General features: G+C 36.3%; 1 protein-coding gene, 2 long non-coding RNA genes and 1 pseudogene across 5 annotated transcripts; 1 reads left to right on the forward strand and 3 right to left on the reverse strand.

Moving 5' to 3' along the window:
• Window positions 1-40,145: 40,145 nt before the first annotated feature.
• Window positions 40,146-41,465, forward strand: LOC142637893 (uncharacterized). The gene is made up of 2 exons (XR_012844929.1): window positions 40,146-40,250; window positions 41,127-41,465. It is a non-coding gene; the product is annotated as an uncharacterized LOC142637893 (long non-coding RNA).
• A 577-nt stretch (window positions 41,466-42,042) lies between these two features.
• LOC142641002 (uncharacterized) lies at window positions 42,043-43,458 on the reverse strand. Its single transcript, XR_012845293.1, has 2 exons — window positions 43,279-43,458; window positions 42,043-42,668 (listed from the first exon to the last, which is right to left on the reverse strand). It is a non-coding gene; the product is annotated as an uncharacterized LOC142641002 (long non-coding RNA).
• Window positions 43,459-49,499: 6,041 nt separating this feature from the next.
• On the reverse strand, window positions 49,500-54,286 carry LOC142640702 (G-type lectin S-receptor-like serine/threonine-protein kinase At4g27290; annotated as a pseudogene).
• A 2,551-nt stretch (window positions 54,287-56,837) lies between these two features.
• On the reverse strand, window positions 56,838-60,465 carry LOC142641049 (G-type lectin S-receptor-like serine/threonine-protein kinase At4g27290). Of its 3 annotated transcripts, none has more exons than XM_075815409.1 (7): window positions 59,179-60,465; window positions 58,900-59,022; window positions 58,509-58,630; window positions 58,206-58,416; window positions 57,852-58,089; window positions 57,627-57,781; window positions 56,838-57,528 (listed from the first exon to the last, which is right to left on the reverse strand). In XM_075815409.1, exons 1-7 carry the CDS (start codon window positions 60,434-60,436, stop codon window positions 57,509-57,511), a joined length of 2,127 nt encoding a protein of 708 aa, XP_075671524.1. In that variant the 5' UTR covers window positions 60,437-60,465; the 3' UTR covers window positions 56,838-57,508. The 3 variants fall into 3 exon arrangements, with proteins under 3 accessions (XP_075671524.1, XP_075671523.1, XP_075671525.1); XM_075815408.1 differs by having other exon boundaries at window positions 56,851-57,528; window positions 57,631-57,781; XM_075815410.1 differs by lacking the exon at window positions 56,838-57,528 and having other exon boundaries at window positions 57,646-57,764.
• Window positions 60,466-71,145: the final 10,680 nt, after the last annotated feature.

Raw genomic sequence — 71,145 nt, forward strand, 5'->3', positions numbered from 1 at the left:
GAAGTGCCTACAACTTTCCTTAACACAAGATCACCGGGTGCAAGTGGCCTTAGCTTCACGTGGGCATCATATCCTCGTTTTAGCTTCGCCGATAATAAGCCAATTGGACCATAGCCGCCTCACGCTGTTCCTCAAGTAAATCAAGATCTTTCTCCAGAAGTCCCTGGTTATTCTCGGGGCTAAAAGAACTTGTCTTTAGAGTAGGAAAACCAGATTCTAGTGGTATCACCGCCTCGGCTCCATAAGTCATGGAAAATGGTGTTTCTCCGGTGGACTGCGCGGTGTGGTCCGATATGTCCACGAGAACATGAGGGAGCTCTTCTACCCATCTGCCTTTCGCATCATCCAACCTCTTCTTGAGCCCATTGACTATGACCTTGTTAACGGCCTCGGCTTTGCCCATTCCCTCGAGGATAAGCTGGGGTAGAATATCTATTTGTGATACCCATGTCACCACAATATTGCCTAAAGGCGTTCTCGTCAAATTGAACGCCGTTGTCTGAGACAAGTGTGTGCGGTATACCAAATCTAGTAACAATATTTTTCCATATAAATTTCTTGGAATCAACATCTCGGATATTGGCTAAAGGCTCAGCTTCAACCCATTTAGTGAAATAGTCTGTTCCCACGAGCAACCATCTTTTGTTGCCAGCAGCTCTCGGAAATGGCCCGACAATGTCCAGGCCCCATTGTGCGAAAGGCCAAGGACTAGACAGAGGGTTAAGAACCCCTCCAGGTTGGTGGATATTAGGGGCGAACCTCTGACATTGATCACACTTTCTGGCATAGTCCTGAGCCTCCCTCTGCATATTGGGCCACCAATAACCCTGAGTAAGGGCTCTATGAGCTAGGGACCTTCCACCAGTGTGACTCCCACAAATTCCTTCATGCAATTCCTCCAGTAATGATTCTGTTGATTCAGGGTGTACACACAACAAATACGGTCCCGAAAAGGATCGTTTGTATAGCTTCTGGTCTTCGGACAACCAGAAACGCGGCGCCTTTCGACGTACCTTTTCTGCTTCAACTTTGTCTTCGGGAAGGATGTCATTTTTGAGAAAAGATATGATCGAATCCATCCAACTAGGACCAGGCCTTATTAGATGGACGCGAGGTGCGTTAGCAGCTATAAGAGAAGGTTCTACCAAATCCTCAACGAGAATAACCCTTGGTAGACCTTGAGCCGAGGATGTTGCCAACGTAGCCAAAGAATCTGCATGAGTATTTCCACTCCTAGAGACATGAGCTAAGGCAAAGGAGTCGAATTCGGCTTGCCGACGCTTGACTGGGTCAAATATTCCTGCATTCTGGAATCTCTAGCTTCCATGGTACCCATGACTTGGCCGACTACTAACTGAGAGTCCGAGAACAAATGGATTTCCTTGCCACCCATCTTACGTACCATTTGCATGCCTACCAAGACCGCTTCATACTCGGCCTCATTATTAGTAGCCGAGAAGGCCAATCTCAAAGATTTTTCAAAGACAATTCCTTCAGGGGACATTAGAACAAGTCCAACGCCGGACCCTTTATGATTAGCAGCCCCATCCACATAAACTTTCCAAGTCGAGGGCGATACGGCCGTGATCACATCAGCGATTTTTCACCCATGTGTGCTTCCTTTGAAGTTTCTTCTAACAATGGTTCAGCAAACTCTGCCACCAAATCAGCGAGGACCTGACCTTTCACCGAGGTGCGAGGCTTATATTTAACATCAAAGGCTCCCAAAATAGTTCCCCACTTTGCCACTCTGCCAGAATAATCGGCCTTTGCGCAACACGGCCTTGAGAGGCAAGGCAACTGGGTCAAAACAACCACAGTATGAGACTGGAAATAATGAGGGAGTTTACGCGTGGCGTGGACTACTGCCAGAAGCGCTTTTTCCAAGGGCAGATAGCGCACCTCGGCCTCATTCAAGGACTTACTAACGTAGTAGATCGGCCTCTGCACTCCATTTTCATTCCTTACAAGAACTAGACTCACCGCATGAATAGCCACGGCCAGATAAGCGAATAACACCTCGTCCACCTCAGGGCGAGATAAAATGGGTGGCCGAGAAAGATATTGCTTAAGCTGTTGGAAAGCTGACTCACAATCCTCAGTCCATTGAAATCCTTTCCACTTGTTCAAAAACTGAAAGAAAGGACGGCACCGGTCAGCTGACCGAGAAATAAATCTATTCAACGCAGCAATCATTCCGGTCAATTTCTGTATCTCCTTTGGGTTCCGCGGCGGCTGCAAATTACGAACGGCCTTAACTTGGGTTCACCTCTATGCCCCTATGAGTGATCATATATCCTAGGAACTTTCCAGATCCCACGCCAAAAGAACACTTGGCGGCATTAAGGCGCAACTTATACTTCCTCAGCATCTGGAAGGTGTTGGCCAAATCTGTCATGTGCGAAGGTACCGTCTTACTCTTCACCACCATATCATCCACGTATACTTCTATGTTTTTCCCCAGTTGCTGCTCAAACATTCGGGTCATCATTCTTTGGTAAGTAGCCCCCGCATTTTTTAACCCGAATGGCATAACCTTATAATGATAGTTCCCGGTTGGTGTAATGAAAGCAGTCTTCTCCTGATCTTCTAACACCAAGGGAATTTGGTGGTAACCCTGGAAGGCATCCAAAAAACTCATCCGAGGATGTCCGACAGTAGCATCTACCAATTGATCAATCCGTGGCATTGGGAATGAATCTTTAGGACAGGCTTTGTTCAGATTAGTAAAGTCTACACACACTCTCCACTTGCCGTTCTTCTTCTTAACGACAACAGTATGAGCCAACCATTCAGGGTAGAAAACTTCTTTGATAGCCCCCGCCCTTTTGAGTTTAAGAACCTCTTCCTTCACAGCCTCAGAATGTTCTCGGGAAGATCGCCGAGGTGGTTGCCTCCTCGGAACAATGGCCGGATTGACGTTTAAATGATGAAAAATAAAGTTCGGATCTACCCCTGGAGCCTCATAGGGGTCCCATGCAAAGACATCTAGATTATCCTTCAGAAATTTCAACAACTCCATCTTCTCTTGGTGTGGCAATCGTATGCCAACTTGGAAGAACCTCTCTGGATCATCGGTTATTAAAAACTTCTCTAACTCCTCACAAACAGCCTCATCCTCTATCATCGCTCCAGGTGCCTCCGGAGCTGTTAATTGCTATGACTCCTGGATGGGCAAGGTTGATGACTCAATTCGTGACTGACGAAGCACCGCAGCCGATATGCATTGCCTAGCAACTACCTGGCTGCCGAGGATTTCCTCAACATGCTCCCCCGAGGGGAATTTTACTTTAACATGTAAGGTAGAAGAGACAGCTCCCAAAGCATGCAGCCATGGCCTGGCGAGGATGGCTGTATATGGGGAGTACGCATCAACCACAATGAAATCTACCTCAACCGTTTCTGAGCCGGATTGAACGGGTAAACGGATCTGCCCCTTCAGCACAACGGCCCTTCCCTCAAAGCTTATAAGTGGGGAGTCATAAGGAGTTAAATCTTCCAACTCCAACCTCAGCCCTTTAAATAGGTCAGGGTACATAATATCTGCACCGCTGCCTTGATCTATCATCACCCTTCTCACATCATAATTCCCTATCCTGAGGGTAACCACAAGAGCATCGTCATGGGGCTGGATAGTCCCTACTTTATCCTCCTCGGAGAAACCCAAGACAGGTAAAGTGCTCTTTAATCTCTTCGGCCTGCTACCCACATCCTCGGCTTTGCGAATGGGAAACCACCATAACCCTAGTGGGACTCGAGCCGGTCCTACCAGTGCAGCGAAGATAACATTAATCGTCCCCAATGCTGGCCGAGATGAACTATTCCTCTGGTTGTTTGAACCAACTTGGTGACCTGCCCCGGTGGGGTGACACAAGTCTCGCTTTAACTTTCCCTCACCGACAAGCTGTTCTAAATGGTTCCACGAGTCCGACATTTCTCGGTAGTGTGGCCCACATCTGATGGTGCGACGAGAAAAGGTTTTGATTTCTTCTCGCGGGGTCACCTGCCATTTTGCCGAGCCATCCGAAGAAGGGCTCTTTACGAACTTTTTCTAACAGGCGATGCCTTGGTTCTCGGAACACGGTATTTACGGCTGGGTGCCGAGCCGGATTGTCCGAAGTAATCCCTTCTTGGCTTGTTGTTGTGGTATCCGTCCGACTGAAATCCCTTCTCTCCTGCGGGATAACCTTCTCCTTTCCTTTTCCTGATCTTCCTCCACCCTTTTATATTCATCAATACGATCCATAAGACGGCGTACGCTGCGGACGGGCTTTTTCGTCAAAGACTTTCGTAGGTCGTGATCAGTAGGGAGGCCCACCTTGAAGGTATTAAGCGCCACCTCATCAAAGTCGCCGTCTATTTCATTAAACATCTCCCGCATCCGTCGGAGTATGCTTTTAGTGTCTCCCCTTCCTTCATGACCATGGATAGCAACGAGTCCAATGGCCGAGGGACTCGCTACAAGTAATGAACCGCGAAGCAAATGCCCTAGTTAGTTCCCCGAACGAGCCTACGGACCCCGATTTGAGACCGTTAAACCATCTCATAGCCACAGGTCCCAAGCCGGGAGGGGAAGACTTTACACATCAAAGTCTCGTTATGAGAGTGCACCGCCATCCTTTGGTTGAAGTGACTCACGTGTTCCACCGGATCGGTCCGGCCATTATAGATGGTAAAGGTGGGCTGGGTGAACCTCTGGGAAGCCTCCCCTCTCAATCCTCCGTGAAAACGGAGACTTAGAGAGTTGGTGCAACGCCCTACTCATGGTATCGTTGCCTAAGCCCCTAGAACGAAGCTTCTTACGTCTGCGGGTTGGCTGGTCGTTCTCCTCACCAGAGGATGTTGCGCTGGTGGGGGAATATGACCTCGAACTGTAGCCAACTCTCCTATCCTTCTCTGAGGAAAAACTAGACGAGGAGGGGGAAACCTTACGTTTAGCACGGCGTAACTTCTTCTTTAAACGATTGATTTCTTTCTGCATGGATTTAGAACCCTCATCGTGGGTAGTGCTACCCCCTCCACGAGTATGGCTAGCCCCTGGATATTCTCTATGAACGCTTCCCTCACGATCCCTACGTTGTTCAAGACGTTCGAAATGATCTTCCGGTTGTGATCCTTGTGACTCTGCATGATGAGAGCCTAAGCCTGCCATAATATCCCTACTACTTCTAGACTAGATCCCCACAGACGGCGCCAATTGTAAGTGCACAATTGCACCTGGACCCAAGAACAGCTATGGGCTCAGGCCCAATGAGCCTTAAACAATATGAATTTGTAGAGTGTGGGCTTGAAACCCAGGTTAGAAGTGTATGAGGATGAAATAACAAACTAAAGATCGCAAGTACTTAGAAACAAAAAGGAGTAATGTAAATAGGCCTCCTCGGACGTAAGCCGAGAGCTGTTCTTATCTTATATATATCTCTCTTTTTCTTTTTGTTTTTAGGTTACAAAAAGTTCCGTGCCGTTTCTGTCCCAGGTTCCTCCTTAAATACTCCTCTTTTTAATACTTTATCCACGTGTCACCCCCAATTCCCCCCTTAGCCTAGATATTTCTTTTCTAAGTGCCTTTGAACAGTAACTAGAAGTTTCCCTTCCACTGTTTAAGTGTCACTTCCTCATTAATGCGGCCAGGGTGGTAGGTGCAGGGTCTTTAATGTGGAGGTAGCAGCCTTTACCTCTGATATTCTCCCAACATCGGCGCTTCTAGGACATTCAAGGGTTCTCTCCCTTTAACCATTGGTCTTGACCGTGTCATTCCCTAACCTTTACCATGAAGTCTCAGGCTCTTTAATGTCAGTCCGAGGGGAAAACCATCCTCGGCTGGATCCTCGGATCCTTGGCGTATAGGCCGACCCATAGCACCAACAATCTCTAACCCCAGGGTCAGGTCGGCCTCCCTTAACAAGGCCCAAAAGGCCCACGTTCCCACCAGGATCCTTTTGCCCCACACAATAACATACCCCTATGAGTTTTAATATTTAATGGACCACATACATCAAAATGTACAATAGCTAATAATTCATTGGATCTTTGTCCCTTAGGAAAAGGAAGTCTAGTCATTTTACTAGATATGCAAGGTTCACAAGTAGGAAAAACAATATTCATGTTTGGAATTAATCTCATATTAATCATCCTTTTCATTTTATTTTTATTAATGTGTCCTAATCTCATATGCCATATATAAGGATCATCCATACATAAACAAGCATCATCATAAGCATAAGAATTATTAATAGACATATCAAAGTAAGCAAAAGAACCAACTATTGCATTATTATTAGCAAAAGAAATGTCATTAAGACGATACAAACCATCCATCTTAATACCCCACATTAAGATTCTACCATGCTTTCCAATTGACACTTTTCCGGAACAAAAACGAATCTCAAAACCTTTTTCATCCAAGCAAGGGATAGAAATGAGATTACATCTCATGGTGGGTGCAAAAAGTACATCTGACAGATAGAAGTTTCTTTCTCCAGGTATCATGATCTTCACAGTTCCAATGCCTAACATATCACAATATGTGCTATTGCCCATGTATACACGATGATCACCGGCTTTAACCTCTTTCATGTCAACAAAGAAATCTCTCATCTTGCCAAATGGCGTGATGATGCGGAGTCTACCCACCATGCTCCGGAGTCAACATCAGTTAACAAAGATTTAGATACCACACAAATTATATCCTTAGAACCTCCATAATTTGGTTTGTTATTATTTTTATTTTCATGACAATTAGCTTGATAATGACCAATTTTTCCACACTTAAAACACTTTCCCTTACCCCTTTTATTCTTATCATTGTTCTTGAAATTCTTTCCTTTGCCTTTGAAATTTTTAGAAAAGTTTTTCTTGTCCTTTTTAGGAGTTTCATTCTTTGAGGGTTGACTAGTGGAAGCAATTGTTAAGAGATATTTAAATGTATTCTTTTATTTCTTCTTTCCGTTTCTATCCCCAAAAGAGTTGGTAAATTTTTCATGTTTACAGGGGTTGCAGAATAGTTTAGAGCTACCACTACAGAATCCCATGAGTCAGGCAAACTATGCAAAATAGTAGACACTTGCATCTTATCAGGAATTGGATTTCCTAAGACAACTAGCTCTTTTGCAATTACTGACATTTTATTGACATGTTCAATGACATTATCACTTTCATTCATCATGGTTCCATTAAATCTCTCAATTAAAAGTTGAATGTATATTTCAGAAGATGCACAATATGCTTGAGTAATAGCATTAAACATGGTTTTAGCATGTGTATATTCTTCAAAAAGAATTTCAATGTCAGTTTCCATGAATGTAAGCAAATATTTCTAGCAGTTTTATCATCTTCTACATGTTTTTCATACATTCTTTTTGTAGCAGCATTAGAATTTTCAAGTGGTGGAGTTGGAATGCCGATATCAATAACATACTCAACCTTGTCTTGAAAGAGTATGTGACATATACGACATTTCCAAACAGAATGATTAGTCCCATTTAATTTTTCAGTTTTTCTTAATTCTTGACTTATAGCTTTACTAGTCATGATTAATCAATAAGAATTAAAAGGGTTTTAGTTTAGAAAGCTGACTGTGATGGAGAAACCCAATAAATAAGTTTGTGTGTACTAAATCTATATTGATGTCTGCTCCAATACTCCAATAGAAAACATTGTTGAGATTTTCTTCCTATGTAGGCCCGTGGAGTGGAGTAAAGCAAATATCTAAATGAAAAGAAGTTAGATTCAAAAAATAAAACACCTGCATGGCTTCACTAGGATAATGGACTTGCTTCAAAGCTCTGATACCAATGAGGCAAAATTCACATAGAACTCAAATTGAAATAGAACTATTATTCAACAAAAGCACTAAGAGCATCCACACCAGTGCTTCTAAAGTCTTCTAAAATGCAAAAAGTGACAAAATTTACACAATTTGAGCAAAAAAACACCCACATCAGTGGATGTAAAAATGTGTAAAGTTGTGCAAATTCATCCACAAGCTATAGTAACCGTGTATATTTACACGGTCACTGTAGCTCGTTTATCCCTTGATTTATTATTATCTTTGTACAGTATAAAACACCTTTTTCGCTTTTTTTTTCTCTCCTCTCACTGAGCACCAACGCCTCTCAGTCTCAGCTTCTCTCTCCCTGTTTCATTCCTGAGCAACACCCACGATCTCGCTGTTGCTCAAGCCGGCATCGCTCGATCTCGTTGTTGCTCAGGCCGTCGCTCGTTGTTGCTCAGGTCATCGTCATCCCTCACTCTCTCTGACCTTTACCACCGTCCCTCACTCTTTCTGATAAATGGGTTTTCGGATTTGGGTAGGTTGATGATGGTGGCTTGATTTACTGGTGCCACCATCAGTTGATGGATGTGGGTCACTCTCTAATGTGGGTCTTTGTGTTGTTTTTCTGGTTTTCTGGTTTTTTTTTTTGGTTGAATGCTAGTGTCGATCTTGTTTCTCAGTGGGAGGCTGGAGGCTGGGTTGATGATGGTGGTTGCTTGATGGTGGTGGCTGTGGGGGTTGTGTTGATAGATGACAGTGTTAAAATAAATGATTATTTTATTGAATAAATATGTAGAATAGATAAACTAATGTGGGAGTTTTGTAAAATTGAGTGTGTAAAATAGAAGAAGTAGGTTTTTTCTTGCAAAATAGATGCAAATTTTAGACTAACGGATGTGGTTGCTCTAAGAGAGTAAAAATAAACTTGTGTTTAAATGAAGAGATAAGAGTGAAATAGTGTTTGGGTTGCAGTTGGTTTTTTTACTCTACAGGATTTTTGTGTGGTTATCTTATCTAGAGATCTCAATTGGGATATTTAAAGACCCACAAAAAGTTGCCAACGTTTATTTTAGTTTCTACAAATTAAGACATGAACATTAAAGTCTCTAACGTTTATTTAAACGTTAAAATCTGATCTCTTATCTACTTCATTGCCCCTATTCACAACTCTTTATCTCTAAAACATCTCAACTACATATTTGACTAGTTCAAACCCCACACAGCCAATCATAGCCAAAGCATGCAATTCCATTATTCAAACAAATTTATTAATCATAATCATCTCATATACGATATTGTGTAAGGCAATTTCTTTTGAGAATTACATGGTTATTTAACCACACAGTTCAACATCCATGGGCCATTTGGCCACACAATCCAACACCAACACCAAACGAAATTTATTTTGGCCGAAATCGTCTCCAACTTCCCACCTACCAGCAACGGCAACCTCGGCACTGCCCCTCTCATCACCACACGCCTCTATGTTTTCTCCATCGTAATCCCTCGCTTTCTCATCCTGGATATACAAATGCTTTGATGGGTAATCCAAATTTTTAGATCTGAGAGGTATATCAAAGGATGATACTGCTTGCTTCAAGATTCCAGCAATGACAAATCTTTTCAAGCAATGAATGGGCTGAGTCTACTTCCCTTTCTTTTTGAAAGATGAAATTCCTGTATTTCTTAGACCATAAAATTTTCTGCCACAGGTGTTCTTGATGTTCTTTTATTTTGCTTTTCTTTGGTTTTCTTTAATACCCTTATTGATCTCTTCCATGATTATGGTTAGTGTTTGAAGGAATGATGGATCTTGAATGATTTTTGTTTTGGGTATTTAGGGGTTTATGGCCAATTGATATCACAACCTATGTTCATTCATCCTGTCATTGTACTCCACATGTTTGATAAAATGCCCCAATGAAAAAGACTGTCATCTTTAAAGAATTTGGGTCTAGACTTTTCATGAAACTTGTTTATTTCCATCAGAAAAGCTTAGTTCAATCATCAAGACTCATTCTTGGCCACTAAAAAGCTTAGTTCATTCTATAAGTTTTATTTTTTGTTTATGAATGTTGTCATCATTTTGGCCACTACATGTATGCATGCACTTTGTGCAAAGTGAATCTAAGTAGAAAATTTGCATACATTTGGTTCTTCTCTTGTATCTTGGGATATCTCATTTTTAGTTATGGGATCAAATGCATGCTATTCTTGGATTTATGATTGAAATCTTCCAAGTGCCTTTTGTTTCTCCATTTATAAAATTTCCAAATTATTATAGATTTGTCATATTTGGATATTGATATTTGGTAATTGATTCATAAATCTCTCTTTGGGTTTGAAGTTTAGGTTATCCTTACCATGAACGAAATCTTATTTTCATAACCAAAGGTAATATTTGATAGTATAAAGGCTTGTCAATCTAATTGACAGTAATAATAATTGATATTGTGTTACCAAACGTGTGTGTGTTCTATTGTACTTTTGCCCAGGATGAAGATGGATGAGCAACAAGCCAAGGCCAAGGATGATGATTAGCAAGTTGAACATGAAGGAGCTGTTATTATTGGCTTTGGATGAGATGGATAAGTGATGAAGTTTGAGGTTGAAGGCTGGTTGGTCTCCTTAGCCAAAAGGATTAGTTAGTTAGAGAGAAATTATTAATAGCTTGTTTCCTAGACTTTCTGAAGGGTAGAGAATACGATTTGGTTGTTTATTAGTTATCATTTTTTTATATTTTATGAACGTTATCAAATTTATGTTATGAGTTGGGTGCTTATCATAAGTTGTATTGCCATGTGTTGCTTCTCTCCTCATTTTTCCGAATAAGTTTCAATAGTGACCATATCACAAACCCAACTAGGCAAAAGTATACAATCAATTTTGTTTTATCCCTTTCTCCCAAAAAAAAAAAATTGTTTTATTTAATTTGGCATATGAAGAAAAAATTGACATAATCATTTTGTTACAAAAAATCGATCAATGATGAATTAATTTTTTTTCCTTCCCAATAAAAGAAATCCTCGTTAGAAAGAATTAATTAGGACCCTTTTGGTAGAAGAGTTTAAGTAATATTGTTTATAGTTTTTTGAAATACATGTTGGTGAAAAAATGTGCGGAAACGTGTGTAATGTTGTCTAAAAACTGAAAATGTGTATTTAAGATGCTCTATCAAACATAGCCTTAATCTTCAAGTGCCGTTGTTGGGATCCCATGCTCAAGAGCAAACACGATCAGTGCCCACCCAAAAATAAATAAAACTCTATGAAACATTTCAACAAATAGGTTCAGTGCCCACCCAAAAAATAAAAAATAAAAAAGAGGGCTAAATCACATCAACTTCAGCCTCAGCAACAGCAAGTAATTCCAACATTAAGCAAATGGGTAGGTCTACTTAATTCAATATAATAAGATTGGCTAGAACATTAATTTATTTTTAAGGAATGCTAATGGATGTTGTAAGGACGCAATTCATGCCTAGGCCCAACAAGAAGGAGGGTATAGGCCGAAAGAGCCCAATACAATAAATTTATAGAGTATGGGTCATAAATCTTGATTCTAATGAGCTTAAAAGATAATAACAATGGCCCACGATCACGAAACAATAAGGATGAACAAGTTTATGAGATGAAACTTATCATTGGACTCAAGCCGAGGACCAAATGCTTATATTTCTCTTTACTTAAAGATTAACAATATTCAGTCCACAGTCTTTCTCCCCCCTTTCTTCTCCGGGGCATCCTCCTTTCTTATACTCCCCCTTGCCCCTCATTTTTACTCTCCACGTGTAAGTCCAGACTGCTAATGTTGATATTTGTCCCATCTACCCCTTGCGGAAGTCTTTGGGTAATAGCTGTAAGGCTGAAATTCATTGTTCAGATATCACTTCCTCATTAATGCGGCTAAAGACTTAGGTACAAAGCTTTCAATGCAGTGGTAGCAACTTTTCCTAAGATATTTCTCAATTGTTCTTGCTTTCTGTGCCCCCATGACACATATCTTCATCTTTTAAACCTCCTACAAGATCATTCTAGTCAACATGTCTCACCATCTGACCCTCGTCTCGTTTGGCCGAGCATATATCCCTCCTCGGATCGCTTCCATTAGCCTCTTCTGCCACAATTAACTATTGGGTCTCTAAATCTGACATCCTTATCATTACTAATCCATCCTTGGACGGGTAATGATCCTCGAACAAAGCCCATGGACCGAAAGCACGTTTTGGGCCTTTTACCCCCACAATAGCCCCTAAAAACTCCATTTTTCTCTTCCATCCGAGGAGAAAATTGGAGTTTTGATCTAGCACAACAGCTCCTACACGCTTCTTTGACCTTCACACGTGAGAACTTCATTCCCTACCCTTGTAACTATTCTGATGCTTCATAGCCCGTGATGGCTCATTAAATGCTCCAGGTGGCACTTTGTCTTCTACATTCAACGGTGAGATGTCAATCCTACGGTTAAGAGTGTTTCCTTGAATTTTGAGCTAGATAACTCCCACTCGATCCCGCCTCTTATATAAAACATTTGGGAGATCACAATTTTCTCATTATTTCACAAACTCGTTAGCTCTTAAGAATTCTTCACTTTTCTAACTCCCAAGAAGTTTCTGAAGAGTCGTCTATTTTTTTTTTAGTAAGTTTTCATGCTCCCAGGTTCTTTTCTTCTCAACCATTCTTCTCGACCCTTTAATCTTAACCCTTTTTTTTTTTTTTTTTCTAAATCTTCATTTTTGTTTCGTCCAAATGGGTAGAATGAAAGGTTTAGTAGACACTCCCGCCGGTATGGAGGGCTTCTGAGCCAAATACCACATCTCCCAAGGAGTTGGTTTGAGGTACTGTGCTCTAGACTAGATATATACCGATAGGCAAGAAGGGGAAGTCATCATTTCCATAATCGCATTCATAGAAGGGGGAATGACACTCTCCCTATGGGGAACGTAACCCGAGACTATTTGTTAAACCATAGGTTATGCCCTCACTAATGTGCGCCCAATGTGTTTAGAATTTTAGGTTGCGTCGACGCTCTCAATGAGCAGATGGGTGTGAAACTCATATGGCACGATGTTGTTCATATGGCACGATGTTGTCCATATGTATGAGTGTCGCTCACTTGCTGACTCGGGGTACTACCTCAAGTCTAGGTCTAGCGTTGTCAGACTCATATCGTGTCTTCCTAAGTCCAACAAGGGCATGAAAAATGACTACCTCATCACCTCTGAGGAGTGGCACGATGGCCTTCATTGCCCAGTTGAGGAGGGAAAACCACGTGTGATTCCATAGGATTAGGCTCTTTGGTATGGGATTTAGCTCTATTAACCTTATCATTCATCTCTTGTTTTATGTTCATTTCCTTTTGGTATCGAATTTCACCGTTCTGACCGTGATTTGATCCTCGGATGTTTTTGCAGATAAGCGACACGTGTCACCCCACTTAAGCTTAACAAACATCAAAGACCTCAACAAAGTTTTAAGGTTCGAGGTATTTGTGAGTGAAGATAGGCAGCTAAGGATGGTCCATCTCATCTTGGGCTTTGAGCCACTATCAACCATCTTCCAAGACGTAGGTAACACCATAATAGCAGGCAACCGTAGGCACCGAAGGATAGACGTCTCCAAATCAGGATTTCTCGCCTGACAAGACTTGGCCGACGAATTTCTTGTCATTCTTCTTACACGCCCAATAGCAGTACTTCCCCCTCCTGCACACCCTGAAGTAGTGGCTTCTCGAGAGGAATCTACCTCCTCACACTTATCTCTCGAGGAGGAAATAGACCAATTCCAACTCGAGGAAGTAGAGAAAATGCCAGAAGGCCCCGTTGTTTACCTTTCGGACGAAGAAAGTGAATCAGATAAAAGTTCAGGTATTAGATATCCCGATTTCATAGTTGCACGTGTGGATAGTAGCGCCGAGGAAGAGGAAGAAAATATGTCTCTACAAAAAGGCAGAGGCGTGAAGGCTATTCTCGTTGACAGGGGTAAGCAAACCACGAAGGGCGCTTCGGGGTCTCAGCCTTCTGCCAATCCCCCACCCCCTTCTCCTCCTCCAAGTAGCTTGCTTCCCATACCCAACCTTAAAAAGAAAAGACAAGATGAGGTTGAGGAGGGGGAGTTGGCTCGACAGAAAGGGCCTAAAAACAAAAAATAATTAAAGGCTAGACACGAGCTTCTTCTGTGGAAAGCAAGGAGAGCCATGAAGTGGCCGAGGTGTGTCTAACCTAGTCCAATTGGGCCCCTCAGTTGGAGTTGGATGGAGCTGCCATTCCCCGAAGTTCCACCATAAGGGAATTTCAAAAAGGGCATGCCCATTATCTGGCTGAGGCCTTAGAGCAGCCTATACTTCTGCCTAAGGATATGGCTGCCCTAAGAAAAATGAGGCAGCAAGAGCTCTTCCTGTCCCTCAAAAGGGACTTAGCCTTGGTAAGATCAGTTGTTAGCATCAACAACCTTTAACTTGAATATTCCCTTACATTATTATTTATATTTTTTTTACGACGTACTGGTTCGTTACTTATGTGCAGACTATCCAGGAGGTATTCGTTACCGAGAAATAGGTAAATGATGCTTGGAACGAGGCTAAGGCCGAGGCCAACCTCAGGGCCGAGACTGAAAAAGCCTTGGGTTTGGCCAAGTAGGAGAAAAAGGAGCTTACTGAAAAATTGGTAGAAGAGGGGAAGGGAAGGAGGAGTGCTGAGGCTGGGCTTAAAACTACTGAGACTCAGGCGAAGGAGCAATGCAAACAACTCCATTACAAAGGGATAAAGATAGCCACAGCCTAACAAGAAATTCTAGGCTTGAAGACTGAGTTAGCCCAAGCTAAGGAAGCGGCTCGCAGCATCAAGGAGACCGTGGAGGCCGTGTCTCTGGCTTCCTACAATTGTGGGGTTGAGGAAATAGAGATTCGCCTAGGCGAGGAGCTTGCTAAGGTATGTAGGGATTATTGCCAACAAGTATGGGCGGAGGCCCTTAATGTGGCTGGAGCTCCTGCTACCTTAGAGTGGAGGAAGACCGAAAACATATGGTACCCCCAAGATATCCGTGCAACTGCAGCAATCCCTCCCCCTCTAAATGCCCCCGAGTCAGCTCTCCCAATACAACCCTCCACAGGGCTTGACCAAGCTATGGACCAAGGTGAGAAAATTGATAAGGTCTTGAGTGGGGAGGTTAGTTAGGGTGATTCTCGGCCAAGAGAGAAAGATGAAGGAAAAGAAGTTATGACTCTGTCCAAGGCCAAGACTCTAAATGCTCCCTTCAATATCAAAGAAGTGGATCCCAAACCCAAAGGGACCTATGCCAAGTCAAAATAGGCTGAAAACAAGACAAAGGAGACTGCGGCCAAATCCAAAGAAGACCCTCCGCCGAAGACCAAGGCGTAGCCTAGGACTTCCTTCTCTCCCTGCCCAGTTTTATGACATCTCCATTTTGCTATATGTTTATTTTTGTAGCTCTCCTTATATTTTCATCTACAATGTAATTACCCACATATATAATGACAAGTTCAAGACTCTTATCTCTTACCTCTTTATTTTAATGTTACTCCTATACACAGTGTGAATGATTTATTGTTCAGTTAAACAGGGTAGGTCATTATGCATGATTAGGTAACAACTCTGACATATGTAATCTGACAAGGAAATGATCTTGTTTCAAGAATGAATTAATGAACCCTCAAAACATTTGTGCCAACAATATGGATAAACCCTCATTTTCATGTGATGACTTGTATACTAGAATTGCACTCTTTCTAAGATTAATAAGCATTAGTTAACAAACAAATATCAAAATGTGTCCATCCTCCCAAGTCATGTGGTTCGAAGATCCAAACATGATCTGTTTGATACTTGGAGAAAATAGAAGATATCAATTTTTCCAAGGCATGTGATCCGAAGAGCCAGGCATAACTAAGGCTCTGTTTGATACTTAGACAAATAATGATAGATATCAATTTTTCCAAGACATGTGGTCCGAGGATCCAAACATGGCCAAGGATCTATTTGATACTTAGAGAAAATGGAAGATATCAATTTTTCCAAGGCATGTGGTCCGAGGAGTCAGGCATAACCAAGGTTCTGTTTGACTCTTTTAGAGAATAGAAGATATCAATTTTTCCAAGGTATGTGGTCCGAGGAGCCAGGCATAACCAAGGTTCTGTTTGACTCTTTTAAAGATAATAGAAGATATCAATTTTCCCAATGTATGTAGTCCGAGGAGCTAGGCATAACCAAGGTTCTGTTTGACTCTTTTAGAGATATAATAAAGGTAACGCATAAAGCAATAGGCTATACAGGAATGGAAAATACTTCATTAATAATAATACCTTCGCAGGTTATTTACATTCTAGAGGCATGGTACAACCTTTTCATCTAGGTTTTCCAAATAATAAGTTCATATTCCAGCTACTAAAGTGATATGGTACGGCCCTTCCCAGTTTGGTCCCAATTTTTCCCAGGCCGGATTTTTTGCAATACCTAAAACCTTTCTTAACACCAAATCCCCTAGCACCAGTGGTCTTAACTTCACGTCCGAGTCATAACCCTGTTTAAGCTTGTGCTGATAGAATGCTAGTTGAACCATCGCATTTTCCCTTCGTTCCTCAACTAAGTCCAAACTCTTTTCTAACAATTTATTATTGTTGCTTGAACTAAAAGAACTCGTCCTCAGTGCTGAGGAACCTGTCTCGAGAGGAATTACCGCCTTGGCCTCATAGGTCATTGAAAAAGGAGTTTCTCGTGTGGACCTACGAGGTGTAATCCTGTAGGTCACAGAACGTGCGATAGTTCTTCCACCCATCTTCCCTTAGCATTATCCAACCTCTTTTTAAGTCCATTGACTATCACCTTATTAACATTCTCGGCCTGTCCATTCCCTTGCAGATAAGTCGAAGTGGAATATTTGTTTGTAATACCTAAATCACAACAATATCTTCTGAAGGTCTTACTATCAAATTGAACACCATTATCTGAGATAAGGGTATGAGGAATTTCGAACCGGGTAACTATGTTTTTCCAAATAAACCTTCTTGGGTATAGATCCCTGATGTTTGATAATGGCTCGGCTTCAACCCATTTAGTGAAGTAATCCGTGCCGACCAACAAAAATCTCTTATTTCCCGCTGCCTTGGGGAAGGGTCCTACAATATCCAAACCCCACTGAACGAAGGGCCAAGGACTAGATAAAGGATTGAGGACTCCCCCTAGTTGATGAATATTCAAAGCAAACCTCTGGCATTGGTCACACTTCTTCACATATTCCAGTGCCTCCTTCTGCATATTAGGCCACCAATATCCTTGAGTAAGAGCTCTATAGGACAAGGATCTTCCCCCTGTATGACTTCCACAAACCCCTTCATGCAATCCTTCGAGAAGTAGCTTCGTCGCTTCTGGGTGTATACACAACAGGTATGGTCCAAAAAAAGAGCGCTTGTATAACTTCTGATCCTCAGACAGCCAAAACTGAAGAACCTTCTTTCGTAATTTTTCCAGCTTTAGATTTTTCCTCAAGTAAGATATTCTCTTTAAGATACAGCACCACAGGGTCCATCCAGCTGGGTCCCACTTTGATCTGATGGACACGGACTACGTCTACATATCTTAGTAGAGGTACACAAATCTTCCACTAAAAGAGGTTAACTTTGTGCCGAAGACGTTGCCAATGTGGCTAAAAAGTCGGCATGAGTGTTCCTGTTTCTAGAGATTTGCACTAAAGTGAAAGATTCAAAATTTGATTGCAAACGTCTAACCTGACTCAAATATTCCTGCATTTTCGAGTCTTTGGCTTCTAACTCCCCTTCCACTTGGCCTACAACTAACCTTGAGTCCAAGAACATCTCCACGTTCTTCCCTCCCATTTTCTAAACTATATTCATCCCTATTAGTAGAGCTTCATACTCAGCTTCATTATTCGTGGCTGAAAAACTCATTCTCAAAGACTTTTCAACGAAAATCTTATCTGGAGATATTATAACCAGCCCTACTCCAGATCCTCTTTGATTTGTTGCACCATCCACGTACACCTTCCACGATAAAGATTCCTTTAGGGAAATCATGCCAACTGATTTTTCATCCATGTCCTATCTCTTCGTATGCTCTTCTAATGAGGGCTCAGCGAACTCGACTACCAAGTCAGCAAGGACTTGACCTTTCACAGAGGTACGTGGCATGTACTTTATATCAAAAGCCCCCCAAAATTGTTCCCTACTTGGCAACCCTTCTTGTATAATCAGCGTTCTGAAGTAAAGACCTAAGTGAGAGTTGGGTTAGGACCACAACTGTATGAGACTGGAAATAATGAGGAAGCTTCCGCGTGGCATGCACCACTGCCAAAATGGCATTTTCCAGCGGTAAGTAGCGAATCTCAGCTTTGTGCAACAATTTACTTACATAATAGACCGGCCTCTGAACACTGTTGTCAACCCTTATTAATACAAAGTTGACAGCATGAGAAACTACAGCGATATAGGCAAACAATACCTCATCTACCTCTGGCCTAGACATAATAGGTGGCCGAGAAAGATACTCTTTGAGTTGTTGAAAAGCCAAAGCACACTCCTCAGTCCATTCAAATCCTTTCCATTTATTCAGTAGCTGGAAGAAAGGCCTACATTTTTCTGCGAACCGAAGAATAAACCGATTTAAAGCAGCCATCATTCCTGTCAATCTTTGAACTTCCTTAGGATTACGAGGTGGCTGCAAACTGTTAATAGCCTTAACTTGATCAGGATTAACTTCGATTCCACTAAGTGTAACCATGAAGCCCAGAAATTTACCAAACCCCACGCCAAAAGAGCATTTGGAACCATTTAGACGTAACTTATACTTCCTTAGTGTCTCGAAGACATTTTCAAGATTCCCAACATGCTCAGATACCATTTTACTCTTTACCACCATGTCATCCACATAAACTTCAATGCTCTTTCCCAGCTGAGACTCAAACATCCTAGTCATCACCCTTTGATAAGTAGCCCCTACATTTTTCAAACCGAAAAGCATTACCTTATAATGATAGTTTCTAGTAGGAGTAACGAAGGCTGTTTTCTCTTGATCATCAAAAGCCAAAGGTATTTGGTGATAACCTTGAAAAGCATCTAGGAAACTCATTCGAGGATGCCTAGCCGCTGATCAATACGAGGCATGGGGAAAGGATCCTTGGGACACGCCTTGTTCAAATCAGTAAAGTCTACACACATGCGCCATTTGACATTCTTCTTCTTAATTACCATCGTATTAGCCAACCAATGAGGATAAAATACCTCCTTGATAGCTCCTGCTTTCTTGAACTTAATTACTTCTTCTTTGACAGCTTTAGAATGCTCTTTAGATGATCGCCAAGGTGGTTGCTTCCTTGGTACGACAGCGGGGTTGACATTCAAATGATTACAAATGAAGCTTGGATTGACCCCCGGGGCCTCATAAGCATTCCAAGCAAAGACATCAAGGTTTCCCTTAAGGAACTTCACCAATTCCTCCTTCTCCGGAGGAGGCAGCTGGGCGCCTATCTGAAAATACTTTTCTTTATCATTACCTATAGCAACTTGCTCTAAAGCTTCACACTCTGCTTCCACCGATAGATCTCCTGATAACACCGGATCCTTTAATTGCTACAAATCATGATCATCTAATGCCAATGACCCAACTCCAGGCTGATGTTTAATTGTAGCCACCATACATTGCCTCGCCATAGATTGACTTCCAATCAACTCTTCAACCCGGTCCCTGGATGGATATTTCACCTTCAAATGCAAAATGGAAGGGACAGCCCCCATGGCATGAAGCCAGGGTCTCACCACAATGGTCGTGTATAGAGAATATGCATCCACCGCTATGAAGTTGACCTCTACAACTTCTGACCCTGTTTGCACTGGCAACTTGACTTGTCCTATTAGTATAACCATCTTCCCATTGAAACCTACTAGAGGTGAATCATAACTAGTCAAATCTTCTGGTTTTTATCCTAAACCTCTATACAAGTCAGGATACATAATTTCTGCCTCACTACCCTGATCTACCATAACACGCCTCATGTCATACCCCCTATCCTGAGTGTGACCACCAAAGCATCATCATATGGCTATATAGTTCCAAACTTATCATTCTCCGAGAAACTCAATGCCAATTGTAGTGCAACCTTTGCTCTCTTCGGCCCATGATTAGAGTTCTCAGATAATGGCCAAGCCACAGTCAATACCCGAGAGGGACACGAATCCACCCTTCCAAGGGTCGCAAAAATGACATTAATGGTGCCCAACGAAGGCCTCGAAAAGGTGTTCCCCTGAGTACCTAAGCCTGTGTGACTGACTTGCCCATTGGGCTTATATAGGAATTGTTGCAACCTTCCCTCCTTAACCAATTGCTCCAAATGATACCACAAATTTCTGCAGTTCTCAGTGGTATGTCCGCGCTCCTAGTGGTACTAATAATGAAGATTCTGATTACGTCTTGTGGGGTCTCCATTCATCTTGTTAGGCCATTTGAAGTATGGTTTATTCTTGATTTTCTCTAGAATCAGATGAACTGGCTCTCGGAATAACGTGTTGGCCTGTGACACAATACCAACCCCAGTCTGCCTGGTGATGTCTCGCCGAGGACGATTATCATTGTATTTGTCTAACCTGAAGTCCCTCCTATCTTGAGAGACCACCTTCGCCTTTCCTTTACCTAATTGCTTGTCCTCCTCAACCTGCTTATATTTATCAATCTGGTCCATAAGCTGGCGCACACTACTAACTGGTTTCCCAGTTAATGACTTCCTCAAACCATGCTCAGCGGGTAAGCCGACCTTGAAAGTTCTAATGGCTACATCATCAAAATCTCCATCAATCTCATTGAACATCTCCCAATATCTATCTATGTACGTTTTTAAGGTTTCACCCTCTCGCATAACCATGGACAACAAAGAATCCAAAGGCCGAGGGACTCTACTACATGTAATGAAGCGAGATCCAAATGCCCGAATAAGTTTCTTAAAGGAATTAATGGACCTTGATCCCAAGTCATCAAACCACCTCATCGCAACAGGCCCCAAGCTAGAGGGGAAAACCTTGCACATCAACGCTTCATTCTTGGAGTGCACAGCCATCCTTTGGTTAAAATGGCTTATGTGCTCCATAAGGTCAGTTCGACCATTATACATGGTGAATTTTGGCTGAGTGAAATGCCAAGGAAGTTTTCCCTCTTCAATCTTACGTGTGAAGGGAGACTTAGAAATTTGATTCAGCGCCCTACTTATAGCGTCAGTTCCTAAACCCCTGGTGGATGAATTCCTATTCCTACGATTATGGAGGCCACTATCTTCATACGAGTAAGACTCATTAGGGGGAGTTCTCGACCTTTGCCTATAGCTATCCCCCCCTATTCTCATTCTCACCAAAAGAAGAGTCAGAGATCGACTGAATCCGCCTCTGTCGTTCGTGACCTAACTTTCTCTTCAAACTGTTAATTTCCAGCTGCATGGCCCTGGCCTTCTCTTCATGGGAGACTCTACTTCCACCTCGTGACTAATTCCTGCTCGTACAGGTGGTATGTATACTTCCCTCCCAATCTCCACCTTATTCAATAGTGTGAAAATCATCTTGATGCTGAGACCCCCTAGACTCTACTTGGTGTGGACCTAAATTTACCATAAACAGACTTCAGACTCACTAAAAATCCAAGATTCCCACAGACGACACCAATTGTAAGGATGCAATTCGTGCCTAGGCCTAACAAGAAGAAGGGTATAGGTCCAAAAAGCCCAATACAATAAATATATAGAGTATGGGTCAGAAATCTTGATTCTAATGAACTTAAACGATAATAACAATGGCCCACAATCACAAAACAATAAGGATGAACAAGTTTATGAGATGAAACTTATCCTTGGACTCAAGCCGAGGACCAAATGCTTATATTTCTCTTTACTTAAAGATTAACAATATTCAGTCCATAGTCTCTCTCCTCCCTTTCTTCTCCGAGGCATCCTCCTTTCTTATACTCCCCCTCGCCCCTCATTTTACTCTCCACGTGTAAATCCAGACTGCTAATGTTGATATTTGTCCCATCTACCCCTTTCGGAAGTCTTTGGGTAATAGCTGTAAGGCTGAAATTCACTGTTCAGATATCACTTCTTCATTAATGCAGCCAGAGACTTAGATATAGAGCCTTCAATGCGATGATAGCAACTTTTCCAAAGATATTTCTCAATTTTTCTTGCTCTCCATGCCCCTATGACACATATCTTCATCTTCAAAACCTCCTATAGGATCATTCTAGTCAACATGTCTCACCATCTGACTCTCGTCTCGTCTGGCCGAGGATATATCCCTCCTCGGATTGCTTCCATTAGCCTCTTCTGCCACAATTAACTCTTGGGTCTCCAAATCTGACATCCTTATTGTTACTAATCCGTCCTCGGACGAGTAATGATCCTTGGACAAAGCCCATGGACCGAAAGCACCTTTTGGGCCTTTCACCCCCACAGATGCCTTAAGACAATAGTTAATAATTTATTTAAAGAAAGTTTTCAATGAAAAAAAAAAGTTAATATTTTGACAGCTTTTTCTATTTCTCATAAAAGTGGTGTTAAAAATTTTCTAAAATATATTGTTAACCATTACCTAAAAGAACACCCATTAACATAACTCTTTATCTTTTGACGAAAAACGTAACTACGGTTTATTAATTATGAAAATTGGTGTAGAATGGGTAACCAGAAAAAAGGAATTTTTTAAACAGGTCCAGATTTGTAAATCCAAATGCTTTGCTTTACGTAATCACGTTGCAGACAACATTCCACATTAAATAGCCAGCAAACCAAATATTAAGGGTGGGTTTGGATTCCGCGTTCAGCGCTTTCCTTCTTCTTTTTTTCTTTTCCTTTTCTGTTGTGCTCAGGGGACAACGTTACTGTGCACGCACTTTTTAGCAACTTTTTATTAAAAATAGATTCTACCGTACTATTCATACATTTAAAAATTATTTTCAACTGTATCCAAATGAACCCTAAACTACTTCAAAAATGTACTATTAATTACAAGATGTTTAAACCCACAAATTGGTAAAAGAATGAAATATTTAAAGAAAAAAAAAAGACAATTTCTTGAACTGAAAGAAGAAACCAAAACGAAACAAATTGGGAAAAAGAAGATTTGGTTTGACCATTAAAGCATCTATACTCAGAAACTGGTGAAAGACTAAACAAATAAATAAACCAAGTCCCTAAAATTCCAGGTGATGGAGGCCGAGATGAAGAGGGAGCTCAAGAGGATGCGGCAGTAGGAAGAGAGGGATAGGGCAATTTGTGGCTGAACATTTCGTGCAAGGATGATCGGAAGCTGAAGGAGAGGTAACCGTCGGAGTCAGTGATGTTGGGTGTTCCGGTGGGCGAGCAAAGTACCCATCCAGGAAGCATATTTGCCAGATTCAAAGGTAAAAACAAAAAAACAAAAAACGGAAGAATTTTTATATTCCCAAAATTTCCAAAAACCAACCTACTCAATTAACGTCTAAAATTTAGAAATTTTTTGAATTGGCTTTAACGGGGTTAATAGACGTTAGAAGAGACAGATTTATTAGGTTGACATGGCAGGTAAGATGATGTCATCAGTTTTTTAATGATCTGTCTTCTCCTCATTGGCCAAGCTGATTTTGTAGTATCAAAGTACACAATAATTTTCCGACAAAAATAATACTAACAAAATAAAAATTTAGAGAAGGAACATTATTCCCTAATCAATATTGGAAGATACTGTAACATTTTCCTATTTTAGGGAACTGGTAAGGAGTCCAATGTGGGGCTTTGTTTGGGGCTTCTCTTCATAAATTGGGCTTCTACCCTATTTTAGAGTATGGAATGTGATTGTTCTAAACATCTCAATTTCAAAGCACTTTAATTATCATCTTGGGTGTTGAAATTAGAGGGAAATAATATATATATATAAGTCCAATGTAGGAGCATAATTATTAATGTCGTTTCGTTCTGATAGAAAGTTATTGTTCACATATGCTAACTGAAACAGGAAACTTCCCATGTTCTACCTCAGATGAAATTTCGGTCATTCAGGTCAATTTTGGCCATTCTGACCTATTTCGAAGAAGTCCAACCGAAATTGATGTTTAGTCTATTGTGAAGTTTTTTTAATTTTAATTTTTTTTATTAGAGGAGTCTAGTGTGAAGTTAGCCTCTCATTTTTCCCCTCACATTAAACACAAACTTTAGATCAGCGCTGTTACCAAATGACTTGTGAATTATGAGAGAGAGGAAAAAAAGAAAAAGCATAAAAAGCTCTGCATTGGTGTTTGACAAGAACTGGTTGGACTTTTGGAACTGTCTGGCATCTTTTCACATTGAAAACGTTTGCATTTTCCTTTTTCTTAGAAGTTGTCGACTTTACGCTATTGACCGCTGATGGCCAAGTTGATACTTGATATGTTTCAGACTTTTCGCCTACTTTATTGATTTGATTTTAATAAATAATAAAAAATACTAACAAATGACATTTGTTAATAATCTATTTAAAGAAAGTTTTTATGAAAAAAGAAAAAAAATGCAATTAATATTTTGACAACTTTTTTTATTTCCCATAAAAATAATGATAAAACTTTCTTGAAATAAATTATTAATCATTGTCTATAAATAATTGATCTCTGGTAAGACTAAAATCAGTGAAGGCTACAAAAGTACTTTTAGGAAACCAGGTTCCATACAGACCAGATTCTCATTAAACCTTTGCTTTCTTGTCCTGTTATATTTGAGTCATGATATACATTGTCAAAGTCTGAATCAAATTGTCAAGGGTGATGTAAAAAGTGAGGAAAGTACTCCTCTAGAAAATTTAAGAAAATACAACCTTGAATATACCCAAATTACTGTACCCTTTTTAATCTTCACTTCTAATAGACAAATTGGATCATTTCTTGTGCTCTTTTATTTCACAAAGGAAAAGATGGATAACTTGTACCGGCTATAGCCACTGGCCTAGGAGTGTCAATGTTCGACTCAATCCGCGAACATGACATGAACCCAACATGGATTTTTTCAAGTTAGGGTTGGGCCTTAATGAGTTTGGGTCATAAACGGGTTGACCCAAAAGTGACACGATAAGAAACGTGTCATAAGCGGCTCAACCCGTGTAACCCACAATAGACACGTTAATTTATTTGTGTCAACCCGAAATGACTCACTTAACACAACCCGTTTAACTCGTATAACAAATAAATATTCATTTTATTTTAAATTTGTCAAATACCTTTTATATCCAACATATATTTTAAATTTAAAAAGAGAAGTAAGTAATTACAAAAATTTACAAGGGATATAATTGGAAATTGAAACTTTACAAACCCTAGATCTCTAAACCCTACAAACCCTAAATCTCTAAACCTTCTTATAAATATCTTCTTCTTCTTTTTTTCTAGCCATATTACTCTTCTCACGCCCAATTCTCAAACTCAAAGTGTCAACTCTCAAACCGGTTATTGCTCTCTCTCTCTGAAGTGTATGTACTTCTTTTGGAATGTAAAGAATTTATTTCTAGATGAAAGTTATATTTTTGTTGAACTATATTATTTTGAATGTGAGTTGAAGGCTTGAAGTGTATGCACTACTTTTGGGATGTAAAAAAAATTATTTCTAAATGGATGTTATATTTAATATTATGCAACTTTAAATGGGTTGTGTTACATTTGTGTCAACCCAACACAACTCGTTTATTAAGCGTGTCAAATGGGTTGGGTCAGGTCAACCCGCCTAATTAACAGGTTGGGTTAGGGTTGAAGGATCATGGCACGATTATTAAATGGGTCGGGTTAGGGTTGAGCCTTTTAGTCGAATACCCCTACCTTAACATGACACGAACCCGACACGCAAACCCGAATTGACACCCCTACACTGGCTAGGCGTTTTTTTTTAAAATAAAAAAAAAACCATGCCATTTCTATCCCTTAATAATAATAATAATAATAATAATAATAATAATAATAATAATAAAAGTTAGAAAGAAAGAAAGAAAGAAAGATGAATTGATTTTCTAAATGAACTTTTGTATGATACTTATGAATTAGTATTTATTTATTTACATTTGTAAAGTTGAATTTATTCAACTATGTGTTGGTTTTATTCCGTACCAAATTTGTTTGTAATTCAGCATTTAGAAACCCTGCATTTAGGTGGGAATAATGTAAGGGTTGTGTGTGAGAGAGTGTGAAGATTTGACCAAGAGTGTACAACAAAAAGGTGACTCGCGATTGGAACTCGCGACTGACTCACGAGTTGTGACTCGCCAAAATGAAGCACATGTGTGAAGCATGCAAGAAGTTGAAAGATTAGGACAGCTGGATCACTACAAGACAAAAAGTACAGTCTGACCTAGTTTGGTAACTGGCAACTAGAACTCTCGATTTATCCCAATCGCAAGTGACTTGCCAGTGCACCCTGTTTTGCTAAAAAGTAATTTTTCACATTCCATTTCATACCCTACTATAAATACCCTTATACCCACGAAATGTGTAGAGCAGAGAGAGCTTCTTAAAAGAATTTTGAGAGAGAAACCCAAGAAAAAAATAAGATTGATTCATCCACAATCTTATATATTTGATTATCCAAATTCCTCTACTCTCACCATCTCCATTGTCATACCCATGAGAGAATTATAAACCAAATCCTTACCTCATCAAATTCAGAATAGTGAGAAGGTTCTTGGTGTTTGGGAAACAGTTCAAGAGTTAAACCAATTCATAGTTGTTGATGCAATGGGCTAATTGCGGGATCCGGTAAGCTAGAGAAGACATGGTTTGGCATATCCGTGTTAGAGCAAGAAGTTTAGAGGGTTTAGGTGCATCGGGTAGACTAGGTTTGGAGGGTCTATTACTATTTATGTATCCCAACTAATTTTCTAGTGGATCATTTACCGCTTGGAGAGCGGTAGAGAAGTTTTTCGCCAAGTTCTTCGGTTTTCTCTTCGATAACACGTGCCGGTATTATCTTGTGTTTGCATCTCTCTTTTCCTTACTCTTAGCTTTTAATTTCTACTGGTTGTGATTGATTAATAGCTTAGAGTAGTTTGATAATTTGAGTATTGCTTATATTTCATATTCCGCACATATATTGTTTGAATATAAACTTGCTTTGAAAAATTTGTTTTTGGGGGGTCTAAACATTCACAAGTGTTTTATTACACTAAGTGAGTTTTCAATATTTAAGGCCAAGAGTACTATATCTTATAGAAAATATAAAAAGCAAAACAGGGGATGGAATCCTTGGCCCAATGACCGCACAAGTATTAAATTGAACCATTCCACAAGTCCATATGATGATATTTAATAGAAGGATTTTGGATAAGAATTTATCAAGAGCTTGCTAAAACTTTTGTGCAATACAAATGCATGAGTCAATTTTCAAGAAATGCCCTAACCATACTTCACTCCTCAACATTATGTAAAACCTGAATTAACAACAATAACAACCAAGTTTTAGTCTCAAAATTTTGAGATTCTATAGAGATCCTCAACAAACTAACCAAGGTTGATCAGTTATATTATCTTTTCTCATTATAATATTCCATACGAAGTTATATTCTCAGTTACTTTCATAATTGATGTGTTATTTTTATTATTTCTATAAATTTTATTTTTTTGTCTTCTCTTCCTTTTTTCTTTCCCTTAACTTAAATCAACTCACTGTTTCACACTGGTGCATAAATTGCTTTCCTCTAAACATGACCAAATCATCTCAAGAAACTTTCTTTCTTATGTATATCTAAAAGCTAAAGCATAGTATTTATTGTTGCTACGCTCCAGTTAAGCCATATCAGCGTCCACGTCATTATACTTTTTTCTTTTTAATTTTCCTATAATTTTTTTTAACATTCACTTTTTTTTTATAATATTTACACTTTCTTTAACCTTTCTTCCTCCCTTACCTTTTCATCTCTCTACTACCCTTTACCTTAATATCACTATTCATCATTCCCTTTATTTTCTTTTATTTTGTCTCTTCTTATTCACAACCTCTTACTATAAATTTGTCATCATCTCTTCTATTTTTTGAATAGTTTTCCCTCACAAAAAGGTTATCTCTCTCTCTCTCAATTTTTAATTTGGTGGATTTTTTTTCTTGCATCTCTACTTTAGGTTGATAAATTTTTGTATTTTTTAGAACTCTAATTTGGGTTGATGAGATTTATTTTTGTGTTTAAGTTTTTTTTTTTTTGTTCTCTTTGATTGTTAAATGTTATCCTATTATTGGATTATAAAGTATTAAAGATAGTACATAAAAAATATTATTATTCTATTACATTGCATGATTTGGATAATTTAGTGTTTATTGTTATATCTTTTCTTTTTACTTTTTTTTTCTTCTCATCTTATTTTATATAACATTGAAATAAGATGAGATCCTCTATGTCATTTAATTATTTATATTTTCTCATCTTTTTTTAAAAAAAATAAATTAAGAATATACTCCCTCCGTCCCACTTTGTTTGTCCTCTATTCCATTTTAGGATGTCCCAAAATATTGTCCTGTTTCTAAAAATAAAAGTTATTAGTTTACTAATGTTCCTATTATATCCCTACTCTATTTTCAAAACTATTTGAAAAGAAAATTAAAAAAATCAATCGAATTGGGGCACCTTTTTAGTTGCCTCATTAAGAATAACTCTTTTTAAAAAAAAATTGATAAATTTATTTAAGGGTAATTTTGTAAACTTATACATTTTTATAAGGCTGACAAGACAATAAATGATATTCCCTTAAAAAGTTTGACTTTTCCAACAGGACAAACAAAGTGAGACGGAGGGAGTAATATTTTACACTTTCTCCAACTTTTCTCACTCCCTTTACCTTTTCATCTCCTCAAACCCTCCACCTTAATATTACTCTTCCTCTTTCCTTTTATCTTCTTTTATTTTGTTTCTTCTTATTATCATCATTTTAGCATAAATTTGTCATCGCTCTTCCATTTTATGCTCAATTTTCTGTCACAAAAAAAAAATTTTATTTTTATTTTTTGGAGGATTTTTAAAATTTTTCCTGCATACCTATTTTAGGTTGATAAATTTTTTTTGTTCTTTAGAAATTTAGTTTAGGTTGGTGCGATTCAATTTTGTGTTTTATGTTTTTTTTTTTTTGTTCACTTTGATTGTTGAATGTTATCATATTGCATTATAAAAAATTAAAAATAGTATAAAAAAAATTATTATTATATTACATAACATGCTTTTGATAATTTGGTGTTTATTGTTATATTTTTAATATGCTTTTTTTCTTCTCATATTATTTTATTTAACATTTAAATTTAGCTACATCCTCCATATCATTAAACTATTTATATTTCCTCTCATTTCATATAATATTTTTCTTAAATTCAAGGAATAATTACAACTTACCCACTTGTAGTTTGCCTCAAATTTAACTTACCCACCTGTGGTTTCATTTTTTACATTTTACCCACCCGTGGTTCATTCCGTCTATGCTCCGTAACCCACCTCTAAATATTCCGTTACTCTAACACATTTTGTCCAAAAATTTAACAAGAAATCATATCAAACATTCATCTCCCACACTCTCTCTCTCACGCTTGCTCATCCATTCTAAACCAAGAATCGACTGGGTTTTGTTTGTGCAAGAACACCTGTAACACCCCATAATTTTGATACCAATTTAATTATTATACATAAATTATAACGGAGGCCTACAATTAATGGATTGAATTGACTTGGGCCTAAGACATTAAAAATAAAATAAATGCTATGGGATATGAAATCCAAATAAGGTGGCATAAGTAAAAATATGGGCCTTAATAGCCCTAGCATTTTACCCTTTTAAGTTACGTGTATGCACATAAGAAAGTTCTTTTTTTGTTTTCAGCCGCAACACACAATTGAATCTTTTTTCTTTTCTCCTCTACCGCTGTGCATCAAAATTTAAGGTATGGCTGTATTGCTCTAAATTTAAGAAGTTTGAATAGACAATAGGTAACATTTGTCCCACGCCTATAGGGAGACTTGGGTATGTGCATTTGTTATTTTGGTACCAAATAAATAATTGTCATTGGGTTCATGAATACTGTATATCAAAGTCCTTTTAGCAAGAAAGTGGGTGGCCTCATTGGCTTCTCTAGGGACCCACCTAAAAGACAAAAAAGAAGGGACTTTGGCTTCTCTAGCCGACCATGATGATTACGATATTGTAGTAGTAATTATATATATATATATATATATATATATATATATATATATATAGCTGTATGGTCCACCTTAGACTTTGAAATTGAACAAATAGAGTAATAGGCTTGGACTTTGTCACCATGTTAAAGGAAAAAGGGAGCTTGTGGTTAATTTGTATTCACACATAGCCTCCATTGTTGACCAAATCAACCATCACCCTTTTATAATTGTCTAAACTAGTCCAACGGCATTAAAAGGACAATAGACAACTAGATTGATAGTAAGGCTATTACGTGGCTTCCTTATTTGATTGAATATAATAATAATAATAATAATAATAATAATAATAATAATAATAATTTTGTTTACTATGAAGATTTAAAGCACTTAAAAAGAGGGCTGGTATTTGATGGATCCCAATCTAGGAATCTGACGATGAAGTTAGTGTTATGATCTTCTATTACACCCATACAATTGTAAATTGTGCGATGGTGAATTTTTAAAGCTACCTTAATTTGATGAATTGCTTTGCCATGGCGTTTGTGGGAATAGGACTTAGATTGAATATATATAATATTAGAGAGAATTAGATAGTTAAGTGAATAAATAGAGAATTTGGATATATTAGTATTGTCTAGGATAAAATTGTTAAAGTGTGAAAACTGATTTTAAGTGGGAAATTGTGTATTGATGGACCTATCTTTGGTGTTGCTAGGTTCTAATTCTACAGATTTGTTGTGATTCAAGGGAGGTTGATTTACTTTATTTTTGCAACTAAGAGGTAAGTAGTGTTTACTAATTTTGGGGGCTTTCCCAAAACAGTGTTTGATTATTAAACTATTCTATATCAAATAAATATGTTGATATTCTATATATAAATTGATACTTTATAAATGCTTGACGTGCACATTGAATATTCATTTTATGAAAAACTTGTAGGACAACTTAAATTTATTTAAACTTGTATGTGTGAATATATCTTTACATTTGGAGAATTGTAAATGAACTATTTTTGTGAGCATATTGAAATGTGTTTTGAAAACCTATGGCAAGTTGTAATTAAAAGCTCAGTATTGTATTTAGTCCTTAGCAAGGGACAATTATACTGCAGCTAGTCTTTAGCAAGGGACGATCCCAGAAAAAGGGGACAGTGCACATTTGATAACTCCTTAGCAAGGGAGTACACCTTTAGGTTCCAAATGAGTCATCCTTAAGAAAGGGGATGAAAATGAGGTTCCAGTCCCAGAAAAAATGGACAACACAACCCTATCAACGGGTCGTAAACGTTGACCTCGAGAAAAACCTAGAAAATTGTGTATGTGATGGTATTGATATATATATATATATATATATATATATATATATATATATATATATATATATATATATATATATATATATATAAGATGGTTGTTGCAGGAACAAAACCATCAGTGTTCTCAATAGGCAAGAAGAACTTCTTTTAGACCTCATAGAGGCTATAGAAGATCCTATCATCAAAGCTGTAAGTTACTGTTTATCTATCAATCAAGTTGGTCGGCACTGCCGCCATAGTTATCCAGATTATTTTGGCATTATAATTATTTTGAATTATTTTATGGATATATCTCTCATACTCCATATTTTGTTTTACATCTATTTCATGATAACTCTTTCATTCCCTTTTATTTATTTCTTCGTCTGCTATTATTTCATCATCTTCTATTACATCTGCAAATGGTAGGCTGAGCCTCCTTCTAACCATTCTATTTGTTATTCTGTGATTATTTGTTTAGATTAACCTTTGCTTCCCTGTTTTCCCTATTCTTCCTATTTTTGTGTTTAGCCCTAAAATCTATTGCAGGTTTATACTTGTGAGATTTGTTACCAAAATCTGTGTGGTCTTCAAGCCCTAAGACGACCGAAAATCTTCCTAGGTTTGGTTTGGTCAGCCCGTGTGAAGCCGAGAGAAGGCGTGTAAGGGTGGTCCCCATTATTAGAGGAGAGTCTGGTAGGCAGAAGTTCACAGATTAGGTGTCTATCCCATAGTTGTATACTTTTGCTTCAGATCTAAAGGTCAGATCCAGAAGTTTGAGGATAAAGGTGACTAGGTTGTAATCGTTGATTTAAACTTGTAACCCCAGAATCATGAATAGGTTGTTTAGAAGTTACTCTTCCACCAGCAGTAGATGTTCCGAACCGACATCCATTCCTCCCAGCAGACATAGGAGTACTTAATTCGGAGTCTTATGAGCTATCCGATCTAGATCTAGACATAGGAGATTGGAATATCCCAAAAGTAGCCACCAGCCACCGGCCAATTCTAAAAGTCTTCATGGTCTTTAAGCAGAGCGTTCAAAACAGACTACCATGTTAAGACCATAGAACAAGTCTATGGAATAAACAAGGAGTACGAAACGTGCTACTTGTTATCCCCTTCAGCTATCCAGAAGCATAAAGACAAAGGACATAACTTCCTACACATAGGATTAGTCCAAATAGGAGTGAAACCACTCACCAGAAAAGGTTTGAATAGCTCAATCCTCATGGCCCTTAGAGATGCTCGTCACATCAGATTTGACGACAGCCTCCTAGGAACCATAGAAACCAGTCTTAGTGACGGACCCATCCATTTTAACTATTTCCCAGATTTCACTATCCATATCCATGATAGCACAGTTATCAAAGCCCTCACACTCAATATCAAGACCCATGGAACCCTCATGACACAGGGAACCAGTCAGATCGCCTTGATATACAGAGTATACTACAAGTGCATGAGAACGAATATGAATGTTGGAGCACTTGATAGGAGACAGAAAGGTGAGACAACCCTCATCTAGACCATTGACCCTAGCGCCAAGATTAGGGTTCCAAGAACCCTCAAATGGTCAGAAGTCACTTTCCCAACCAACTGGACTTTAGAGAATGAGAACCATACTCTACAGATCCAAAACCCAACCCAGAATCCAGATCTAGAATTTGTCCAACAACTAGCCGACGACATGGTTAGGTTAAGTTTCGACAGATCTAGGCTTAGCACTCCTCTAGACTATGAGTGTAGGCAACCTCTGGACATATCCCGGTTTAGATCTCCAACCGATCTACAGCAGCCCCATAGGCAGTCACCTATCTACCTTAGAGATAGATCTGCATCCCAGTGTAGCTTAACCAGACCTCTAGGATCACCTTTCCCAAGGTCTAGAAGAGACTTAGGTGTTCAGCTTCAGGGAGTTAGAACCAATTCCCAACTCACCACACCTTGCTACACAGCCAAACAGGATTCGATTGTCAATGAGGAAGACGATCGTGAGCAATCCCCCCCATCCCCATCTGGAACTGATATGGAACAGCCTCCAGATCAACAAGAGGAGTCTCTGAACATTTTGGTCCTAAACAGAAAATTCGCTCCTGACCTAGAAGAATTAGGAAAGGAATTTAGTTCTGAGGAAAACAGGACTAAAAGAGAAGCCTACAAAGCCAATTATACCAGAGACCAAAAAGAAAAGGCATTTGAATCATGGACGGCATTCATGAAGGAAATATCCTGTAATGTCCCCTTTTTCATATACTTCGAAAGGTATTTTGGCCAGCACAAGCAGTTTTGTGTCCTCACCAGAGCCTGGACCATAGAAGGACCCAATGCAACCAAAGATATTGTAAGGTCTAGTCATCCACCCCTAGAATCCATAACCTTCAACCATCGCAAGACGGAGATAATAGCCTCTCCCTTCAAAGCCACTACAGATAGGCATCAACCTGTTGACAAGGTTATTGAGCAAAACAACTATACCAACCAGTGTCTTAATGTCATAGGAAAACAGCTTGACATGATAGAAGATAGGATCGAAAACAAGGTCATCCTCCAGCCAGGAAGCCCTAGTAAACCAATCCAAGCTTTAGAGAAGCCTCTAGTCAAGTTACCCACTACTAGACACACCAGCCTTAGTTATCCTAAGGATAAGACAGCCTTAGAGATAGTCACCCAGAAGCTAGAAGAACTTGTGAAGAAGGAACCTTCATCAGTTAATGTTCTAGACATCCAATCAGCCTCTAGCAGTTCTGGCCAAACCTCTGACCAGGAGTTAGAGCAATTAGAAAACCAGTTTCAGGATTTAGAAGTAAAGCGGCTTTACCATCCTAACCTAACCAGCTCAACCAAGAATTGGTACCCTAGACCATCACCCCCTGACCTCCGGTATGAGGAACGGAATGTTAGTAACCAATTCTCAGTATCTTCTGGTAGACTCTATGAATGGAACATAGATGGTTTATCAGAACAGGAAATCCTAAACAAAATACAGCACATGACTATGGTAGTCGACAACTACCTGGACGAAGGCCGTCCCCATAGAGAAGTCATTGAAATGATGGCGTTAGGATTCACAGGTAAACTCCAGCAATGGTGGAACAATTGCCTTACTGAAGTGTCTAAAGAAGACATAAAGTACGCCATCCAGAAAGATGAGGAAGGAAACCCCATCATCAATGAAATAGAACAAGGAATTCCTGATGGAGTTAACACCCTGATTTATACAATCATGAAACACTTCATAGGAAAACCCAGCAATATCACAGCTAGGATTTATGAGTAGCTGAGTAACCTTAGGTGTAAAACCCTAGGAGATTACAAGTGGTATGAAGACGTCTTTACCACTAGGGTCATGCACAGAAGAGATTGTAATTCTCCATTTTGGAAGGAGAAATTCATTAATGGTTTACCGACCCTCTTCAGCTAGAAGGTCAAGGAAACCCTTTGCAGCCCCTCAGGTGTCATAGACTATGATAACCTAACCTATGGAGACATCTCTAGCACCATTCGAAGTGAAGGAATGAAGATGTGCAGGGATCTCAAAATCCAAAGCCATATCAACAAGAACAAAGCCAAGTACGAAATAGGACATTTCTGTACACAGTATGGCTTACCCTCAGTCAAACCTTCCAAGAGGAAATCCAAGCACAAAGGAAAGGAATCCTTTGAGAAATCCTATAGGAAGAGAGCAACCAAGTATTATAGAAAACAGAAGTACAAGACTGATGATTTCTATAAGAAAGGAAAATCCAAGGAACCCATTCCACAAGCATCAGGCAAATGCTACAACTGTGGAAAGAAAGGTCATTTCAAGAACCAGTGTAGAGCTAAGGCCAAATCCCTTATCAATACCCTCATTAGTGAACAACCCAGCAAAAATGAGATCTTCAAGTTACTAGAACTTGACCGCTCAAATAGCGAGTCATTCAACAGTGCTAGTGACAGTGAGCTTAGGCAGATATACAGGTCATCCTCTGATTCCTCTAGAACCAGTACCTCTAGTGGCCAAGATGAACCCACACCTTGTAAAGATGGTTGTTGCAGGAACAAAACCATCAGTGTTCTCAATAGGCAAGAAGAACTTCTTTTAGACCTCATAGAGGCTATAGAAGATCCTATCATCAAAGCTCAGAAGCTTACCCTTTTACATCAGACCTTAGTAAAGGAAACTAGCAAACCTGCACTAAGGATCCAGCAACCCAATGTAGATTTAGAGCAAATCTACAATAGGTTTACCCAGCCCAAGAAGGAAGTTACTATCAACGACCTTCACAGAGAGATTAAGGAAACTAAGTCAGAAGTTAGAACCCTGAAGCAAGAATTAACCATTCTTAGGGTCGATTATGATCTTCTCAATCGAAGAATCCAACTTTTGGAAAACACTTCTCATCAAAGCAATGAGGAAGGTCCCTCAGATGATGAAGTTGATCAAATAGTTAACCCTACAGCTGACCTTATCCAGGAACCTAGCAAAGATTTGTTCTTAGATACCATCAACAGGATTAGTTTCCATAAATGGCATTCCAAAGTCAGGATTGTCATCAGCAAAGATTTTGAATTTGAAGTCATAGCCTTAATTGATTCAAGTGCTGATCTTAATTGCATTCAAGAAGGAATCATTCCCTCCAAGTATTTTAAGAAGACCAAGGAGAGATTGACATCCGCAAGTGGAGGAAGAATGCAAATTGATTTCAATATTCCACAAGCTGAGGTTTGCCAAGGCGGCATATCCTTTATGACAAAATTTGTCCTTGTCAAAAACATGACAGATAGAGTCATCTTAGGAAACCCTTTCTTGTGTTTATTATACCCTTTTATCACAAACAATGAAGGTATCACAACTCATCCTTTTGGCCAGTCTATCAAGTTTGAGTTCATGAGAAGCCCTGAACCTTGGAAACTTAACTCCCTCCAGAAAGCTTCTATATCAAAAACTCTCAGTACTGTCACCATCCTTCCATCCCATAATCAAACCCAGCATCTTGATTCAGCCAAAACAATTGATGATCCTTTTAACTCCAATCAATTGTCATCATGCATCCATCATGAAAATATTTGTATCTCTACATCCATCAGTTTTAAAAGAAAAAGGTTTTTCAACAATTATTTGAAAATCTCAAATAACCCAAACCTTTCTTGGCAGGATAAACAGAGAGTAATACTTAATACCACTAGTAAGTGGACGATGACTTCTTCAGTAGAGGAGAAGGGCAAGGGGAAAGTACCCGCAAGGGACTATCCTCAAGACAAAAGACTACCAGCGGGACAGTCTTTTGTAAAGCATGAAAGCGCATCCTCTACCAGCCATGGAGGATCGATATCCCTTCAGGAATTTGTCCCTGCAAAGGTGACATATTCCAGTGGTAATATGGCTATTATCCTACAAGAAGTTTTATCCAGGAAATACCATTTCAAAAATGGAGCCTATACCAATTTACCAGCCTCCATTAAATTTATCCTTGATAACCTACAGATGGCCTTTACCCAAAACAACAATAAACTTTTCCAAAAAAACCCTCAAAGCAATTGAAATCCACTTAGTAAACCTTGAGGCGGAAAAACTATCCTTCCCTAGTCAACTCTTTGGCAAAGAGAATGTCCATTCCATGGATGAAAAGACTATCATGGGCACCGACTATGCTAGGCTCAGTCTTAAGACTCAGTCTATCTTAAGAAGTGCTGTTGCCAACTTGCTTCCTGAGATACAAACTAGTATTTTAGGATCCAAGGCAATGTTCGAATCATCTGATGAATGGTTTGAGCATTTCAAAGTGTTGATCACCACTCCTTATCCATATGCAAATTTAGGAGAAACAGGTGATAATCCAGTTCCGAATGAATGGGAGAAGTATTTTGGGAACAGCCTCAGAGTATATGAGCAACATCATCCTTTTCCAAGACTCCTTATAAACTTTGAAGTAGAACCTGACAAAGATCCCAGCTGGTTATCAAAAATGTTCGAATATGGCTTCATAAAAATGATCAAACTATCAAGCCACGACCAGATCAACCAGTTTCCCCAAATCATTCAACAGGTTGTGAAAAAGGTCAAAAGTCCTTTTGTTTCTATCAGATGCTGGAGCACAATCCCACAATGGGAAAGAAACAACTGGATGACAGTCCAACCATCCACTCATCTTATCCTCATTAATGGCCATACCCATCAAGGGCCCTGGTATGAAGGAGATTCCTACTTATCCTATAGGTATCCATACACTCTTGCAGACTGTTGGAAAAAGCACTCCACCAATGAAATCCTTGATAAAATGCAAGATTTATGGAGAGACTACCATCATGTTGGTAACACAGGAAGAATTACTGTTTTCACCAACAAACCCTACTCTACCGCTATTCCAAATCTCCACGGGGTTGATTACATGAATCTCAACTGGTTCATCACAAAGGAACCAGTTTATGAGCCATTGATATATTGTGGACTTTGCAACCATTATGCTAGATATCACGAGCACAATTTCGATGACAGTTCCCCATGGAATGCATACGATGGTTATCCATCAGATGCCCCTGATACTGAAGCATCCTGACCCAGCAGCTCAGGATAAGATCACAATCCGGTTACTATTTAGAACCAGCGACTGATATGAACAGTACCCGCATCATCAGCAGTATCCACACCCAGCAGATTCCTCGACACGTTACTATTTCAACAGTGACTGAATCCGAAAAAGCAAGGGGACAAAGCACTATTCATGAACAGTGAAAGTTTTTACTGTTCACAGACACAATTATCTAGAGTTCCTATTGCTTTCGGTGGAAACAGCTTTCACCTCTGTAAAAGCAATTTACTCTCCGTAATTTCAGCAGTCTCCAGCCAGCATCCAAGGCTCCCTCCAGCCTATATAAGGAAGCCATTTCTCCATTCTGAGGCAGGTCCAATTTTAGGAGAAACTTCAGCAACTCCAAAATTCCCTCCTCTTCCAGCCAAGAGTTTATCTTTCTCAGCTTTGCCTCTTTACAACCCTTAGCATTGTAATCAGATGGCACTATCATATTTTCATATTTGTAATATCATGCCCTCAGCCAGCCTTTATCTGTATTTTTCGCACATGGCCACATCCGGCCTTAGCTTGTAACTTACCCCCCTTTTTGGTATCAGAGCCAAGTTTGGCCCGGTCGGAGTTGTAAGTTACTGTTTATCTATCAATCAAGTTGTGAACACCTAAGTCCCTTCTAGATCTTGGGAATGGTGATCCTAGAGGCCTGGTTGAGCTACATTGGGATGCAGATCTATCTCTAAGGTAGATAGGTGACTGCCTATGGGGCTGCTGTAGATCGGTTGGAGATCTAAACCGGGATATGTCTAGAGGTTGCCTACACTCATAGTCTAGAGGAGTGCTAAGCCTAGATCTGTCGAAACTTAACCTAACCATGCCGTCGACTAGTTGTTGGACAAATTCTAGATCTGGATTCTGGGCTGGGTTTTGGATCTGTAGAGTATGGTTCTCATTCTCTAAAGTCCAGTTGGTTGGGAAAGTGACTTCTAACCATTTGAGGGTTCTTGGAACCCTAATCTTGGCGCTAGGGTCAGTGGTCTAGATGAGAGTCGTCTCACCTTTCTGTCTCCTATCAAGTGCTCCAACATTCATGTTCGTTCTCATGCACTTGTAGTATACTCTGTATATCAAGGCGATCTGACTGGTTCCTTGTGTCATGAAGGTTCCATGGGTCTTGATATTAAGTGTGAGGGCTTTGATAACTGCGCTGTTATGGAGATAGATAGAAAAATCTGGGAAACAGTTAAAATGGATGGGTCCGTTGCTAAGACTGGTTTCTATGGTTCCTAGGAGGCTGTCGTCGAATCTGATGTGACGAGCATCTCTAAGGGCCATGAGGATTGAGCTGTTCAAACCTCTTCTGGTGAGTGGTTTCACTCCAACTTGGACTAATCCTATGTGTAGGAAGTTATGTCCTTTGTCTTTATGCTTCTGGATAGTTGAAGGGGATAACAAGTAGCACGTTTCGTACTTCTTGTTTATTCCATAGACTTGTTCTATGGTCTTAACATGGTAGTCTGTTTTGAACGCTCTCCTTGTTTATCTATCAATTAAGTTGGTTGGCACTGCCGCCATAGTTATCCAGATTATTTTGGCATTATAATTATTTTGAATTATTTTATAGATATATCTCCCATACCCCATATTTTGTTTTACATCTATTTCATGACAACTCTTCCATTCCCTTTTATTTATTTCTTCGTCTGCTATTATTTCATCATCTTCTATTACATCTGCAAATGGTAGGCTGAGCCTCCTTCTAACCATTCTATTTGTTATTCTGTGATTATTTGTTCAGATTAACCTTTGCTTCCCTGTTATCTCTATTCACCCTGTTTTTGTATTTAGCCCCAAAGTTTGTTGCAGATTTATATGCCTGTGAGATTTGTTACCAAAGTCTGTGGTGTTCTTTGTTCTATATATATATATATATATATATATATATATATATATATATATATATATATATATATATATATTATGATGGCTCACAATATAAAGATATATTTTTTTATATGAAATATTTGATGATAAAATATTGATGAGGTACAAGTTATGAATTTGTTGTAAGAATTATTTTCTTGAAAGGTTGTTCCCACGCCCCAATGTTAGTGAATTTCACTTATCGAGTTATCTCACCCCCCCCCCCCCCTTTATTTCCCCTTACAAATACATTAAAAGGATTATTGGAGTAGAGATTCCTAGAAATCAACAGTTACGAATTATTTTGTGGGACTAAAGAGTTTATTATTATTTTTATGGTATTAAACATTGTACTGAAAAGTTTTTTTAAGGATGTATTATTTTTGGTGGATTAGAGCTCTGACATTTGTGATGAAATTTTTAGGTTGTTGGATTATTTTATTTAATATTTTTATGAATTTTTCATATTAAATAGACTTTTATTGCTTATGATTTTGGGGCATTACAACACTGAGGAAGGAGACCCACAGATTTTGGAAGAAGGAGACCCACAGATTCATGTTTGGGAACATTTTGGTCTTGAATCCATTTGGATTTCTCTTTACTGGTGAGCTACTTTAGATGTTCTAAGCATGAAATTTTGATTTTTCTTTTACTTTCATCTGCTCTTTTCCTCTTATTCTAGGTAGATTTAATGTTTGAAACCCAGGGTTTTATTTATTTATTTTTTTTAAATTGGGTTTCTACAAAGTAAAAGTGGCCATGTTTTAATTTTGACATGTTCTTTTACTTTTTGATTTCTGCAAAGTGACCATTGAACCAAAAATTCGGCCATTAAATTAGCTATGACTCTGGGAGTTTCTTAGATTGGCCAAGTTATCTAGCTTTATTAAAATTAGCAGGGGGGAATGGGATTGCCCTGTTGCCAGGTTTGAGCGGCTGGTTACTGTCAAAGAAAATTGTTTTGATGTTCAAATTAATGGGAATGAAAATGGGTTTCTGCAAAGTGGTTTTTGGTATTGCTGAGTTTTGCTGTCAAAGCAGCAAGAGTTTATTCCAATGTAGCAGATTTTTTTTGGTATTACTGAGTTTTCAAAGCAGCAGATTTGCAAAACTTCAGACTTGCTATAAAAACTTTTCTTTTCTTTTCTTTTCTTTTATCCTTTTGTTGCTACACAAAGAAAATTTTAGATAGAAGGAAACAGTACAAGTAGTTAATGTAACATTTAGCCATAAGAACAAAGTTTAACAGTTGTTTTCTTTATTGTTATTTGTAGCCTTACTAAGTTCATTCGTTAAGATAGGTAGCCCTCAAACTTTACCTTCTGTGAATCATAGTCTGTAAGCTTGCATTTCCTTTTCCTCATATTATGGACCATTTTCATTGTTGCATTGTCTAGACAAAATCATTTATTATTGTTATTATTATTGTTATTATTATTGTTATTATTATTATTTATATTGCTATTGTGATCATTTTTAGGCTTAAACCATCAATATCAACATCTCAAAGGATTTTCAGGTACCAATCAGACAAGATACTTGCTCATTAGTCAATCAACCAAGACATCGGAGACTGATTCTCCTCTACATAGTTGCTTTTGTCATTGTAAATTGTAATGTTGTAACCATGTGCCATTTAAGTGCATCGTGCTTATGAACCTTTTGAACAGATGATAAGCAAGAGAGCCATGTTTAGCAACAATTTTCTAGTTTAGTTGTATTTGTTGTCTTTGTAGTGGGTAGTGGTTTCAAGTGTAACATGTATTTAGTTGTATGCTCACATGTAACGGGTTTGACATAGTTAGAAGTTCTTTGTAAATGACATTTGCCTTTAATTTTGTGAGTAGAGTAAACTATCTTCTTTTTATTTTGCCATATGCACTGTTCATAATGATAAAAACGTAGACTTGACAAGGATTCAGTAAGTATTAAAGATTGTGGATGTGGTTACTAAATCCAAAAGGCATTAATAAATTATGACTTGACCTTGGACACCATATATAACAAGTGGAAAATGAGCAAAGGTGAAAATGATATTTGCAGTCAACATTGGCAAAATCAGTGTTGGGGAAAAATTATCCTGAAAATCAGTGTTGCCAATATTTCTACTCTCACCATTGTTTTTCCTGGAAGTTGTAGTTACATTTCAGAGCAAGTGCTTTTATTAGCTTCACTAGTTCTTTTGTCACTTCTGCAAAGTGACACCACATCCCAATCAAAGGGCCTTCTTAAGATTAGCAATCACATACAGAGCCTTAGGCTTAACTAAACAAATTAATCTTATACTCCAGTTAGACTTACAGTACAGTTAATTAAACCCATTTGAAAAGTTGACAGTTGAACAATTATTAACATCTAGTGCTTAAATAACAGTTGCTCATGATGATAGAGCTCAATGATGCAAAACAAATTCTTTATTTCAAACCATCTAGCACTAGCATGACAACATTTAGCAATGAAATTCCAACTTTACAAACATAAGTTCCCATTACATCAACAAGCTCAGATGAACAAAAGTTGGAGTGAAACATAATCTTCAGAAGTACTAGTTCTTTTCACAACAGCATTGCAAAGCTCGAAAATTTCTAAACTAGAAGACCATCAAGCCTCTCATCATAACTGGAAATTTGAAACCCATTGGGAATGATATACAGGCCCCTTGCACCAAGGGAGGCCCCCTTCAACATCACATGACAATGAGTACAGTCAGCCCTTTCTATGGTCTTCATGAAGCTCAGCATGTAGCATTTTATAGAGGGCATGTAAAGTGAATAATAGCTAGCACTGAAAAGTAATGGCTTTAGCTACACAAGCAATAAGGCATTTTTCCAATCAGATGCTCAATCAACAAGGCATTTTTCCCCAAACAACAAAGCCACCGCAAATTAAATTTCTAGACCAGTCTTTTGATAATTGCAACTTGCAAGAAAATATTTCCATTATGTTAGACCCTTGGATAAAAAAGCATTAAATCCTCCCTGCAAGTTTTGCCTGCTGCTTGCTGCTTCTAAAAATCTGCCTGCTGCTTTGAAAATTCAGTAATACAAATAAAATCTACTGCATTGAAAAAAAATTTGTTGCTTTGACAGCAAAACTCAGTAATATAGAAAACTGCAAGATTGAAGCTGCTAGAATGAAAAATCTGCTGCTTTGAAAACTCAGTAATACCAAAACAATTCTGCTGTATTGGAATAAACTCTTGTTGCTTTGACAGCAAAACTCAGCAATACAAAACACCACTTTGCAGAAACCCAATTTCATTCCCATTAATTTGAACCTCAAAACAATCATCTTTGACAGTAACTAGCCGCTCAAACCTGGCAACAGGGCAATCCCATTCCCACTTGCTAATTTTAATAAAGCTAGGTAACTTGGCCAATCTACAAAACTCCCAAAGTCATAGCTAGGCCGAATTTTTGGTTCAATGGTCACTTTGCAGAAACCAAAAAGTAAAAGAACATGTCAAAATTAAAACATGGCCACTTTTACTTTGCAGAAACCCAATTTAAAAAAAAAAAAAAATTAAAACCCTAGGTTTCAAATATTAAATCTACCTAGAATAAGAGGAAAAGAGCAGATGAAAGTAAAAGAAAAATCAAAGTTTCATCCTCTGAACATCTAAAGTAGCTCACCAAGTAAAGAGAAATCCAAACGGATTCAAGACTAAAATATTCCCAAACATGAATCCGTGGGTCTCCTTCTTCCAAAATCCGTGGGTCTCCTTCCTCGGTGTTCTTGCACAAACAAAACCCAGTCGATTCTCGGTTTAGAATGAATGAGCAGGCGTGAGGGAGAGTGTGGGAGAGGAGTGTTTGATTTGATTTCTTGTGAAATATTTGGAGGTGAGTTACGGAGCACGGACGGAATAAACTACCGGGGGTAAAGTTTAAAAAATAAAACCACAAGTAAGTAAGTTAAATTTGAGACAAACAACTAAGTTGTAATTATCTCTAAATTTAATAAATAAAATGAGAGGTACTTCGTCCATAATATTTTTATAATATTTTCACAACAAATCAGAGGTAGTTAGTTGTTATTGGTTTAAATTTGAACTTATCAGTAAAATTACTTTTCTACCCCACCATTAAAACTCGTAACAACCTTTCACATAGGATTTGTTATAAAAATATTGTGAAAATATTGTGGACATAGCATTTTCTAAATAAAATTGTCCTCATAAAGTGAAGCAATGCTAGAGAAACACTCATTCTCACACCCAATACATTAAAGGAAAAATGAAATACAAAACAAACATCAATTTAGAAACACTTAATTTAAAAAATTAATGAGGATATCAAACCAAATATATCGTAAAGAAACTAATAATGTAGATTTAATGCCATAAAATCATCATCAAATTTTAGAAAACAATAGGTTGCCAAGAGAGAGAGAGAGAGAGAGAGAGAGAGAGAGAGAGAGAGAGAGAGAGAGAGAGAGAGAGAGAGAGAGAGAGAGAGAGAGAGAGAGAGAGAGAGAGAGATGGTAAAGAAAAAAAATACAAAGTAATAAAGAGTAGATAAAGAAAAAAATCAAACGTCATTAGTAGCCATTAATTGGAAAACAAAGAGGCTATAAGGAGAAGTAAAAAATAAAATAAACATGTCCATACGGAGAATATTAAAAACTTTACAATATAGTAAAATAATCTGTTACATTCACTTTAAAAAATTAAAAATTTTCTTCAATAATAAAAAATTAAATACAATTATAGTACTAAATTTAAACTTAAAACTAACCAAACTTTAAAAATAGAAACCATATTTCCAACCATAACTAAAAAAGTAATGTTCTCCAATAATAATTGAAATTACATAAGAAATAAAGTTAGAAATTTTAAAATCTTTTAAAAATTGCATAAGAAATAATATATATATATATATATATATATCTTCTTACACTGTTACTTTTTGAAAATATAACGAACGATATTACCTCTCATTTAACGTCTCTATTATGCAAATCATCAAGTAGTAAATATACAACGGTAAGAAACATTATAAATGAGATCATTAAAAAAAAAAGATAAAATTAATTATCAACTATTATTATGGAGTAGTAATCTATGGTTTTACGCATCTAAATAAGTGGAATATATAGAGTTTACTTAAAGGTGCATGTAAAGATTCACGTTGTATGTAAGGTTTTAAAAATTATATTTTTAATGAGATCACAAAAAAAAAAAAAATTTATCTCGCGCAACACTCGGGTTTGTGACTAGTTCTCATTAATAGAGGCCACCTATATCTTCATCATTTCAAATTATCTATTTCCTTGTATTTTAGCTATCAATATTAATATTCTGGTTACAACTACACTCATTTCATAAATATGATTCTCCTTAACAATCTAACATTTAGTGCCATAAAGTATAATTACTCTTATGATAATTTTATAAATTTTTCCTTTAACTTAAAAGGTATTCCAAGGTTACTCTTGATGCACTTCCCCCTCTTCAGCCACCAGGATCTTATTGGATGATTTACATACTCTTCAAAATCTTAATCTTTATGAATTAACAATCCAAGAAATCAAAAGCTCTCACTCTTCGAATCTTTTATTCATCAAGTTTTACAGCCATTCATCTTTATTTCTACTTTTACTTAGATTACATTCCATGTATTTTGTTTAAGTCATACTTAACCAAAAGCCTTTAGATTTCAAAACATTTCACCAAAATTCCAAATATATATATATATAAGCAAAGACCTCATGTTGGAGAGCATGAGATTCTACCATGCGGTGCTCTCTTTGACAAGGAATTTGTTCATATAAATTCTTTACTTAAGTGCCACAACAGGAATAAAGACTAATTAAAATTCAAAAGATAATTCCCATGAAAAAAATATTCAAAAGATAAGAACTATTTATTTTCTTAAATTCATTGTATCAAGACATTTCTCAAATCCTACATTATAAACAATGACTAATTAAAATTTAAAAGATAAAGACTTTTTATTTTCTTGAGTTCATTGTTTCAAGACTTTTCTCTCTCTCACAAAGCACAAAACTTTTCATGTTTCCACTCACCCGTTTCATTTCTTGCACTTCTGCTACTTTATATACACCTACCTATAGTCTTTCATCTTCATGCCATAGGTTAGGTGCTTTTTTATTTTGTTTTAGCCCTCACAATTTCTTGGTTTCTTTGTCATTTTTTTTTTTACTACTATTTAGTGTGGTATTGGTATGAGTCTCGACCATAAAAGTAAAAAACAATGATTATTTTGGAGTTTTCTTTGTTGTGAATCAAGATTATCTCAACTTTAGTTGCAACCTCAAGTGCTTATCCATCAAATCACAATCATATTGTTAGTTCTCTCCATCAAAGCTACAATTAGGCAGTTCTTCACATAATTTTTATGTTATTTCCCATGTATCTTTCATGTATAGTACTTATCCACCTATATTTTTTGATTACTTTTGTTAGTGTTGTAAATTATAGTTGTTGTGGTTTGTTAGGATTAGATTCAAGTGATTTAATTTGTTGTTACGGTTTTGATGTACGATTGGAAGTTAATTAGTGGGCTCTACTTCTTTATATAAAGACAAAGCTTATGTATAAAATTAATAATACAAGATTAGTTCTCTTATTTTTAGCTTATACTTTTCTTGAATTTTAGCATTCTATTTGTTTTTTTTTAAAGGATATAAAAGCCATATTAGAGGCGATTAAATATTGATAAATGGAAGTATATTTAGCCAATTTTCCTTTGTTTGATTATATTCTCTTTATGTTGGTACACAAATAATTTCGTTTCATTTAGATTACGAATAAAGAGTTTGAGATTAGAGTCTTGGGATTCGGTGGTGAGAATGAAGTGGTTGAGGAAGTGTTTGGTTTTAGAAATAAAGTCTATCTTAAATATTAAATTTATAAATATTATGGTGTTATTTTATTATTTTAAATATTAAATTTATAATATGGTGTAAACTCCTAGTAAAGAAAATTCACTCAATAGTCGGAAACTACTACTAAGATAAGGCAAAATTATAAAATATGAATTAAGAAAATTAAGTTTCAAAGCATTCAATAATATTATGGGAAACATCATTAATACTATATAACAAAATGATTATTATATATGGGTCTTAAAAAATAAAAATTATTTTCAAATGAGATTATCAAGTATCCGCGCATCGTGTGGGAAATTATCTAGTTGACATTAACTCCACGTCTAGTTCCATGTTCTAAAACTATACTATCAGCAAAAGGCATACACAAAAATTTTCCTCTTGAAACAATGTAGTGAGCTCATATATCACGTTGTGTCTATTTGGAAATAACTTATTTAGTTTTTTGCTAAAAAAATTTTGTTAAAAGTGGGATAAAGTATTCTTATACTTTAAAAAAGAGCAAAAAATAATGAAGTTTTAACAAGTGTACATAAAAGCTAAAAATAAAAACTGTGCTTATATGCTTAAGCTAGACACACGCTATATTATTGCGATTCTTCATGAAAATCTATAGTTGTAGGAAACTCACTTGTGAAGATTGCTTGTTCTTACACTAATTACAATTTCGTGATATATATCCTTACTCAACTTAATATACTTTAAAGAATCTGCTTTCTTTGCCAAAACCTACCATGAGCCCTTTCACATGCTTTCTAAGTCAATAAAAATTATATAAATATCTTTGTGGGCTTCTTTATATTTTGCGTTTACGTAAATATATAAAGATTTTGAAGGCAATATAAACCATTTGAAAAAAGCACTTATTACACACCAAATTCACAATTTGAAGATTGCATTGCAAAAACCTGCGCATCATACAACCACCACCAACACTACCACAACCGGAAAAAAAGGGAAAGAAAAATAAGAACTAACACATTGTACACAGCATATAAGCAAATTGACATATCAAATAATTTGAATAAACCAATACAGCCTTAAAATCTCGAAAAACACAAAAAAAAAAAAAAAATGACAAAACAAAACATGCCAATCAAAATCAACAATTTCACAAATTTGAGTATCAAATTTCAAAACCCACATTGACAATTCCACAGAAAACCACAGCCGGATTAAGTCAAACCCCAAAAAACTACCTTTACAATAATCATGTTTTACAAGAAAGTAGACAATTTTTTGGTGGATACAATTAGCGAGAGCAATAATACACAAAGAATTTTTTATTTTTTATTTTTTAAACTAAGATAATAAAAAAGAAAATACTAGGTACATTGGGATGAACCTGTGATAGTTTTGATCACCTACTTCACCTTGGATGGCAAATAATGATGTTCCCAAGGATTCAGATAATGATCAATCTCCCATGATAGACTGGGTCTGAGACTGGTGGTGGGTTTTCATGATTTTAGTCTTAGGCAGCACTACTATTGAAGCTTTCACTTGCAACTCTTTGGTCTATCTAGCTTCCGGCATAGTTACAGTCAATTAAATTTTCTCAATGTGATACTTCGTTTCTTAAGCTGTATCTGCATTGTAGGAGCTTCTTTCCTTGAAGAAACCAGGCTGTTTAGGTTGAAGCAGAACTGCTCTCTCAATCACAAACATAGAAACCACTGTTGACGTTATTGGTCTGTCTTCAGGGGACTCTTTGGACACATATAGCATACCAAGTTGTATACATCTAGTACTTAATTAGTAGAGTAGAATCACGCCATAGGTGAGTACATATAATTATTTTGAAATATGGTATAACCTATAATTTATTCTCTAAATTTTATTGTAGATAATTTATTTTAAAAAAAACTTAAACAATTTCTCAAAATAATTGTTTATTGAAAAGCAAGCTGTTATTTGAAGTAACTCAGGATCTTCGTTGTACCTTCTCATATGTTTACACAGTGAGCGGATGGATAGAAATTATTTGGCATTTCAGAACTTTTCAGATTCTGGACTGTTTTGGTATGATGGTATCTCTTCTGACCACATCTTTCACACTTTCTGGATGCTCAATGCATTTTGAAAAATAAAATAAAATAAAAAGACATTTCGTTGGCATTTTTAGTTTTTTATTTTATTTTATTTGTTTGATTATTTTGGTGTAATATGGAACAAAAACACGAGTAAGGTCTAATGCTGTGGAAGTAGCTTCGGTTAGCTTGTCTAGCCAATTCCGGCATTGTTTGGATTGACCTGGGTGCCACTAAGAAGTAAATCCGGTGGTACATTCCTTTCGCTGTGACGATTGTAGAGTTTGGCTGGAACCAATTGGCCATGATCAGTCTATAAATAAATAAACAGAGTTTTACCTTGATGTTATTTTGTTTACAACTATTAATTCATTGTTAATTCTTGGTATGGCTGGGATTATAGCATCAGATTCCAAGGTTGGAAATATATTATTGAGATCAAAATTTAGGATTAATTTGAGATTAATGCTGTGGTTGAGTTTTTCTTCTTTTTTTTTCCTCTTTTTTTTTATTGAGAAGCGTTGGGATGTTATCTGTCAGTAGGTCCCGTGCACTGTGCACAAGACCAACTATCTCTTTGACTAGCAAAATAAGTGGTGGACAATGCTTTTTAGTGGGCTCGTGCACTATTCACAGGACTCACAAACCTCTTTTTTAACAACTTTTTCTTTAAAAATAGGTCTCACATCACTATTTACACATTTAAAAATTATTTTGCTATAGTATTTTCAGTTTTTAATTTTCAGCAAAATAAACAGTATCCAAACGCATTTTAAAGTGAACTTCTACTAATAGAAAAGGTAAGAAGGCTAGCATTTGCAGTTCTCAATTAGGAAGAAGACAATAATTCCCCAAAATACACACTTATCCCAAGAATGGCTAGAAACCAGTTTGTTTAGCTAAAGATTTTTTTAACTCATTCTGACATAAATTTAATAAGAAACCTCTTCCCTTTTTCTAGTGATGATATTTTACCTTGCCTCAAACAATGTAAAGGACATTTCATTTGCTAAAAAGGGTGTGCTACATGAAGAATCCGCTTCAGGTGAATCTGTATAGAAGCCTGGTTGCCTCGGTTTAGGCAATAAACTCTCATTGCTTAACATTAGAACTACAGATGACATGTTTGGCCTGTCTTCTGGTTGTTGTTGCACACATAACAGACCCACATGAATCATCGTAACATTTCAGATAGAGTGAAGTCACCTACTGAATCATCGATCAATTTAATCGGCCTATCTTCAATCCACAGTCTCCATGCCTGAAACAAATCATAAAATATAGTTTCGTGTCTCCATCTACAATCCAACTAGCCCAGCACATTTAAAAGAGCGTTACTATTAATCAAAAGTTTAGTTTGAAAGCATAAATTAGTAGAATGTTGTTTCTCATGCTTACATGTCCAAGAAGATTATGATAGTGCTCAGCAAAATCCCCTGTTCTTTTTCCCACTTAATATCTCTAATATTAAAACTCCAAAGCTAAAGACATAAGATTTTATTGAGTATTGCCCATGTACTGCGTACTCAGGAGACATATAACCACTAAGAAATATTATTGCAAGAAAAAAAAAAATCCAAAAACAGCTTTACATAACAAACAGAAGGAGTTAAAGTGTACATACTATGTTCCAATAATCCAATTGGTCTTTGCATCACCTTGATCTCCCCCAAATGATTTTGCCAATCCAAAGTCCAAAATTTTTGAATTCATGTAGTTATCAAGTAGAATATTGCTAGCTTTGAGATCTCTATGGATAATTCTCAATCTAAAGTCTTGATGAAGATAAAGAAGTCCTCTAGCAACCCCAGCAATTATGTTGATGCGCTTATGCCAATCCAACAATTTACTCTTTGTTTGATCTGCCAATTTCACATTTATGTCAATAAAAATCCAGTTGATTCTCAACAAACAATTTAATTATTGAAAGATGATAAGACTAATATTATGAATGTCAATGATTTACTCCAATATAAAAGCTCAAGCCAAAAATAAAGGAATCCAAGCTTTTGTTAGACATGTATTCATAGATTAACATTTTTTCATTTTCTTCGATGCAAAAACCAAGAAGCTTCACAAGATTGCAGTGCTGAAGTTTTGCAATTAGAATAACTTTGTAAAGTTGTGATTTACAACTATGTTTTATGTTGGCTTTATTCCATGAAAAAAAGTGTTGTATTTGCTTTAATTTTGTTTCTTGTACTTTGTGGGATTTTATTGTATTGGGTTTAGTATTAAGTTGGTAAAGACTCAAGCTTAATTGAAGATCAGTGGATTTCGTGACTATCTCGATAGATGCTAACCCGCGAAAGAGCCACATCAGAAGCACACGCTGGAAGCTGAAGCATCGTGCCAGCCTAGAGGTTTTCGCGACTGTCTCGCTGGTAAGGCCTTCTCGCAAGACACCCGCGAAACTCTCTACCTGAAGAATTTTTAAGTGTGACTTTCTTACCCTTCACCCATACCATATATACCCTCATTACCCATAAATGTGTAAGGAGGTCATTCCGAAAAAAAAAACCCTAGATAGGTTTTCAACACTACACACACCTATTTTTTAGAGAGAGAGCTATTAATCCTTAGTGAGAAATCATCCTAGCCTATTCTCCTTCTCTCTCCTATTGTCATACCTTGAGAGAAGATTTGTACCCAAACACAAACCACACATTTTTAGAGTGTAGGGAGTGTTTTGAAGATTGGGAAGTTTTGGAGATTTGCCAAAAGAAGCCGGTGAGGCTTGGCGGATGCAATCGGGCGTATTGCGGGATCCGGAAAGTTAGAGAAGACATGACTTCGTGAAGTCCGTTAGTAGCAGGAGCTTAGAGGGTTCAAGTACATTAGGTAGACTAGGCTTGAAAGGTCTTTTGTTATTCGTGTACTCCAACTTTATTCTCTAGTGGATCGATTACCGCTTAAAAGGTGGCAGAAAGGTTTTTCGCTAAATTCTTCGGTTTCCTCTTCGATAACACATCTGTGTGTTAATTTGTGTTTACATCCTTATTCCCTTACTCTTGTACTTTACTTTTATTGTTTGTTGTTCATGTTGATGCACTAGAGTAGTATCGGTTGTTTGCGCTTCATTTACTCTTGTTTCCGCACTTAGATAAGTTAGAGTAAAAGCAATCTAGCCGTAATATTTTATTTTGGAGTCTAAACAAGCCCTTGTGTTTTAACATAATTCTGAGCTTTCAAACTTCATTTTTGAACTCATTCAATCCTTGTCTGGAATTCTTTGATAACCTCTTTACTGCTATCTCTTTCCCCTCCCGCAATGTACCCTGAAAAAGATGAAAAGTCAGCATATTTTGGAAAACAATTATAGCTAAATTTTTTAGGTTCTTACCTTGAACACAGATCCAAAGCCACCTTCTCCCAACTTGTTTTCTCTCGAAAAGTTATCAGTCGCGTTGGCAATAGCTGTTAGATCAAATATTGGTAACTCAATGTCTTCCTTCACGCCCACATTGTCACATTCCTTCCCACGATTTCTTTTTGTCATCGCTGAAATAATAGCAGATGGTTGGACTTGTACAAAAATTCATCAGTTATTTTATCTAAAGCATTCACCTACTACCTATTCTGTTCTCAACTAACAACTTCTAAAAAAAAAATTCTTAGCGACAAGCCTACAAGTCTTCTATCATGCATCAGTAATTATTAGAGTCCATGTCTTATAATATGAACCTTGTTTTCTGAGCTTCCTCTTCCATATGTATGAGACCAATCCAAGTATTATCATTCCCAGGACAAATAATGCAGAGCCAATCATGATTCCTACTTGTTTCTTCTTGCTGGAGCGCCTCTTTTTCTCAACTTGATCTGAAAGATCAAAACAACGGGTGACTTAAGAGTATTCCACCTCAAATTATGCAACTGAAAAAATGAAAGGGAATCTAACTCGGCATTAGTCTACAACGGTAAGCCCTTTGCTGCCACATCTTTACTATTCAGAATTGTAAAGATGGGGAAATGGGTACATATAATGAGGTGGATAAAGTAGTAGAGCTTAACAGCACCAAAGCCACCACTTCCTTGTTTCATTGACGTTACTATGTTGACAACAATATGTCCCACATGCTTCACTTTCACTTTCTTTTTTAATAATTCTTTAGTTGGGAAAGGAAGGATTTGCACCTTGAACATCTCCATTGAAAACATTTATTTCAAATTGTCTTGCTTATAGATTTGTTGCAGTTTGACAGGCAAACTTTGAAAACATTTATTTCAAATCGTCTAGCTTATAGATATGTTGCAGATTAACAAGAAAACTTTAAAAGATATTCTGTAGTGTCTACCAATTTTGTTTATATTTACAAATCCCCAACTTCCTTCCCTTTACCCCAGAAAACATGGATAAAAAAGTCCGAAAACAAATACTCCAGCTAGCCTATATTTGGCCAATTGAAAAGTGAAACCAAAATGAGATTAAAAAAAAAAAAAAAAAAAAAAAAAAGGTGTAAAGCTAAAATGATACCTAGTTCTGAAGCAGCCAATCTTACGTAGAGGTCTTCTCCACCATCTGCAAATACTCTAGTATCAAGTAGGTTACCAAGCCAAAGCAAGCAGCCACTACCTCCCTTCCTGATATCTAAATTTCCATATGCTGCGCAAGAGCAGTTTTTCAAACACAATTCTTCACATTCCTTGAGGCTTGTAGTCTTATCAAACCAGGAAGAAGATGCATCTGGCAATTTCAACCCCGTGTACTTTTAGGAAGCCATCTCCATCAGGACCATCACTTCAATTCAATGGAGTCTTTCTAACACACCCATCAGACCAATCCACTGAATCCCAAGCTTTTGGAGACTTGGGTAAGAATCCTTCCAAGCATGCACATACGGGAGTGTTGCCAATATTGCAGCTAGCATATGCCCCACAGAAGGCATAATTTGCACACTGATCTGCTGGGATTGTTGAGAATAGCTCCCAACGGTTTGTCCGATCCAGCCATGTGAACCGTTGTGCAATTCCAGACGGGTTTACCACGAATCTTGTGAAAAATGAACTATTTATGAGTTTGTACTTGTAATAGACCTCATTCTCATCAAACATGAATTCATATACATATAGTGGATTACGTGTTAAACCAATATATCCCGTAAGACCTACGCCATTCCATGACCCTGGTCTAGCCTTTATTGTGTCTCCTTTCTTGACAACCACTTGTGGAAGCCCACGAAGATCTAACCTTAATGAAAATTCACCTTGAGTAGGATCATCCGTGCTCTTCCAAGATGTTAAGAACCTGTCTAAGCCAGTTACGAAGTTCCTTCCGAGCTTCATTTCCGGTAGTAATGTGTCACAAGGATAATCAAAACTCTGCCACAAAAAGTTCTCTGTGTCATCAACATTGCTGTTTTTCACCAAAAGATTCCCATTATCTAAGAGCTGTAAAACTGGATTTTCTGCAGTTCTTGATGTATTAGATGGCCAAACAGTACTATTTGTGCTATTGAGAAGGATAACAACTCCATCTGTGACCTTCAAAACTCCTGAGTTATCGTTCTGTGGAGTGTCTCTATTGGCTACCCAAACAACTGTCCCAGAAGATATGGAGTACCAAAGCCCAACGTATCGGCTTTTTGAATTATCTGGGCTGAAGAACCCCATTTTAAATCTTCGACCAGCTGAAGCTAAAGTGTCACCGTCTCTGATTGATTGGGTTGGAGTAATAGTGTCTAGTGTAATGGAGGTTCTTAGGAAGGTGGACAAGATTGAGTATACAGAAAGATAGGTAAAGGCTTCCATTGATTTTCAAATGGTTCATCTCTTTTACATAGAAAGAGTAATATATGCATATACCATACGCAGAGGCACCGATTTTTATCCCCATGGCACAGCCCATTTTGTCAATCTTTTTTTTCTTTTTTAGTTTCTTCCAAGAGAAAGTTAAGCTGACCCCAACAAACACAAAGGGGAGCAGCCGAGCAGGTAAGTCAAGACTCAAGACCAAACTTGCCCTTTAGGAGGTGAAGGAGACAGACTTCTAGAGATGTGAGGTGGCGGCTCTGATTCCTCTTCAGCAACTTTTTTTCAGTTTTCACGTTAGTGTAACATCACTTTCACATATAATACACAAATCACAATATGCCTCCCCAACGGTCTGAAATTTGTTATATAGAGATCTATTTTGTCTTTTGAGTTGTTGAGACTTGAGTTGAGAGTAGCCAATTAGACAATGTGGAATTTCTCTTTGACCCATATTTTGGTTTAGAGAAAGTCTATAAACGCAAAATAATTTACACTGATGTATTAGATTGTCGGTGGTAAATAAAAAAAATAATGTCAGTAGTAGGTCCAATAAAAACCAACAAAAGTTTGTTAACTCAAATGTTGTAAAAAAAATTATGTCTATAGCATTGCTCTTAGATTTAATATGGTCAAACATATAGTTGTGTGCTCTTTTTCAAGGATATAGAGTTGCGAGTCCAGGTGGTGTGATAGATAAGAGAGCTATAAAGTTTTTTATTCTAATTATTTGATAGTTACAACAATAAAGAATGGGGGATTAAAACCCTTGTTCTCCTAATGTTTAATAACTAAAATAAAGGTTAGGAATTTTTGTGGATTTATGAATAGGCCATTTGAGTTCTCTGAAATGCAAAATTAACCCCATACATTAAGAAACCCTGTTGAGAAAAAACCCCAGCTGTTTAAACATTATCTATTTTATCTCAATCCCATTTTCAGCTTCTATCAATATTAAATATTTGTTAATCCCATTTTTGATTCAGTGATTGCTTTGAAGCTTTACTCAAATTTCTCTCCTCCTAAAAATGTGCTTTTGTACCAATTTTACTCACACGTCCTTGTTTGTCCCTGGTTGAGTACATAATACCACTTTCCTTATGGACTCCATTCCATTCAGTTATGAACATCACTTGCTAAAACACACCCACACCATCACAAGATTCTCTTGTTTTCATTTGAAATAGAAAGAGTCTATTTCACAGTTTTTTTTTTTTTTTTTTAATCTGAAAATGTACATCAAGGCCTGATAAGCTTGGTTGAAGTTGGTGGTAAAGTTCTTCAGCTTCTGTGGTTGCCATCCTAATCAAGAAAATTTGATTATACTGAAGACTGGAATGCAGTTAGATTGAAGAAGCAAGAAACTCCATATTGGGAAATAGTCTAGTTTCCTTTAGTTGTGTGCAAGCATGCGGTTATTGGTTGGCTTGTGTTCAAGAATAGTTTTTCTACCTGGGACAAATTGTTGCAATGGGACTACAATAGGGTCTCCTAGTGTGTTTTTGTTGCATAATCTAATTGGAAAGCAGAGATCATCTAAGTGATGATGCTGCCCCCTTAATAATCCTAAGTCTTGTTGGGATGTAGTCAACTAGGAATTGCATAATTTAAAGGGGAGCAACTTCATAGCAGTGCTTTGTAAATTAAGTTTGTAAGTAGTTATGTACCATATTTGTATTCAGAAGAATGTTTGGGTTCATGTTGGGAATATTAAGACTGAGGTTTCCATTACTCAGACTGTAAAAAATGAGTAGTTAGAGCTCAAGTCCAATCTAAAGGGGCTTTCAAGAATTCTTTTCTTAAAATGTCCTTTGTTGTGATGTGAATTCGGTTTCTCAGTTCTTGAAGTGAATTTCTTTGGATTTGTCAGTTGGTTTGTACCCAATTGGTTGTGTTGTGATAGCTGATAATTGGCTGTGGTGTCTGTTCGTCCGAGCTTATGTTACTCTGTTGTAGCTATGTATGCAGTTGGGGCTGGGTTTGTAAAATTCCTGATATTGAATGAAGCTTTCTGGAGCATCCCAAAAAAAAAAAAAGGTTTCCCTCCTCGATCCAAGCAACGCTCTCTGAATAGAATTGCTAATTTAAGTTCACTAACTTATACTACAAAAAGCTATATATAGGTGTGTTACAACATAATTAAGGGCGGGCAAAATTTATGTACGATTCTTTAGGAGTTGTAACTTAGTTCTCCCAATTAAATTAAACCACGTGATTGTATTGACAAATGCAACACAAAAAGTATCTTTCTCCAAAGGACAATTAAAGTCAACTATGTGCATCATTGGCCAAAGAAATTTTATAATTGAATTTAATTAGAAAATTTATGATACATTTAAGGAGTTGTACTTGCATTTTGTCCTCAAACTATGCTTCTTCAAATGTAAGTTTCAGCTAAAGAATTTACACCAAGGCTCGAGTAAGGAAACCTTACCTTTTTTTTCCTTTTTTCTTTTAGAGAGATTGATTCCCTTACTCGAACCCTTGACTTTTTGCTTTTGGTGGAAGCCACTTGCCATTGCATTGAGGCTCAACTTCTAAAACATGCATAAAAGAAGAAATTATCTACCAATAAAATATAAATATTGTTGTATTTAGAAATTAATCCACTGGAAAGATAAGAATACATGAACACCGGAGCACCATTGCTTCAGCCATAACCATTGAAACCTTTGCTCAAGTATGGTAATTTACATGCCTTTTCTCTTAGCCAAATTTGTGTCCAAATATCGCCTAAGATGTTAGTCAATGAGATAAATTCCTACTTCTCAATAAAAATCACTCTGACAATGGTCATCCTCACGCTAGATAAATTCCTACGTCTCAAGAAAAATAGACTGATACTTCTAAAGAATCAAAATGACACAAACTTTAAACTCCTGGATTTTCTATCTCATATCTTGATGCATCAAGCTTTCCCAATTGCAAAAGCAGATGCTTCCATTATCTTGCTTCCATTATTGTTATAGTGACTGCACTTTCAGTATGGCATCCAACTACAATTTTTGACACACCTGCTTCATTGGAACTTCTTTCTATGAAGAAACCAGGCTGCTTAGGTTGAGGAAGTGGTACCCCCTCATTGCCCAGCATGAAAACCACAGATGACATTGCTGGCCTATCTTGTGGAAGTTTCTGAACACATAATAGACCCACTTGAATGCATCTCATAAACTGAGGTTTAACATATGATTCCTTCAAACATGGATCCAGTAACTCCAAAGCTTTGTTTTCATTCCACAGCAGCCAAGCCTAAATGAATTACAATTTATATGGGCTTAATATGACACATGTAAGAGATGCATAATCTACGTAAGAGAAAGAACAGTATGTTATTCAATAAATTGTACCTACATGCCCCAAAAGATTATGGTGATGATCCGGATGGGAAAATCCCCTGTTCTTTTGGCCACTAAGTATCTCTAACATTAGTACACCAAGACCAAAGACATCTGATTTGACTGAAAATTTCCCATCAATGGCATACTCTGGAGACATGTATCCACTGTAAAATATCAAATTTCAGTACTTGGAAATGATGAAACACGTCCTAGGAAATTATTTATATAACTTACTATGTTCCAATTACTCGCTTTGTTTTTGCTTCCACTTGATCTCCTCCAAAAATTCTTGCTATACCGAAGTCTGAAATTTTGGGGTTTAATTCGCCATCAAGTAAAATGTTGCTGGGTTTAAGATCCCTATGAACAATTCTTAACCTGGAGTCTTGGTGGAGATAAAGAAGTCCCCTTGCAATTCCCATAACAATTTGAAAGCGCTTCTGCCAATCCAGTGATGCTCTTCCATTTTGATCTGCCATGCATTTTGCATAAAAAAATAAATTAGGCTTGCTTGTTATAGAAATAAAACAGAGGCCTCTGTTTTATATTTAGTGTGTTACAAAATAAAAATCAGATTTAGAGTCAGACCAAAAATAAAATAGTCCAAACTTTTGTTGGGCATATACTCATAGATTAGCATCCTTTCTTCTCTTTCAATGCAACAGCCCAGAATCCTGACCAGATTCCGATGTTGAAGTTTGGATATCATAATAACTTCATTCTTAAACTCTTCAAGACCTTGGCTGGAACTATTTGAGAGCCTCTTCACTGCTATTTCTTGTCCCAATAATAGCTCACCCTTCAAGTTTTGGTATGAAAATAATAAGTTCAAAGAGAGAGTATAATTTAGATTTCACACAATGAATAACTGAAGGGCCAAGATTATATTACCTTGTAAACAGGACCAAAACCGCCCTCACCTATCTTATTAGTGCTGGAGAAGTTATTGGTTGACCTTAAAATGGAAGCAAAATCAAACAATGGCATCTCCATGACTTCATTAGTTAATTTTCCTATAAAATGAGAAAATTTCAGGATGCTGTATTAATGTAAAAGGATGAGTTTAATTTCCAAAGTATGTGTAGTAAACGCCAAATGAAAATACAGAATGCATGGGATTAAGATTTGATCAAGCATAATCAGAAGAGATATTGAACAAGACAGCAAAGCAACTGTGATAAAAGGTGTTAATTATGCAAAGGAATTGCAAGCCACTTTGTCATCAATATGATTTTGTTTTTGCTGGACAATTTTAAAAAGGTAGATGAGTATGTATGCTCACCTCTTTTCTTTGTTCTATTCTTCCAAACTGTGAAGCAGCATGCCAGACCAAGAACAAGCATCCCACAAGTTATTGATATGATTAGTAGTCTCATCTTCTTTGGACTGGAATCTCCCAATTTGTCTAGAACAGATGCAATGCCAATATTAAATTATGAAACTCAAGCCTTCTTTCTTTTTCATTGGACAATTTTTATTTTTGTTCTCTCAGGTGCATGTGTAATGAACTTTACATTTGAATAGAACTAAGGAAGTAATAGGTTGGAGAGTTTTCACATACCTAGTTCTGAAGCTGCCTCTCTAAGATAAACATCTTGTTCCCCTTTTTCGTCGATGAATTCCCTAATGTCAATTAGATCATCAAACCACATCAAACATCCAGTGCCTCCATTTCTAATATCTGAGTTAGCATAGGCCATACAAGAGCAGTTCTTTAAGCACTCTGCCTCACATTCATTAAGGCCCATGCTTTCGTTCAACCTAAACTGGACCAAGTCTGGCAATTTCACTCCTTCAACTTTCAGAAACCCTTCTCCCTTCTCGCAAGTCATTGGTATTCTTCTCACGCAACCACCAGTCCAATTAAGCACTTCCCACTCTTTCTGATGTTTTGGAACAAATCCCTTCAAACACTCACAAATTGGTCTTTTGCTTATTTTACAAATTCCATTAGCACCACACTGTGCATAAACATCACAGAGATCATTCGGTATAGAATACATTACACTCCATTCGCCACTCCCTTCATTCAACAAAAGACGTTGGACTGAACCCGACTCAGTCAAAGTAACTCTTGTAACAACAGAATTATCAGTAGCCTCATACCTGTAATACAATTCATCCTTGTTATACACAATACTGGGCTTAAAAACTGGGTTTATGTTCGTAACAGCACCACTAAATCGTTGTCCATTCCACAGACCAGTGCGAAACTTCTTCTCTGATCCCTTGCGAAAAACAAGTTGAGGCAACCCAAGATTGTCAAATGTGTAAGTAAATTCCCCCCTAGAAGGGTCAGTAGCATTCTTCCAAGACGTCAAGACTCGGTTGAGACCAGTCTTAAAATTCCAACCCATCTTCATGCCAGGTAACTGTGTGTCTGATGGGAAATCGAAACTTTGCCATATATAGCTCTCAGTATTAGTATTAGTCTTCTCTCTAACCACAAAGTTTCCAGACTCTAAAAGCTGTGCAATGGGCATTTCCGCTCCTGAAGAATTGGAGGACCAAACAGTGTGATTATTTTGGTCTGTAATGGTGAGATTTCCATTTTCAGCCAAAGTCAAAGCTCCATATGAATCTGTAAGTGGGTTTTCTCTGTTGGCAACCCATACAATAGTACCAGGAAGTTTTTTATACCATACTCCCAGATATAGGTTCCTGGAATTACCAGGAGAGAAGAAACCCAACTCAAACCTTTGACCGGGGGAAACTAAGGTCTCCCCCTTGATGATGAATTGCATTGAGGCTATGATATCAGCTCCAGAGGAGAGTTCTATGACTAGAGAGAGAAAGAAGATGAATGAAAAGCTCTGCATTGGTGTTTGACAAGAACTGGATTGAACTTTGGAACTGTAAGCAGATTTTCAAATTGAAAACGTTAGCATTTTCCTTTTCCTTATAACACTAAGCCATTGGCCCAATGTGTTTGGAACTTCTCGCCTACTTTATTGACTTGAACCTTTTTTTTCCCCTTACATTATTGACTTGGTTTTAATAAATAATACTATCTCATTATTGTTAGTTATTGACTTGAACTGTTTTGAACCTTTTTTTTTGCCCTTTCCATTGGCCCAAGAGATTTTTTTTTTTTTTTTTTAAGAATACTCGGAGCATGTTTGGTAAGTGTTTTTCCTTTTATTTTATGTTTTTAAAAATAATTTTCTATTTTTGAGACTAAAAAAATTTATTTGGCAACCCAAAATGGATAGAAAAAAAAATTGTTCTTAAAACTCAATTTGTGAAAGAAACTGAAAACATGCAAAAGACTATTTTTAGTTTCTAATTTTCAAAAATCAATGAAAACATTAGTGGTAGCGCCACGTGAAGCTCAGGGTGTTCCCAGGAACACCCTGACCTAAAAAAAAAAAATTTTAATAATTAAATTTTTTTATTTGTTTACCCTTAAAAAAAAATTAACACCCTTAATCAAAATCAGGAACACCCTCAAATTAAAAATATATATATATATATATATATATATATATATATATATTATTTGTTCTACTTTCAAGCAAAAAAAAAGCGCAAAAAAAAAAATTTTGAACTAAAATCTGGGAAAAAAAAAATTGTAACAGAGCAAGTGGCAAGCCCATGGATTCGCACAAAAAAAAAAAAAAAAAAAAAAACAACAACGAATGGCAAGCCTAACATCAAGCCCACGACAAGCCCAACAGATTACAGAGGTAGCAAACCCACAAATTCTAAAAAAAAAATCCCCAATACGGAGCAAATCACTAAATCAGAAACCTCAAATCACTAAATCAGAAATCACTAAAGCAAACCTAAAGACAAAAACGTCAACAAAGCAACGCCTCAAGCTCAAGCCAACAAACGAAGATCAGTCACGTCGCTCGCTCCTTGTTGGAGATCGGTCCAGTCCAGAGCACATCGCCGCATCAGAGATCGGTCACGTCGCTCGCTCGTCGTCGTCGCTCACCCCCATCAGAGATCACTCATCACTGCCTCAGCCTCAGCCTCAGCCTCAGCCTTTAGGCCTCCCTGCTCCAATGTTCGCTCAAGGTATTTCATTTTACTAACTTCTCTCTCTGACTCTCTCTCAGTCTCTCAATCTCTCTCTCTCTCTTTATCTGAAATCACTGAAATGAAGTGAATAAGAGTCTCTCTCTCTTTATTCTTTAAGACTAACTTTATTTGATTCTTTTGGCCAGTGATTGGCTGAAGTTTAACTTTATTAATATTTTGCATGTTTTTTTTGACTTTTTGGCTTTATTTTATCCGTTGGTGTTGGTGTTGGTGTTGGTGTTGGTGTTGGTGAGATATTAATTGTCTTTTAGTGTAATGTGTATTGTGATTTATGATTGTGAAATTTTCTGATTGGCAACTAACTCTTCTGATTGGGGGCATCAGGTATGAGACTTGTCTATTGAGTGGGGTGGGGGGTCGATGGGCCCATGAGGCTGGGTAAACAATAATTAAAGCAGTGTAATGTGCACATGGGATGTGTGCTAGTGTAACTAATAAACAATAATTTAATTAACCAATAATTAATTGGGAAAAACAACTAATAAACAATAATTAATAATTTAATTAACCAATACATTATAAAAGACAAACAAATTAAATTATGTTAGGCTAAACAACAATTTATAATTTTATAATTTTTTTTTGATACAAGATAGAATTCTACTCTAACCTAATCTAAGTGTATATGTGTGTAAAACTTCCTCCTGGAGACTTGAACCCTGATCCTTGCCCCCCACACCCCACAAGCACTTATACTTGTGGAATGACCATCGCACCAAGGGTGTGCGGTGATATAATTTTATAATTAATGAAACAATAATATAACAAATTATAGTTTATAAAAGACAAACAAATTAATGAAACAACTAAACAACAATAATTAATAATTTTATTAATATTTCAAATGAACTTATGGTTTACTGTTTATTATTTTCCTAGAATTATAGACAAATATTGATAATAAGATTATCATGCAACGATTTCAAAATATGAAAACTCGTAGAAGACAATTGTAAACTTTATGTATTTGTGTGTTTTTTTATTGTTGTTGTTGTTGTCAATATATGAATTTCTCTTTTTATTAGATTGTATAATTTATGCTTCTTAAGGAACACCCTTGAAAAAATTCCTGGAGCCGCCACTGGGAAACATGCATTTAATTTAATGAATCTATCTCATTTAATGAGTTAGCATTAGAGTTCAAATCCTAGCACAACATATTTTAGTATTTTCTATTTTTTCTTCAATTTTTTTTTTTAATTTCAACTAACCAAACATGTTTTTGATTTAAAAAATACAAGAAAGTTGTTTTTCTTTATATTCCCAAAAACAAGTTTTTGAAAATAGAAAAAAAAAAACTATTACCAAACATAACCTTAAGTATTTTTAACACACACACAGGGAGAAGAAAAAATGTCTTAAAAAAATTGACAGTGGTGTATATCTAAAAATGCATAATTCTTAAATATACATCACATGCTTTAACTCTTGGCCTAAGAGATATTTAATTGCTGTGTAAAATTGTATATTCACATTTATTTCACAAAGGAAATGATGGATCAATTGTGTCTGACCAATGTTAACCCCAAAAAAAAAGACCTTGTCATTTCTATTTCATTATTTTTCTAGATAATTATATTATTATTTTGGCTAAATTGCAAATTACACATCTGAAGCTTAGGGTTGTTTGAAGTTTACATCCTAAAATTTCAAAAACTTGATTTACACCTTAAAGTTTACGTGAATTGCTAACGAAACCAAATTTCAGGGTGTAAAATTAAGTTTTCAAAACTTTGGTGTGTAAAATTCAAACAACCCCAAACTTCATGGGTGAAATTTGCAGTCTACCCTATTATTTATTAATACTCTAAATGAAATATCCATAGTCTCTTTCTAGTTTTGGATTGCACCGAAATCAATTTATGTAAGATGGCATGATGTACTTAAAAAAAAAAGAAAAAAAAAGAAAAAGAAGATGAAATTATTTTCTAAATGTTGTTTTTTATGATATTTATGATTTAGTATTTATTTTACTTACATTTAAGGCCAAGACTGCATTTTATAGAATAAAATAAAACCAAAACATGGGATTGAATCCTTGGCCCAATGATCGCAAAAGGATTAAATTGAACCATTCCACAAGTCCATGTGATGATATTTGATAGAAGGATTTTAGGTAAGAACTCATCATATTAGAGTATATGTATATTTAACAAATTAGTCAGGTTGATTACATAAATTATTATACTCTTAGTTACTTCTTTAATTGATATGCCATTTTTTTTAATTATTTCTATTAATGTTATTTACTTATTTGTTTTCTTCCTCTACATTTTTTTTTTTGTTCCCTCAACTTAAATCAACTCACTCTCTCACACTAGTGCATTAACTACTTTCATATAAACTAGTCGTGGATCACGTGCATTGCGCGTGATAATATTTTTAGGTGGTCTCATTAAATTTATTTATTTTTAGTTTGGACTAATTTAATAAATAATAATGTATTTTATAATCATATTTTCAATTATTATAGAGACAAGCACAAATGTAATATATATAATTTTTGTCATACCAAAATGAAAACAATACAATTTTTCTCTAGAATTTAAAAAATAGAAAAAATACTATTTTCTATTAATAATTAATTATAATATTTTGGGTATCATTAAAAAGTATATAAAATTGGGAAACAATTTTTTTAGTTTTTTAGTATATAAGAATTATGTAGCACAAATCAATTCAAATCAAGACATCTCAATAATGATACACTTTATGGGGTAGAACATTCAACATAAGTTACAATGATAATATATATTCAATACTATAAGATTTGGCCTTTATAGTGAAGGGTATATGAAAGGCTTCTATTCACTAAAAAAACAACGAAAAAAAATTGCTAATAACTTAAGACTAAAGGATAAAGAAGCTACGTAAATATCCATTCAAACTCACAAAACATGAAGATATATTTCTGTACTTATATATTTGTTTTATCTATAACAATTTGGGGCTTTGGGCAGCTTATTAAACATCAGTTACAATTGAAACATATATTCAGTACTATAAGATTTTGGTTTTATAGTAGAGGGTATATGAAAGGCTTCTATTCAATAAATAAAAGATGAAAAATAATTGCTAATAACTTAAACAATCACTAATCCATCAAACAAACAAAACACTATTACAATCCTAAGCAATTTCAAAAATACAAACCAAAATTATCATACAACTACTCTCTACTAATCACAAAAAGAGCATAAAACATGAATTACCTACAAAATTATTGCTCAAAATATTCTCCAAAAAATGTCAAACGTGATGTGATCAAGCCAAATATCCAATTTATAATTAGACTAAAAAATTTTAATAAGGTTTTGAAGTAACGCAATATAAATATATCACTATCTAAGCAAAAGTGTTGGTTATAGCTTTATACATAATGATTATAACTCTTTTTTCTTAATAAAAACAAAAAGTACAAAGGGAAAAAAGTAGAGAAACATTTTTTGAAAAAAAAAAAAGTATTGTGTTAATACTGTCATAATCTAATCTAACACCTAATCCAACATGTGAAAATTGAATAGATAAATAAATATATTAAAAATCTCAAAGAAGACACTAATGAGATAAGAAAGATGAGCAATACAAAATATTTGTAAGTGCTTAAAACAATTACTCAAGCATCTAAAAACATTATCTAATTAAGACATAAAAATTTGGTGCTAGTTTGTTAAACAAAATATTTACAAACAGTGAAATGAAATTGCACAATGACCATCTTCTTCAATTGCACTAATTGTTATTCATCATGTTGTCCAGACTATCCTGCTGTTTTCCAAATAAATTAAAACCTAACAACAACGCAAATTATGGACATATAATAATATGATTTTTCCCCAACTATGGTCAACAACATTAAAAGTATTTAGTGTTGTAAATAAAATGATAAAAATACTTGCATCAAGGAAAACATATGAATTAGTCAATAATAAGACAATGGGAGTACAAACCTCATAAAAAAAATCAAACGAAATGAAAAAAAAAATTTTGAGAGAGAGAGAGAGAGAGAGAGAGAGAGATAACTTTTTTGTATGGGAAAAAAATATGTATAAAATGGGAGAGAGTGACAAATTTATAATAAGAGGATAAGAATAAAAACAAGCTAAATAAAGGAAGATAAATGGAAAAAATTATATGCAAAATTAAAATCGTTTAAGAGGAATATGTATAGCTAATACTTAATTATAACATTAAAATTAAGGCGTGAATGCACTTTTAGTCCCTGCATTTTGGATTTTTATCATTTTGGTCCCTACATTTTCATTTCACTACTTTTAGTCTCTAAACCAATTAATGCGTGTTATTTTAGTTCTTTCCATTAGACAACAAACAAAAATAACTGAGGTGACTAACGGAGGAATTAAAATATTATTAAAAATTTACTATAGCACTCATCAAATAAAATAATAATAAAAAATCTAACCTTCTTAAGTTTTTAACAGATTTGAAATTGAAAAAAAAAATTAAAATTCAAAAATACATCAAGATCTATGCTCATCTTCAAGAAGAACACCAAAGAACATAAACCTAGATTTTAAACATAAGAACACATGCCCAGATTTTCTTGCCCTTTCTTGTCAACCAAACATAAACACAAATCGATCTCCAGCAAGAACACAAACACAAACCTAGCAGCAATCTTCTTAGATTTTCTTAAACCACAAAACCCAGATATACAAAATCACAACTCAAACCCAGATTTTCTCATTTTCAATCAACAACGAAACCTCCAGCAAATAAAATTCATAAGCCCAGAAACCAAATTCATAAACCCAGAAAATTTAGCATAAAAACACCATAAAAAAAAATCATAAATTCCAAAGCCCCATCCTCAAACCCAAGCAAAATCATTTCTTAGTTCTTTTTCAGTTTTTGTTTGGTTGCCAAGAAAATGAAAGAATAAAAATTTGATCAGCACCATCAAAGTCCATTCCATCTAAACCCAACCCCAATCAAATCCAAATCAAAAAATTTATCTAAACCCACTCGGTTACATACTCATTTACATATACAAAACACTTACACAATTTACATATATAAAACACGATTTGCAAATAAGGGGTGATGCCCATTATCCTTCTTGTGTTCGCTCTGCAAATCCAATCGGGTTTGATCTGCCCATCGTTATTCTTGCAAATCTCATAATGACTGGAGGTTAGAGGAAGTTAAGGTGCTGGGTGATAATTTTGATATGGTGGTAAAGGTGGGTATTGAGATTCTCAGAGGCGTATGGTACTATTGATGTTTTGATTCTTGAATAAGCATCGGTGTTGAATAGTGGAAATCAGGCTCATGAAGAGAGGGGATTGGGTTCTATACAATGGGAAAAAAGGAAAATAGAAAAAAGATTTGGGTGTTTGTTTGCTTACAAAACAAAGGACGTGGATTTAAGTTGGGTTGATGTTTGTTTGCTTAGAAAACAACGGAAAGATTGTGTGCGTTTATTTTCGTGTTTGTTTTCTAAGAAAAACAAATTAAAAAATGTCGTATAAAACAAATTCGCTTACTGTGTTTGTGATTAAATTTGGGTTTCTGTTCTTGTTCTTATGTTCTGGTGTGTTCTTATTTTTTAAAAAAATTTTAACTCATATTTTTCTTTTGTCAAAATTGAGAAATAAATATTTTAAATTATAATCTGATGTGGCATTAGTGATGAGTGCTACAATGGATTTTTCATAATATTTTAATCCCTCCATTAGTCACCTTAGTTATTTCCGTTTATTGACTGACAAAAAGGACTAAAATAACACATGTTAATTGGTTTAGGGACTAAAAGTGGTGAAATGAAAATGTAGGGACCAAAATGAAAAAGAACTATAATGTAGGGACTAAAAGTGCATTTACTCCTAAAATTAAAGTATATGAACATGTAAAGTTAAAACCTCCAATGATGAATTTGTAAAGCCAATGTATTTATATATTTATTATCGTCAAAAAAATTAAAGGTAAAAAATATATATGAAAAAAATAATGATGTGACGATGATGTGGATGATGAGGTAGCTTAACAGGAGCGTAGAAATAATAAATGCTACGCTTCAGCTTTTAAATATATATAGATATTAATATGACCAAATTATCTCAAACAACAATCCCTCTTATTCTCATCAATAGGGGTACCCCTATCTTTCAAATCTTATATTTCCTTGTATTTTAGCTATCCATCTCAACATTCAAATTAGGCGATTATAGCTAGACTCATTTCATAAATAGGGTTCTTCTTAATAAGTTAGAATTTAGATAAAGTATACTTAGTCTTATAAAAATTTTCCTTTCTCTTAACAAGTATTCCAAATCACACAATACTCCTAATGCGCTTCCCCTCTTTATCCACCATGATCTTACTAGATGATTACATACTCATCAAAATCTCAATATTTATGAATTATTGATCCAAGAAATCAAAAGCTCTCACCTTTTGGTATCTTTTAATTGTCAAGTCTTTCAACCCTTCATCTTTGTTTTTACTTTTTTTAGTCATACTTAACCAAAAGCTTTTAGATTCATAAGCATTTTGCCAAAATTTCTACTTGATGTTGACTCTATGTCTAGCTCCATCCACGAACACTATATCATTCACAAAAAGAATACACGAAGATTTTCCTCTCAAATCAATTTAGTGTACTCATTTATGATTAGTGGAAAGAGATATGGACTTATTACCGATCCTTCACGTAAATCTATAGTGATGGGAAACTAAGAAACCCACTTGATGCCTCAACTTGTTTTTACTATAGTCACACACACACACACATCATCAACTTAATGTATTGAAGAGGAGCTTCTTTCTTTCCCCAATCCCACCATATAAGCTCCCCAAGACTCCTTTCATATGCTTTCACTAAGTTAATAAAAACCATATAAAGATCTTTATGGGCTTCTCTATTTTTTTTTTTATGTAAATATATAAAGATTTCTAAGTAAATAGAAACCATTTGGTGTGTGTGTGTGTGTGTGTAAGAGCAAAGACCTTATGTGGGAGAACATAAAGTCTTACTATGTGGCACTCTAATTTTGCATTCAACCTCTTCTCATTAAGTTTTTTTTATTGTTGCCCAAAATATCACATTAACTTCTTTTTACTTTTATTTAAAAAATGGGTTGCTGTTGAAAATTGGAACAAAATAGACAAACCTTATGAAAAGAACAAGCCCACTTATTCTCTTACATATTATGACCCAAGCATGATCTTTTCCCATGTGTAGATGAAAGCCAAAACCCTAACCCACTTATAAACTCTCTTTCTCCTCCCCACGTGTAGATGAAACTTGAAAGCTAAGACCCTGACTCACTTAGAAGTTCACTTCCTCCATACAAGCTTCCCTTCAGACTACATACTCTTCAACATCTTTGGAAACAATGGTTTGCAGTTCGGATTCAATGATCCTATTTGACTAAACCAATGTTTTTACTCATTTTTCAAGTACTAATTCAGCCCTTTTGTGTAAACTAATGGAGATGTATGGTCAAGGAAGATATACAATCATTTCAAAAAAAAAAAAGGAAATGTACAGTCTAGCCTCAACAGTCTCACCCTTCTCTCTATCTCTCTCTCTCTCTCTCTCTCTCTCTCCATTTAAAGTGGTATATTAAGATTATCCAAATTGAATATAATATTCAATCTTACTAATGGGCTACACATTGGAAGGATTGTCTACTAAGATAACGAGTGCTTCTCTTGCTATGTTACAAAAAATGTCAAATGGTATGTGATATGGCATAGTCACCAATAGTTATATTGCATTCAACTATATATATTCTTATGAAATTTTGAATTGTATGTGATGCTATGGTACTAGGTATGAAGACCAATTTGTTAATAAGTTTTGATATGCTCCTACAACCGATTAAGAAATTCACAACAAGTTGGACCAATTTGTTTGTGATGCCTTCCAATTGTAAGGGTGTGTGTGTGTGTGTGTGTGTGTGTGTTTTACACAAATGCATGAAAGTGTTAGGTCCTTCATAAGCATAGAGATGATCATAACTCCTGATATTCACAAAAAATTGAGATATTGCTTTCATAGATTTTTATACCATTTGTCCCTTTTGTAGATTTTAATAGCATTTGTCCGTTCGAAAAATCTAAACAATTTATAGGATTCTAAACACAAATATTTGGAATATATGATGCAAAAATAATTTTAATATCCCATGTGGTAGTAACTAGTAACTAGAGAGGACGTACTACAAAAACTTTTAATTAGATGCACACCAATTTTTTATTTTTAAAATCTTCCTATAGTACTGTAATATTTATTGTTTTAGTTTGAGACAATATAATTTAATTATACTTTTTATGTAAATCTTGAGACCAACATACTTCTAGGCAAAGTTTTCCCATGCACCACATGAGTTTCTGACTAGTTACATTGAAAGAAGAAAACTTAAATTAATCAATATATATATAAAAGCAGAGACCTTATGTGAGAGTGCATGAGGTCCTGCCACATGGGCACTTTAATATTGCATTTAACCTTTTTTACCTTTTTTCATTAAGTTTTTTTAACTATTACCTAATAGATCATAGTAACTTATTTTTACTATTATATAAATTTAGCATTTTTTTACCTCTTTTTATTAAGTTGTTTTTACTATTACCCAATAGATCATAGTTACTTCTTTTTACTGTCCTGTCACGTGTCACTCTAATATTGCATTTAACCTTTTTTACCTTTTTTCATTAAGTTTTTTTAACCATTACCCAATAGATCATAGTAACTTATTTTTACTATTATATAAATTTAGCATTTTTTTACCTCTTTTTATTAAGTTTTTTTTACTGTTACCCAATAGATCATAGTAACTTCTTTTTACTATTATATAAAATATGGGTTGTTCTTAACAATTAAACCCATTAGACCAAAATTAATTCACCATAAAATAAACTACCTTTTAAAAGTAGACCAAATCTTATGAAAAACTCAAGCTAATTCTTACCTTACATATTATAACCCAAGTTTGACCCTTCTCACGTGTAAATCAAAGCAACAACTCTTACCCTCTTACCCTCCCCCACATATAGGTGATACTTCTAGAAAATCTCATCCTCATAAAATCATGTCTTCATTTTTCCCCAATTTCAATTCAATATGCTTTTGTCTATTAATAATGTTCTATGCAATTTATGCAGACAAATCTCTGTCATCGACCGGTGCGACAAAAATATATATAAATCTTGAGATCCCTGATATTGCTGAAATAATTGACAAGTGCAAATTTCTAAAATTTATAATAACAAAAAAGTCTAATAAATATCATATACTATCTCACAAAATGCCATTAACTTAATATTTTCTTTAAAAAAATTCAATAATAGGAATGGTAAAAAACGTGATCATATACAAGAAATACCAAAAATACATGCAAAAAAATTTTCATAGAAGGATTTATCTTTAAATATTATAAAGACAATAGTAAAGATAGAATGCATTGAATGAGATCCTACGAAACAGGTTTGTTAATCATTTCAATTTATACTC

Source organism: Castanea sativa, chromosome 6 (assembly GCF_040712315.1).
Source record: "Castanea sativa cultivar Marrone di Chiusa Pesio chromosome 6, ASM4071231v1".
In the NCBI taxonomy this organism is placed as follows: Eukaryota; Viridiplantae; Streptophyta; class Magnoliopsida; order Fagales; family Fagaceae; genus Castanea; species Castanea sativa.

Bases quoted from the DNA above. Each gene is read 5' to 3' on its own strand.
- LOC142641049 (XM_075815408.1), bottom strand. From the start codon at position 60,436: ATGCAGAGCTTTTCATTCATCTTCTTTCTCTCTCTAGTCATAGAACTC. The intron at 59,023-59,178 runs GTATGTGAAAAC...CATCTGTTCTAG, and splicing joins AGAGGCAGCTTCAGAACTAG to ACAAATTGGGAGATTCCAGT. The intron at 58,090-58,205 runs GTCTGACTCTAA...AATGCATGGCAG, and splicing joins TTTGGACTATTTTATTTTTG to ATCAAAATGGAAGAGCATCA.